The sequence below is a fragment of the Phyllobates terribilis genome, unplaced genomic scaffold, assembly GCF_046119375.1.
Source record: "Phyllobates terribilis strain yellow unplaced genomic scaffold, ASM4611937v1 Scaffold_7__3_contigs__length_470593459, whole genome shotgun sequence".
In the NCBI taxonomy this organism is placed as follows: domain Eukaryota; kingdom Metazoa; phylum Chordata; class Amphibia; order Anura; family Dendrobatidae; genus Phyllobates; species Phyllobates terribilis.
In genome coordinates, this window is record NW_027362767.1 from 238,437,356 (window position 1) to 238,509,444 (window position 72,089).

At 50.0% G+C, this 72,089-nt stretch overlaps 3 protein-coding genes and 1 long non-coding RNA gene across 7 annotated transcripts; 3 read left to right on the plus strand and 1 right to left on the minus strand.

The window, feature by feature from the left end:
• Window positions 1–740: 740 nt before the first annotated feature.
• On the minus strand, window positions 741–23,456 carry LOC141154276 (uncharacterized). The gene is made up of 2 exons (XR_012247420.1): window positions 23,186–23,456; window positions 741–1,209 (listed from the first exon to the last, which is right to left on the minus strand). It is a non-coding gene; the product is annotated as an uncharacterized lncRNA (long non-coding RNA).
• Window positions 23,177–30,241, plus strand: WDR45 (WD repeat domain 45). Its single transcript, XM_073639919.1, has 11 exons — window positions 23,177–23,298; window positions 23,375–23,442; window positions 23,844–23,918; window positions 23,997–24,101; window positions 24,176–24,272; window positions 26,612–26,706; window positions 27,310–27,389; window positions 27,464–27,672; window positions 27,878–27,979; window positions 29,695–29,840; window positions 29,945–30,241. The coding sequence occupies exons 1-11, from the start codon at window positions 23,198–23,200 to the stop codon at window positions 30,052–30,054; spliced, it is 1,188 nt and encodes a 395-aa protein (XP_073496020.1). The 5' UTR covers window positions 23,177–23,197; the 3' UTR covers window positions 30,055–30,241.
• Window positions 30,242–44,790: 14,549 nt separating this feature from the next.
• LOC141153100 (RIB43A-like with coiled-coils protein 2) lies at window positions 44,791–48,746 on the plus strand. Of its 4 annotated transcripts, none has more exons than XM_073637780.1 (8): window positions 44,791–44,895; window positions 45,981–46,110; window positions 46,183–46,264; window positions 46,421–46,765; window positions 47,412–47,530; window positions 47,602–47,829; window positions 48,115–48,281; window positions 48,562–48,745. In XM_073637780.1, exons 2-8 carry the CDS (start codon window positions 45,994–45,996, stop codon window positions 48,641–48,643), a joined length of 1,140 nt encoding a protein of 379 aa, XP_073493881.1. In that variant the 5' UTR covers window positions 44,791–44,895; window positions 45,981–45,993; the 3' UTR covers window positions 48,644–48,745. The 4 variants fall into 4 exon arrangements, with proteins under 4 accessions (XP_073493881.1, XP_073493880.1, XP_073493878.1 ...); XM_073637779.1 differs by lacking the exon at window positions 44,791–44,895 and adding an exon at window positions 44,955–45,107 and having other exon boundaries at window positions 48,562–48,744; XM_073637777.1 differs by lacking the exon at window positions 44,791–44,895 and adding an exon at window positions 44,961–45,118 and having other exon boundaries at window positions 48,562–48,743.
• A 2,620-nt stretch (window positions 48,747–51,366) lies between these two features.
• HSD17B10 (hydroxysteroid 17-beta dehydrogenase 10) lies at window positions 51,367–59,087 on the plus strand. The gene is made up of 6 exons (XM_073637782.1): window positions 51,367–51,475; window positions 55,331–55,495; window positions 56,908–57,072; window positions 57,310–57,438; window positions 58,138–58,246; window positions 58,625–59,087. Exons 1-6 carry the CDS (start codon window positions 51,452–51,454, stop codon window positions 58,813–58,815), a joined length of 783 nt encoding a protein of 260 aa, XP_073493883.1. The 5' UTR covers window positions 51,367–51,451; the 3' UTR covers window positions 58,816–59,087.
• The last annotated feature ends 13,002 nt before the right edge of the window (window positions 59,088–72,089 follow it).

Genomic DNA, 72,089 nt, shown 5'->3' on the forward strand with positions numbered 1-72,089 from the left:
CAGTAAAAATCTGTGAAAATCACCAGATTGCATCAAAATCAGTGAAAAATCATCTTGTTTTTATTTTTATAATCTCTGGTATGATCATATTATTAGATTTTTTGTTCCCTGTATGACTATGACTGCAGGGATATGTCAATCACTGACTAGCCCCGCCCACTGGACTCACATTCATAAAATACAAGTTGTAATGAATCTTTTCCCACACACCTGTATATGATTCTGCTCATCTCCTCTATACGGTGATGTCCACGGACTCAAAGTACAACGGCACAAGTTCCCTTGAAATATTGGAACCAAGTTGCAACAGTAATGTGTAAATACGTGGACATTGATGTATGTGGTAACTGAATTTTCATGCAGGCGGTTCTGCAATTTGTCATAAGGGCTCAGGTATTTTTAATCTGCAGTACCAATAGTACCCACGAGGTGGAGCATCTGAACATTTCGATAGATCCATTACAAAGTCTAAAGAAATATGACCTCACTTATTCCCCCTGGAGGCTGCTGCCGGTACTGACACTGACATGTATAGTGGTGCCACTCATCTGCGGTCTACAAGAGGAGGACAACGTGGTTTTACAATAAATCTTCCATTATCCTGAGGACGCCTTTATACAGGATAATACTTCTGTATTGCTGTGGGCTCCAGACTGCTACATTGTAACAAACACTCAGCCGATTTATTTTATTTTTATTTATGTTCCCAATCACTGACAGCGAACAGAGAGCTTGAAAAATTAAACGATTTAGAAGACTTTATTTCCAGGAGCCTGAATAAGCATGAAACAAAGGTTCGGTGGGATCAGGGGGCACCGACAGAACTTTATTCACAGTTACACCTGGGCGGAAAGGACGATTCATAATAATTTACATATTAGATAAAAATAGTTTTCCTTATTCAGAATCCTCATCCCAGGACGGAGAGAATGTCAGGAGCTGCCCAATATAAGGTCCCTTCTGCAAGGCGATACCAGGACTGCCAGTTCGTGCCCATCAGCCGGTGCCAGCCTCGTCATGGGAGCTCCACGCTGGTGGTAACCAGAGACCGGACGGGCCGAGTGCACATATGTCCCATTGATCACAACCTGGGCACCGACTCAAAGGAAAATCCACTGGACCGACTGATCCCGGAGCCGCAGCTTAATATCCCCGAGGGCAACGACGGGTAAAACCTGGGCCAGACAGCTCTGCGGACCCCCAGACTAACTGCAAAGAGAGAAGAAACACATCAACAGCATGGCACCCCACGGAGGACTGCGCAGAGCATGGCACCCCAGAGGCCTGAACAGAGCATGGCACCCCACGGCAGGCTGCGCACAGCATGGCACCCCAAGGAGGGCAGCGCAGAGCATCACACCGAATGGCAAGTCATAATATGGGCAATGGAGTTGGCAGGCCATATTATAATTCACCACTGTCAGTCAAACAGCTTCTGCCTGTAATATGGCACTCGAGACCGGTCTTTCGTAACTCATGGAGCAGGCCCTCACCTGAGGAGGCATCTATGGCAGGATCCAACATGGGGAGATCTAACAAAATTTGGTTCACCATTTATATGAGAAGGGCAGGTTAGAAAACAATGGCCTGTAATTGTCTCAAGTTTTGGGGTCGCCCTCGGGCTGTTCTCTTCTGCACTTGCAGTTTTGGCCGGTCACCTCTGGGGGGCACTGCAGGAGGCAGATCACTAGATAACAGAACGTCTACACGGCCTCCGTAATGCAAAGGGATCGATGTGTTGGCAGCCATCACTCATCACACAATGGAAGGGGTATTCGGTAGTTTTCTCCATCACTGTTGGGATTTGCTTGTCTTTTGTTGGGGAAATAACGATTTTGAGGGGATCACAGCAGTTGAATACCTAACACATGGGATTTGAGGAGTTCACACTGCAAGAAGAGGACAAGGGATCATCAGGGGGCCGCAGCTCTGAAGGGTCCCGGCCACCAAGTACCAGGCATCCAGCAACTATAGAAATGCCAGAAACCTTCTCCACAAGATGGCACAGATAAATCTGTTCCCCACTGAATACCACCTCTAACCGGCATTATAATTTCACAACTGACACCAGTGCCCCCCACACCACTACCAGGCAGATCACTGATCACTATGTGCCTCCAGTGTCCTCCACACCATTACCAGGCAGATGGCTGATCACTATGTGCCTCCAGTGCCCCCCACACAACTACCAGGCAGAAGGATGATTGCTATGTGCCTCCGGTGCCCTCCACACCACTATCAGGCAGATCAATGATAGCTATGTGCCTCTAGCGCCCTCCACACCACAACCAGGCAGATCACTGATCGATCACTATGTGCCTCCAATGCCCTCCACACCACTACGAGGCAGATCACTGATCACTATGTGCCTCCACTGCCCCCAACATCATTACTAGGCAGATCACTTATCACTATGTGCCTCCAGTGCCATCCACACCACTACCAGGCAGATCACTGATCACTATGTGCCTCCAGGGCCCTCCACACCACTACAGGCAGATCACTGATCACTATGTGCCTCCAGTGCCCTCCATACCACTACCAGGCAGATGACTGATCACTGTGTGCCTCCAGTGCCCTCCACACCACTACAGGCAGATCACTGATTACTATGTGCCTCCGGTGCCCTCCACACCACTATCAGGCAGATCACTGATCACTATGTGCCTCCGGTGCCCTCCACACCACTACAGGCAGATCACTGATCACTATGTGCCTCCAGTGCTCTCCACACCACTACCAGGAAGATCACTGATTACTATGTGCCTCCAGGGCCCTACACACCACTACCAAGCAGATCAGTGATCACTATGTGCCTCTAGGGCCCTCCACACCACTACCAGGCAGATAAGTGATCACTACGTGCCTCCAGGGTCCTGCACACCACTACCAGGTAGAATACAAATCAATATGTGCCTCCAGTGCCTTCCACACCACTACCAGGCAGATCAATGATCAGTATGTGCCTTCAGTTCCCCCAACACCACTACCAGGCAGATCTCTGATCACTATGTGCCTCCGGTGCCCTCCACACCACTACCAGGCAGATCACTGATTACTATGTGCCTCCGGTGCCCTCCACACCACTACCAGGCAGATTACTGAACACTATGTGCCTCTAGTTCCCTCCACACCACTACCAGGCAGATCACTGAGCACTATGTGCCTCCAGTGACCTCCACACCACTACCAGGCAGATCACTGATTACTATGTGCCTCAAGAGCTCCCCACACCACAACCAGGCCGATCACTATGTGCCTCCAGGGCCCTCCACACCACTACAGGCAGATCACTGATCACTGTGTGCCTCCAGGGCTCTCCATACCACTACCAGGCAGATGACTGATCACTGTGTGCCTCCAGTGCCCTCCACACCACTACAGGCAGATCGCTGATCACTATGTGCCTCCGGTGCCCTCCACACCACTATCAGGCAGTTCACTGATCACTATGTGCCTCCGGTGCCCTCCACATCACAACCAGACAGATCGCTGATCACTATGTGCCTCCAGGGCCCTCCACACCACTACCAGGCAGATGACTGATCACTATGTGCCTCCAGTGCCCCCAACCCACACAACTACCAGGCAGATCAGTGATCACTATATGCCTCCAGGGCCCTCCACACCACTACCAGACAGATGACTGATCACTATGTGCCTCCAGCGTTCTCCACACCACTACCAGGCAGATCACTGATCACTATGTGCCTCCAGTGCCCACCCACACCACTACCAGGCAGATCACTGATCACTATGTGCCTCCAGTACCCCCAACACCACTACCTGGCAGATCAGTGATCACTATGAGCCTCCAGGGCCCTCCACACCACTACCAGGCAGATCACTGATCACTATGTGCCTCCAGTGCCCTCCACACCACTACCAGGCAGATCACTGATCACTATTTGCCTCCAGGTCCCTCCACACCGCTACCAAGCAGATCAGTGATCACTATGTGCCTCTAGTACCCTCCACACCACTACCAGGCAGATAAGTGATCACTATGTGCCTCCAGGGTCCTGCACACCACTACCAGGTAGATTACAAATCAGTATGTGCTTCCAGAGCCTTTCACACCACTACCAGGCAGATCAATGATCAGTTTGTGCCTTCAGGTCCCCCAACAAAACTACCAGGCAGATCTCTGATCACTATGTGCCTCCAGTGCTCTCCAGACCACTACCAAGAAGATCACTGATTACTAAGTGCCTCCAGTGCCATCCACACCACTACCAGGCAGATCACTATGTGCCTCCGGGGCCCTCCACACCACTACCAGGCAGATCACTGATTACTATGTGCCTCCTTGCCCTCCACACAACTACCAGGCAGATTACTGAACACTATGTGTCTCTAGTTCCCTCCACACCACTACTAGGCAGATCACTGAGCACTATGTGCCTCCAGTCACCTCCACACCAATACCAGGCAGATCAGTGATGAATATGTGCTTCCAGTGCCCCCCACACCACTACAGGCAGATCACTGATCACTATGTGCCTCCAGTGCCCCCCACACCACTACAGGCAGATCACTGATCACTATGTGCCTCCCGTGCCCTCCATACCACTACCAGGCAGATCACTGATCACTATGTGCCTCCAGCGTCCTCCACACCACTACCAGGCAGATCACTGAATACTATGTGCCTCGCGGGCCCTCCACACCACTACCAAGCAGATCACTGATCACTATTTGCCTCCAGTTCCCTCCACACCACTACCAAGCAGATCAGTGATCACTATGTGCCTCCAGGGCCCACCACACCACTATCAGGCAGATCACTGATCACTATGTGCCTCCAGTGCTCTCCACAGCACCACCAGGAAGATCACTGATCACTATGTGCCTCCAGGGCCCTCCACACCACTACCAGGCAGATCAGTGATCACTATGTGCCTCCAAGGCCCTCCACACCACTCCCAAGCAGATCAGGGATCACTATGTGCCTCCAGGGCCCTCCACACCACTACCAGGCAGATCACTGATCACTATGTGACTCCAGTGCCCCCAACACCACTACCTGGCAGATCAGTGATCACTATGTGCCTCTAGTGCCCCCAACACCACTACCAGGCAGATCACTGATCACTATGTGCCTCCAGGGCCCTCCACACTACTACCAGGCCGATCACTGATCAGCATGTGCTTCCAGTGCTCTCCACATCACTATCAGGCAGATCAATGATCACTATGTGCCTCTAGTGCTCTCCATACCACCACAAGGCAGATCACTGATCACTATGTGCCTCAAGAGCCCCCCACACAACAACCAGGCCGATCACTGATCACTATGTGCCTCCGGTGCCCTCCACACCACAACCAGACAGATCGCTGATCACTATGTGCCTCCAGGGCGCCCACCCCCCACACCACTACCAGGCAGATCAGTGATCACTATGTGCCTCCAGGGCCCTCCACACCACTACCAGGCAGATCACTGATCACTATGTGCCTCCATCGCCCCCAACACCACTACCAGGCAGATCACTGAACATTATGTGTCTCTAGATCCCTCCATACCACTACCAGACAGATGACTGATCACTATGTGCCTCCAGCGTTCTCCACACAACTACCAGGCAGATCACTGATCACTATGTGCCTCTAGTGCCCTCCACACCACTACCAAGCAGATCACTGATCACTATTTGCCTCCAGTTCCCTCCACACCACTACCAAGCAGATCAGTGATCACTATGTGCCTCCAGGGCCCACCACACCACTATCAGGCAGATCACTGATCACTATGTGCCTCCAGTGCTCTCCACACCACCACCAGGAAGATCACTGATCACTATGTGCCTCCAGTGCCCTCCACACCACTACAGGCAGATCGCTGATCACTATGTGCCTCCAAGGCCCTCCACACCACTCCCAAGCAGATCAGGGATCACTATGTGCCTCCAGGGCCCTCCACACCACTACCAGGCAGATCACTGATCACTATGTGCCTCCAGTGCCCCCAACACCACTACCTGGCAGATCAGTGATCACTATGTGCCTCTAGTGCCCCCAACACCACTACCAGGCAGATCACTGATCACTATGTGCCTCCAGGGCCCCCCACACTACTACCAGGCCGATCACTGATCAGCATGTGCTTCCAGTGCTCTCCACATCACTATCAGGCAGATCAATGATCACTATGTGCCTCTAGTGCTCTCCATACCACCACAAGGCAGATCACTGATCACTATGTGCCTCCAGGGCCCTCCACACTACTACCAGGCCGATCACTGATCAGCATGTGCTTCCAGTGCTCTCCACATCACTATCAGGCAGATCAATGATCACTATGTGCCTCTAGTGCTCTCCATACCACCACAAGGCAGATCACTGATCACTATGTGCCTCAAGAGCCCCCCACACAACAACCAGGCCGATCACTGATCACTATGTGCCTCCGGTGCCCTCCACACCACAACCAGACAGATCGCTGATCACTATGTGCCTCCAGGGCCCTCCACTCCACTACTAGGCCGATCACTGATCACTATGTGCCTCCAGTGCCCTCCATACTACCACCAGGCAGATCACTGATCACTATGTGCCTCCATTGCCCTCCACACCACTACCAGGCAGATCACTGATCACTATGTGCCTCCAGTGCGCCCACCCCCCACACCACTACCAGGCAGATCAGTGATCACTATGTGCCTCCAGGGCCCTCCACACCACTACCAGGCAGATCACTGATCACTATGTGCCTCCATCGCCCCCAACACCACTACCAGGCAGATCACTGAACATTATGTGTCTCTAGTTCCCTCCATACCACTACCAGACAGATGACTGATCACTATGTGCCTCCAGCGTTCTCCACACAACTACCAGGCAGATCACTGATCACTATGTGCCTCTAGTGCCCCCAACACCACTACCTGGCAGATCAGTGATCACTATGTGCCTCCAGTGCCCACCCACACCACTACCAGGCAGATCACTGATCACTATGTGCCTCCAGTGCCCCCAACACCACTACCTGGCAGATCAGTGATCACTATGTGCCTCCAGGGCCCTCCACACCACTACCAGGCAGATCACTGATCACTATGTGCCTCCAGTGCCCCCAACACCACTACCTGGCAGATCAGTGATCACTATGTGCCTCCAGTGCCCACCCACACCATTACCAGGCAGATCACTGATCACTATGTGCCTCCAGTGCCCCCAACACCACTACCTGGCAGATCAGTGATCACTATGTGCCTCCAGGGCCCTCCACTCCACTACTAGGCCGATCACTGATCACTATGTGCCTCCAGTGCCCTCCATACTACCACCAGGCAGATCACTGATCACTATGTGCCTCCATTGCCCTCCACACCACTACCAGGCAGATCACTGATCACTATGTGCCTCCAGTGCGCCCACCCCCCACACCACTACCAGGCAGATCAGTGATCACTATGTGCCTCCAGGGCCCTCCACACCACTACCAGGCAGATCACTGATCACTATGTGCCTCCATCGCCCCCAACACCACTACCAGGCAGATCACTGAACATTATGTGTCTCTAGTTCCCTCCATACCACTACCAGACAGATGACTGATCACTATGTGCCTCCAGCGTTCTCCACACAACTACCAGGCAGATCACTGATCACTATGTGCCTCTAGTGCCCTCCACACCACTACCAAGCAGATCACTGATCACTATTTGCCTCCAGTTCCCTCCACACCACTACCAAGCAGATCAGTGATCACTATGTGCCTCCAGGGCCCACCACACCACTATCAGGCAGATCACTGATCACTATGTGCCTCCAGTGCTCTCCACACCACCACCAGGAAGATCACTGATCACTATGTGCCTCCAGTGCCCTCCACACCACTACAGGCAGATCGCTGATCACTATGTGCCTCCAAGGCCCTCCACACCACTCCCAAGCAGATCAGGGATCACTATGTGCCTCCAGGGCCCTCCACACCACTACCAGGCAGATCACTGATCACTATGTGCCTCCAGTGCCCCCAACACCACTACCTGGCAGATCAGTGATCACTATGTGCCTCTAGTGCCCCCAACACCACTACCAGGCAGATCGCTGATCACTATGTGCCTCCAGGGCCCTCCACACTACTACCAGGCCGATCACTGATCAGCATGTGCTTCTAGTGCTCTCCACATCACTATCAGGCAGATCAATGATCACTATGTGCCTCTAGTGCTCTCCATACCACCACAAGGCAGATCACTGATCACTATGTGCCTCAAGAGCCCCCCACACAACAACCAGGCCGATCACTGATCACTATGTGCCTCCGGTGCCCTCCACACCACAACCAGACAGATCGCTGATCACTATGTGCCTCCAGGGCCCTCCACTCCACTACTAGGCCGATCACTGATCACTATGTGCCTCCAGTGCCCTCCATACTACCACCAGGCAGATCACTGATCACTATGTGCCTCCATTGCCCTCCACACCACTACCAGGCAGATCACTGATCACTATGTGCCTCCAGTGCGCCCACCCCCCACACCACTACCAGGCAGATCAGTGATCACTATGTGCCTCCAGGGCCCTCCACACCACTACCAGGCAGATCACTGATCACTATGTGCCTCCATCGCCCCCAACACCACTACCAGGCAGATCACTGAACATTATGTGTCTCTAGTTCCCTCCATACCACTACCAGACAGATGACTGATCACTATGTGCCTCCAGCGTTCTCCACACAACTACCAGGCAGATCACTGATCACTATGTGCCTCTAGTGCCCCCAACACCACTACCTGGCAGATCAGTGATCACTATGTGCCTCCAGTGCCCACCCACACCACTACCAGGCAGATCACTGATCACTATGTGCCTCCAGTGCCCCCAACACCACTACCTGGCAGATCAGTGATCACTATGTGCCTCCAGGGCCCTCCACACCACTACCAGGCAGATCACTGATCACTATGTGCCTCCAGCGTCCTCCACACCACTACCAGACAGATCACTGATCAGTATGTGCTTCCAGTGCTCTCCACATCACTACCAGGCAGAACACTGATCACTATGTGCCTCCTGAGCCCTCCACACCACTACCAGGCAGATCACTGATCACTATGTGCCTCCAGTGCGCCTCCCCCCACACAACTACCAGGCCGATCACTGATCACTATGTGCCACCGGTGTCCTCCACACCACTACCAGGCAGATCACTGATCACTATGTGCCTCCAGGGCCCTCCACACTACTACCAGGCCGATCACTGATCAGTATGTTCTTCCAATGCTCTCCACATCACTACCAGGCAGATCACTGATCACTATGTGCCTCTAGTGCCCTCCATACCACCACCAGGCAGATCACTGATCACTATGTGCCTCAAGAGCCCTCCACACCACAACCAGGCCGATCACTGATCACTATGTGCCTCAGGAGCCCTCCACACCACTACCAGGCAGATCGCTGATCACTATGTGCCTCCAGGGCCCTCCACACCACTACTAGGCCGATCACTGATCACTATGTGCCTCAAGTGCCCTTCATACTACCACCAGGCAGATCACTGATCACTATGTGCCTCCGGCGCCCTCCATACCACTATCAGGCAGATCACTGATCACTATGTGCCTCCACTGCCCTCCACACCACTACCAGGCAGATCACTGATCACTATGTGCCTCCAGTGCCCCCACCCCACACACCACTAACAGGCAGATCAGTGATCACTATGTGCCTCCATTGCCCCCAACACCACTAGCTGGCAGATCAGTGATCACTATGTGCCTCCAGGGCCCCCCCACACCACTACCAGGCAGATCAGTGATCACTATGTGCCTCCAGGGCCTTCCACACCACTACCAGGCAGATCACTGATCACTATGTGCCTCCAACACCACTACCAGGCAGATCACTGAACATTATGTGCCTCTAGTTCCCTCCATACCACTACCAGACAGATCACTGATCACTATGTGCCTCCAGCGTCCTCCACACCACTAACAGGCAGATCACTGATCAGTATGTGCCTCCAGTGCCCTCCACACCACTACCAGACAAATCACTGATCACTATGTGCCTCCAGTGCCCTCCATACCACTACCAGGCAGATGACTGATCACTGTGTGCCTCCAGTGCCCTCCACACCACTATCAGGCAGATCACTGATCACTATGTGCCTCCGGTGCCCTCCACACCACAACCAGACAGATCGCTGATCACTATGTGCCTCCATTGCCCTCCATACTACCACCAGGCAGATCACTGATCATTATGTGCCTCCAGGGCCCTCCACTCCACTACTAGGCCGATCACTGATCACTATGTGCCTCCAGAGCCCTCCATACTACCACCAGGCAGATCACTGATCACTATGTGCCTCCATTGCCCTCCACACCACTACAAGGCAGATCAGTGATCACTATGTGCCTCCAGGGCCCTCCACACCACTAACAGGCAGATCACTGATCACTATGTGCCTCCAGGGCCCTCTACACCACTACCAGACAGATCACTGATCAGTAAGTGCTTCCAGTGCTCTCCACACCACTAACAGGCAGATCACTGATCACTATGTGCCTCCAGGGCCCTCCACACCACTACCAGGCAGATCACTGATCACTATGTGCCTCCATTGCCCTCCACACCACTACAAGGCAGATCAGTGATCACTATGTGCCTCCAGGGCCCTCCACACCACTAACAGGCAGATCACTGATCACTATATGCCTCCAGGGCCCTCTACACCACTACCAGACAGATCACTGATCAGTAAGTGCTTCCAGTGCTCTCCACACCACTAACAGGCAGATCACTGATCACTATGTGCCTCCAGGGCCCTCCACACCACTACCTGGCAGATCAGTGATCACTATGTGCCTCCGGTGCCCTCCACACAACTAACAGGCAGATCACTGATCACTATGTGCCTCTAGAGCCCTCCACACAACTACCAGGCAGATCACTGATCACTATGTGCCTCCAGGGACCTCTACACCACTACCAGACAGATCACTGATCAGTATGTGCTTCCAGCGCTCTCCACATCACTACCAGGCAGATCACTGATCACTATGTGCCTCCAGGGCCCTCCACACTACTACCAGGCCGATCACTGATCAGTGTGTGCTTCCAGTACTCTCCACATCACTACCAGGCAGATCACTGATCACTATGTGCTTCTAGTGCCCTCCATACCACCACCAGGCAGATCACTGATCACTATGTGCCTCAAGAGCCCCCCACACCACAACCAGGCCGATCACTGATCACTATGTGCCTCCATTGCCCTCCACACCACTAACAGGCAGATCACTGATCACTATGTGCCTCCGGAGCCCTCCACACAACTACCAGGCAGATCACTGATCACTATGTGCCTCCAGGGCCCTCCACACTACTACCAGGCCGATCACTGATCAGTGTGTGCTTCCAGTACTCTCCACATCACTACCAGGCAGATCACTGATCACTATGTGCTTCTAGTGCCTTCCATACCACCACCAGGCAGATCACTGATCACTATGTGCCTCAAGAGCCCCCCACACCACAACCAGGCCGATCACTGATCACAATGTGCCTCCGGTGCCCTCCATACCACTACCAGGCAGATGACTGATCACTATGTGCCTCCGGAGCCCTCCACACCACTACCAGGCAGATCGCTGATCACTATGTGCCTCCAGGGCCCTCCACACCACTACTAGGCCGATCACTGATCACTATGTGCCTCAAGTGCCCTTCATACTACCACCAGGCAGATCACTGATCACTATGTGCCTCCGGCGCCCTCCATACCACTACCAGGCAGATCACTGATCACTATGTGCCTCCATTGCCCTCCACACCACTACCAGGCAGATCACTGATCACTATGTGCCTCCATTGCCCTCCACACCACTACCAGGCAGATCACTGAACATTATGTGCCTCTAGTTCCCTGCATACCACTACCAGACAGATCACTGATCACTATGTGCCTCCAGCGTCCTCCACACCACTAACAGGCAGATTACTGATCAGTTGTGCCTCCGGTGCCCTCCACACCACTACCAGACAAATCACTGATCACTATGTGCCTCCAGTGCCCTCCATACCACTACCAGGCAGATGACTGATCACTGTGTGCCTCCAGTGCCCTCCACACCACTACAGGCAGATCACTGATCACTATGTGCCTCTGGTGCCCTCCATACCACTACCAGGCAGATGACTGATCACTATGTGCCTCCATTGCCCTCCACACCACTATCAGGCAGATCACTGATCACTATGTGCCTCCGGTGCCCTCCACACCACAACCAGACAGATCGCTGATCACTATGTGCCTCCAGTGCCCTCCATACTACCACCAGGCAGATCACTGATCACTATGTGCCTCCATTGCCCTCCACACCACTACAAGGCAGATCAGTGATCACTATGTGCCTCCAGGGCCCTCCACTCCACTACAAGGCAGATCACTGATCACTATGTGCCTCTAGAGCCCTCCACACAACTACCAGGCAGATCACTGATCACTATGTGCCTCCAGGGCCCTCTACACCACTACCAGACAGATCACTGATCAGTAAGTGCTTCCAGTGCTCTCCACATCACTACCAGGCAGACCAGTGATCACTATGTGCCTCCGGCGCCCTCCATACCACTACCAGGCAGATCACTGATCACTATGTGCCTCCAGCGCCCCCAACACCACTACCTGGCAGATCAGTGATCACTATGTGCCTCCAGGGCCCTCCACACCACTACCAGGCAGATCACTGATCACTATGTGCCTCCAGTGCCCCCAACACCACTACCTGGCAGATCAGTGATCACTATGTGCCTCCGGTGCCCTCCACACCACTAACAAGCAGATCACTGATCACTATGTGCCTCTAGAGCCCTCCACACAACTACCAGGCAGATCACTGATCACTATGTGCCTCCAGGGCCCTCTACACCACTACCAGACAGATCACTGATCAGTATGTGCTTCCAGCGCTCTCCACATCACTACCAGGCAGATCACTGATCAGTATGTGCCTCCAGGGCCCTCCACACTACTACCAGGCCGATCACTGATCAGTGTGTGCTTCCAGTACTCTCCACATCACTACCAGGCAGATCACTGATCACTATGTGCTTCTAGTGCCCTCCATACCACCACCAGGCAGATCACTGATCACTATGTGCCTCAAGAGCCCCCCACACCACAACCAGGCCGATCACTGATCACTATGTGCCTCCATTGCCCTCCACACCACTAACAGGCAGATCACTGATCACTATGTGCCTCTAGAGCCCTCCACACAACTACCAGGCAGATCACTGATCACTATGTGCCTCCAGGGCCCTCTACACCACTACCAGACAGATCACTGATCAGTAAGTGCTTCCAGTGCTCTCCACATCACTACCAGGCAGATCAGTGATCACTATGTGCCTCCGGCGCCCTCCATACCACTACCAGGCAGATGACTGATCACTGTGTGCCTCCAGTGCCCTCCACACCACTACAGGCAGATCACTGATCACTATGTGCCTCCGGTGCCCTCCATACCACTACCAGGCAGATGACTGATCACTGTGTGCCTCCAGTGCCCTCCACACCACTATCAGGCAGATCAGTGATCACTATGTGCCTCCGGTGCCCTCCACACCACAACCAGACAGATCGCTGATCACTATGTGCCTCCAGTGCCCTCCATACTACCACCAGGCAGATCACTGATCACTATGTGCCTCCATTGCCCTCCACACCACTACAAGGCAGATCAGTGATCACTATGTGCCTCCAGGGCCCTCCACTCCACTACAAGGCAGATCAGTGATCACTATGTGCCTCCAGGGCCCTCCACTACCAGGCAAATCACTGATCACTATGTGCCTCTAGAGCCCTCCACACAACTACCAGGCAGATCACTGATCACTATGTGCCTCCAGGGCCCTCTACACCACTACCAGACAGATCACTGATCAGTAAGTGCTTCCAGTGCTCTCCACATCACTACCAGGCAGATCAGTGATCACTATGTGCCTCCGGCGCCCTCCATACCACTACCAGGCAGATCACTGATCACTATGTGCCTCCAGTGCCACCAACACCACTACCTGGCAGATCAGTGATCACTATGTGCCTCCAGGGCCCTCCACACCACTACCAGGCAGATCACTGATCACTATGTGCCTCCAGTGCCCCCAACACCACTACCTGGCAGATCAGTGATCACTATGTTCCTCCGGTGCCCTCCACACCACTAACAGGCAGATCACTGTGTGCCTCTAGAGCCCTCCACACAACTACCAGGCAGATCACTGATCACTATGTGCCTCCAGGGCCCTCTACACCACTACCAGACAGATCACTGATCAGTATGTGCTTCCAGTGCTCTCCACATCACTACCAGGCAGATCACTGATCACTATGTGCCTCCTGTGCCCTCCACACCACTACCAGGCAGATCACTGATCACTATGTGCCTCCAGTGCGCCTCCCCCCACACCACTACCAGGCAGATCACTGATCACTATGTGCCTCCAGGGTCCTGCACACCACTACCAGGCCGATCACTGATCACTATGTGTCACCGGTGTCCTCCACACCACTACCAGGCAGATCACTGATCACTATGTGCCTCCAGGGCCCTCCACACTACTACCAGGCCGATCACTGATCAGTATGTGCTTCCAGTGCTCTCCACATCACTACCAGGCAGATAACTGATCACTATGTGCCTCTAGTGCCCTCCATACCACCACCAGGCAGATCACTGATCACTATGTGCCTCAAGAGCCCCCCACACCACAACCAGGCCGATCACTGATCACTATGTGCCTCCGGCGCCCTCCATACCACTACCAGGCAGATAACTGATCACTATGTGCCTCCGGAGCCCTCCACACCAATACCAGGCAGATTGCTGATCACTATGTGCCTCCAGGGCCCTCCACACCACTACTAGGCCGATCACTGATCACTATGTGCCTCAAGTGCCCTTCATACTACCACCAGGCAGATCACTGATGACTATGTGCCTCCGGCGCCCTCCATACCACTACCAGGCAGATCACTGATCACTATGTGCCTCCATTGCCCTCCACACCACTACCAGGCAGATCACTGATCACTATGTGCCTCCAGGGCCCTCCACACCACTACCAGGCAGATCACTGATCACTATGTGCCTCCAGTGCCCCCCCACACCACTACCAGGCAGATCAGTGATCACTATGTGCCTCCAGGGCCTTCCACACCACTACCAGGCAGATCACTGAACATTATGTGCCTCTAGTTCCCTCCATACCACTACCAGACAGATCACTGATCACTATGTGCCTCCAGCGTCCTCCACACCACTAACAGGCAGATCACTGATCAGTATGTGCCTCCGGTGCCCTCCACACCACTACCAGACAAATCACTGATCACTATGTGCCTCCAGTGCCCTCCATACCACTACCAGGCAGATGACTGATCACTGTGTGCCTCCGGTGCCCTCCATACCACTACCAGGCAGATGACTGATCACTGTGTGCCTCCGGTGCCCTCCACACCACTATCAAGCAGATCACTGATCACTATGTTCCTCCAGTGCCCTCCATACTACCACCAGGCAGATCACTGATCACTATGTGCCTCCATTGCCCTCCACACCACTACAAGGCAGATCAGTGATCACTATGTGCCTCCAGGGCCCTCCACACCACTACCAGGCAGATCACTGATCACTATGTGCCTCTAGAGCCCTCCACACAACTACCAGGCAGATCACTGATCACTATGTGCCTCCAGGGCCCTCTACACCACTACCAGACAGATCTCTGATCAGTAAGTGCTTCCAGTGCTCTCCACATCACTACCAGGCAGATCAGTGATCACTATGTGCCTCCAGTGCCCACCCACACCACTACCAGGCAGATCACTGATCACTATGTGCCTCCAGTGCCCCCAACACCACTACCTGGTAGATCAGTGATCACTATGTGCCTCCAGGGCCCTCCACACCACTACCAGGCAGATCACTGATCACTATGTGCCTCTAGAGCCCTCCACACAACTACCAGGCAGATCACTGATCACTATGTGCCTCCAGGGCCCTCTACACCACTACCAGGCAGATCACTGATCACTATGTGCCTCCGGAGCCCTCCAAACCACTACCAGGCAGATGACTGATCACTATGTGCCTCCGGAGCCCTCCAAACCACTACCAGGCAGATGACTGATCACTATGTGCCTCCAGGGCCCTCCACACCACTACCTGGCAGATCAGTGATCACTATGTGCCTCCGGTGTCCTCCACACCACTAACAGGCAGATCACTGATCACTATGTGCCTCTAGAGCCCTCCACACAACTACCAGGCAGATCGCTGATCACTATGTGCCTCCAGGGCCCTCCACACCACTACTAGGCCGATCACTGATCACTATGTGCCTCAAGTGCCCTCCATACTACCACCAGGCAGATCACTGATCACTATGTGCCTCTAGTTCCCACCATACCACTACCAGGCAGATCACTGATCACTATGTGCCTCCAGCGTCCTCCACACCACTAACAGGCAGATCACTGATCAGTATGTGCCTCTGGTGCCCTCCACACCACTACCAGACAGATCACTGATCACTATGTGCCTCCAGGGCCCTCCACACCACTACCAGGCAGATCACTGATCACTATGTGCCTCCAACACCACTACCAGGCAGATCACTGAACATTATGTGCCTCTAGTTCCCATCATACCACTACCAGACAGATCACTGATCACTATGTGCCTCAAGAGCCCCCCACACCACAACCAGGCCGATCACTGATCACTATGTGCCTCCGGAACCCTCCACACCACTACCAGGCAGATCGCTGATCAGTATGTGCCTCCAGGGCCCTCCACACCACTACTAGGCGGATCACTGATCACTATGTGCCTCAAGTGCCCTTCATACTACCACCAGGCAGATCAGTGATCACTATGTGCCTCCGGTGTCCTCCACACCACTAACAGGCAGATCACTGATCACTATGTGCCTCCGGTGCCGTCCACACCACAACCAGACAGATCGCTGATCACTATGTGCCTCCAGTGCCCTCCATACTACCACCAGGCAGATCACTGATCACTATGTGCCTCCATTGCCCTCCACACCACTACAAGGCAGATCAGTGATCACTATGTGCCTCCAGGGCCCTCCACTCCACTACCAGGCAGATCACTGATCACTATGTGCCTCTAGAGCCCTCCACACAACTACCAGGCAGATCACTGATCACTATGTGCCTCCAGGGCCCTCTACACAACTACCAGGCAGATCACTGATCAGTTAGTGCTTCCAGTGCTCTCCACATCACTACCAGGCAGATCAGTGATCACTATGTGCCTCCGGCGCCCTCCATACCACTACCAGGCAGATCACTGATCACTATGTGCCTCCAGTGCCCCCAACACCACTACCTGGCAGATCAGTGATCACTATGTGCCTCCAGGGCCCTCCACACCACTACCAGGCAGATCACTGATCACTATGTGCCTCCAGTGCCCCCAACACCACTACCTGGCAGATCAGTGATCACTATGTTCCTCCGGTGCCCTCCACACCACTAACAGGCAGATCACTGATCACTGTGTGCCTCTAGAGCCCTCCACACAACTACCAGGCAGATCACTGATCACTATGTGCCTCCAGGGCCCTCTACACCACTAACAGGCAGATCACTGATCACTATGTGCCTCCAGTGCGCCTCCCCCCACACCACTACCAGGCCGATCACTGATCACTATGTGTCACCGGTGTCCTCCACACCACTACCAGGCAGATCACTGATAACTATGTGCCTCCAGGGCCCTCCACACTACTACCAGGCCGATCACTGATCAGTATGTGCTTCCAGTGCTCTCCACATCACTACCAGGCAGATCACTGATCACTATGTGCCTCTAGTGCCCTCCATACCACCACCAGGCAGATCAGTGATTACTATGTGTCTCAAGAGCCCCCCACACCACAACCAGGCCGATCACTGATCACTATGTGCCTCCGGCGCCCTCCATACCACTACCAGGCAGATGACTGATCACTATGTGCCTCCGGAGCCCTCCACACCACTACCAGGCAGATTGCTGATCACTATGTGCCTCCAGGGCCCTCCACACCACTACTAGGCCGATCACTGATCACTATGTGCCTCAAGTGCCCTTCATACTACCACCAGGCAGATCACTGATCACTATGTGCCTTCCGGCGCCCTCCTTACCACTACCAGGCAGATCACTGATCACTATGTGCCTTCCGGCGCCCTCCTTACCACTACCAGGCAGATCACTGATCACTATGTGCCTCCGGAGCCCTCCAAACCACTACCAGGCAGATGACTGATCACTATGTGCCTCCGGAGCCCTCCAAACCACTACCAGGCAGATGACTGATCACTGTGTGCCTCCAGTGCCCTCCACACCACTACAGGCAGATCACTGATCACTATGTGCCTCCGGCGCCCTCCATACCACTACCAGGCAGATGACTGATCACTATGTGCCTCCGGCGCCCTCCACACCACTATCAGGCAGATCACTGATCACTATGTGCCTCCGGTTCCCTCCACACCACAACCAGACAGATCGCTGATCACTATGTGCCTCCAGTGCCCTCCATACTACCACCAGGCAGATCACTGATCACTATGTGCCTCCATTGCCCTCCACACCACTACAAGGCAGATCAGTAATCACTATGTGCCTCCAGGGCCCTCCACTCCACTACCAGGCAGATCACTGATCACTATGTGCCTCTAGAGCCCTCCACACAACTACCAGGCAGATCGCTGATCACTATGTGCCTCCAGGGCCCTCTACACCACTACCAGACAGATCACTGATCAGTAAGTGCTTCCAGTGCTCTCCACATCACTACCAGGCAGATCAGTGATCACTATGTGCCTCCGGCGCCCTCCATACCACTACCAGGCAGATCACTGATCATGATGTGCCTCCAGTGCCCCCAACACCACTACCTGGCAGATCAGTGATCACTATGTGCCTCCAGGGCCCTCCACACCACTACCAGGCAGATCACTGATCACTGTGTGCCTCTAGAGCCCTCCACTCAACTACCAGGCAGATCACTGATCACTATGTGCCTCCAGGGCCCTCTACACCACTACCAGACAGATCACTGATCAGTATGTGCTTCCAGGGCTCTCCACATCACTACCAGGCAGATCACTGATCACTATGTGCCTCCTGAGCCCTCCACACCACTACCAGGCAGATCACTGATCACTATGTGCCTCCAGTGCGCCTCCCCCCACACCACTACCAGGCCGATCACTGATCACTATGTGTCACCGGTGTCCTCCACACCACTACCAGGCAGATCACTGATCACTATGTGCCTCCAGGGCCCTCCACACTACTACCAGGCCGATCACTGATCAGTATGTGCTTCCAGTGCTCTCCACATCACTACCAGGCAGATCACTGATCACTATGTGCCTTTAGTGCCCTCCATACCACCACCAGGCAGATCACTGATCACTATGTGCCTCAAGAGCCCCCCACACCACAACCAGGCCGATTACTGATCACTATGTGCCTCCGGCGCCCTCCATACCACTACCAGGCAGATGACTGATCACTATGTGCCTCCGGAGCCCTCCACACCACTACCAGGCAGATTGCTGATCACTATGTGCCTCCAGGGCCCTCCACACCACTACTAGGCCGATCACTGATCACTATGTGCCTCAAGTGCCCTTCATACTACCACCAGGCAGATCACTGATCACTATGTGCCTCCGGCGCCCTCCATACCACTACCAGGCAGATCACTGATCACTATGTGCCTCCATTGCCCTCCACACCACTACCAGGCAGATCACTGATCACTATGTGCCTCCAGGGCCCTCCACACCACTACCAGGCAGATCACTGATCACTATGTGCCTCCAGTGCCCCCCCACACCACTACCAGGCAGATCAGTGATCACTATGTGCCTCCAGGGCCTTCCACACCACTACCAGGCAGATCACTGAACATTATGTGCCTCTAGTTCCCTCCATACCACTACCAGACAGATCACTGATCACTATGTGCCTCCAGCGTCCTCCACACCACTAACAGGCAGATCACTGATCACTATGTGCCTCCAGTTCCCTCCATACCACTACCAGTCAGATGACTGATCACTGTGTGCCTCCGGTGCCCTCCATACCACTACCAGGCAGATGACTGATCACTATGTGCCTCCGGTGCCCTCCACACCACTATCAGGCAGATCACTGATCACTATGTTCCTCCAGTGCCCTCCATACTACCACCAGGCAGATCACTGATCACTATGTGCCTCCATTGCCCTCCACACCACTACAAGGCAGATCAGTGATCACTATGTGCCTCCAGGGCCCTCCACACCACTACCAGGCAGATCACTGATCACTATGTGCCTCTAGAGCCCTCCACACAACTACCAGGCAGATCACTGATCACTATGTGCCTCCAGGGCCCTCTACACCATTACCAGACAGATCACTGATCAGTAAGTGCTTCCAGTGCTCTCCACATCACTACCAGGCAGATCAGTGATCACTATGTGCCTCCAGTGCCCACCCACACCACTACCAGGCAGATCACTGATCACTATGTGCCTCCAGCGCCCCCAACACCACTACTTGGCAGATCAGTGATCACTATGTGCCTCCAGGGCCCTCCACACCACTACCAGGCAGATCACTGATCACTATGTGCCTCCAGTGCCCCCAACACCACTACCTGGCAGATCAGTGATCACTATGTGCCTCCGGTGCCCTCCACACCACTAACAGGCAGATCACTGATCACTATGTGCCTCTAGAGCCCTCCACACAACTACCAGGCAGATCACTGATCACTATGTGCCTCCAGGGCCCTCTACACCACTACCAGGCAGATCACTGATCACTAAGTGCCTCCGGAGCCCTCCAAACCACTACCAGGCAGATGACTGATCACTATGTGCCTCCGGAGCCCTCCAAACCACTACCAGGCCGATGACTGATCACTATGTGCCTCCAGGGCCCTCCACACCACTACCAGGCAGATCACTGATCACTATGTGCCTCCAGGGCCCTCCACACCACTACTAGGCCGATAACTGATCACTATGTGCCTCAAGTGCCCTCCATACTACCACCAGGCAGATCACTGATCACTATGTGCCTCTAGTTCCCACCATACCACTACCAGGCAGATCACTGATCACTATGTGCCTCCAGCGTACTCCACACCACTAACAGGCAGATCACTGATCAGTATGTGCCTCCGTTGCCCTCCACACCACTACCAGACAGATCACTGATCACTATGTGCCTCCAGGGCCCTCCACACCACTACCAGGCAGATCACTGATCACTATGTGCCTCCAACACCACTACCAGGCAGATCACTGAACATTATGTGCCTCTAGTTCCCATCATACCACTACCAGACAGATCACTGATCACTATGTGCCTCCAGCGTCCTCCACACCACTAACAGGCAGATCACTGATCAGTATGTGCCTCCGGTGCCCTCCACACCACTACCAGACAGATCACTGATCACTATGTGCCTCCAGTGCCCTCCATACCACCACCAGGCAGATCACTGATCATTATGTGCCTCAAGAGCCCCCCACACCACAACCAGGCCTATCACTGATCACTATGTGCCTCCAGCGCCCCCTCACACCACTACTAGGCAGATCACTGATCACTATGTGCTTACGGTGCCCTACACACCATAACCAGGCAGATCACTGATCACTATGTGCCTCCTTTCCCTCCATACCACTACCAGGCAGATCACTGATCACTATGTGCCTCCAGGGCTCTCCACACCACTATCAGGCAGATCACTGATCACTATGTGCCTCCAGGGCCCTCCACACCACTACCAGGCAGATCACTGATCACTATGTGCCTCTGGAGCCCTCCACACCACTACCAGACAGATCACTGATCACTATGTGCCTCCAGTGCCCTCCATACCACCACCAGGCAGATCACTGATCATTATGTGCCTCAAGAGCCCCCCACACCACAACCAGGCCTATCACTGTTCATTATGTGCCTCCAGCGCCCCCCACACCACTACTAGGCAGATCACTGATCACCATGTGCTTACGGTGCCCTACACACTATAACCAGGCAGATCACTGATCACTATGTGCCTCCTTTCCCTCCATACCACTACCAGGCAGATCACTGATCACTATGTGCCTCCAGGGCCCTCCACACCACTACCAGGCAGATCACTGATCACTATGTGCCTCCAGGGCCCTCCACACCACTACCAGGCAGATCACTGATCACTATGTGCCTCTGGAGCCCTCCACACCACTACCAGACAGATCACTGATCACTATGTGCCTCCAGCGTCCTCCACACCACTACCAGGCAGATCACTGATCACTATGTGCCTACAGCGTCCTCCACACCACTACCAGGCAGATGACTGAACACTATGTGCCTCCAGTTCCCTTCACACCACTACCAGGCAGACCACTGATCACTATGTGCCTCCAGTTCCCTCCATACCACCAGGCAGATCACTGATCACTATGTGCCTCCGGTGCCCTCCACACCACAACCAGACAGATCACTGATCAGTATGTGCTTCCAGCGCCTTCCACACCACTACCAGGCAGATCATTGATCACTATGTGCCTCCGGAGCCCTCCACACCACTAACAGGCAGATCACTGATCACTATGTGCCTCTGGGGCCCACCACACCACTACCAGGCAGATCACTGATCACTATGTGCCTCCAGGGTCCTGCACACCACTACCAGGCCAATCACTGATGACTGTGTGCCACCGGTGTCCTCCACACCACTACCAGGCAGATCACTGATCGCTATGTGCCTCCAGGGCCCTCCACACTACTACCAGGCAGATCAGTGATCACTATGTGCCTCCAGGCCCCCAACACCACTACCAGGCAGATGACTGAACACTACGTGCCTCTGCTGCCCTCCACATCACTACAAGGCAGATCAATGATCACTATGTGCCTCCTGAGCCCTCCACACCACTACCAGGCAGATCAGTGATCACTATGTGCCTCCAGGACCCTCCACACCACTACCAAGCAGACCACCATTCCCTAAGTTTTTTCCCCTTTTCCCTAGTCCTCCTGGGCTCCTTTCCTGATATTGGGGGTTATAATCTACCCTCTTTAGCCATGACGTATAATCTTCCCTGTGATTATTTGCCCTCACTAATGATGGCGCTAACCCGTTGAGCTTCATGACGTCACTTCCGCCCTGCGGCGAGGTTCTAACATGTAAACACGGAAGCTTCGCGTCCATAACACACAGCGGTTCAGTGTCCGCAGACACAGGCAGGAGGTAGCCGGGCTCTGCAGTGTGGGGCACAGCTCTGTGGGGGGCGCTGTCGCCGTGTAACCTCTTTGTCTCCTTATAGCGGCTGTTCCGGGTCGGCCATGTCTCAGCAGCGCGGCGTGAACGGGCTGCGATTCAACCAAGACCAGAGTGAGTGGTGCAGGCTGTTTAACTGTGACGTCACTGGCTGCCAGCGGTGGTCACCAGGGGGCGGGGTCATAAACTCCTAAAGATGGCGTCCACTCACAACTTTCATGTGCTGTTTCTTCCTCTTAAAGGGAGTTGTGTGGCAATGAAGACACAGTACATTGTATATAGACATCAGGGTTATATACAGGAGGCCGCAGCGCACTCAGGAGAAATTATTCAAAATACTATGCAGCCCCTTTAATTTTTTTTTACAAAATTTTAAAATACTTGTCAACCATGTCATGGCTTGTGATGCCGTGATTGGTTGCAGCGGTCACATCATCATGGTGACCTGACATTGAGAGAGTATTGGTCGTCTATGGACAGATTATTGATTATTGTTCTCTTTCCTTACGGCTCAGGCTGCTTCTGTTGTGCGATGGAGACCGGAGTGAGAATCTTTAACATTGAGCCTCTGATGGAGAAAGGTCACCTGGGTAAGGCTGGAGGTTAAGGGTTAATGGATCCTGTTGTCAGTGGTCAGTCAGTGAGCGGCGTTCTGTTCCTTCCTCCAGACGTGGAGCAGGTGGGCAGCGTCGGGCAGGTGGAGATGCTGCACAGGTGTAACCTGCTGGCACTGGTGGGTGGCGGGAGCAACCCCAAATTCTCCGACATCTCAGGTAATTATAATCACTTCTTCCTCCTCGTGTTCTCGGCTCAGGGTGGATTCTTATGTTTCCTTTCTTTTCGTCAGTGCTGATCTGGGACGACTCGCGGGACGGAAAAGACAAGCTGGTGCTGGAGTTCACGTTCACCAAACCAGTGCTCAGTGTGCGACTGCGCACCGATAAGTGAGTCCAGGCATCTGTATGTAGGAGACTCGCCTCTGACCGGTCCTCAAGGCCAAACTCAGACGTCCACTCTCCGAGCTCAGACCGGCCTCAGGGTCGCCCAGACCTCCAGGTCTTCTACCCGGCCCCCAGGATCTCCCATCACAAACTCAGCAACCCAAAAGTCACATACAGATGCATCTCACAAAATTAGAATATCATCAGAAAGTTAATTTATTCCAGTTCTTCAATACAAAAAGTGAAACTCAGATATTATATAGAGTCATTACCAACAGAGTGATCTATTTCACGTGATTATGGCTTACAGCCAATGATAACACAAAAGCCATTATCTCAGTAAATTAGAATACTTTATAACAACAGCTTGAAAAATGATTTTAAAATCTGAAATGTATGTTCAGTAAATGCCCTCAATACTTGGTCGGGCTCCTTTTGCATCAATTACTGCATCAATGCGGCAATGTGGCATGGAGGCGATCAGCCTGTGGCCCTGCTGAGGGGTTATAGAAGCCCAGGTGGCTTTGATAGCAGCCTTCAGCTCGTCTGCATTGTTGGGTCTGGTGTCTCATCTTCCTCTTGACAATACCCCATAGATTCTCTATAATAGATTCTCTATGGGGTTAAGGTCAGGCGAGTTTGCTGCCAATCAAGCACAGTGATACTGTTGTGTGTAAACCAGGTATTGGTACTTTTGGCCATGTGAACAGGTGCCAAAGCCTCCTGGAGAATGAAATGTCCATCTCCAAAAAGCTTGTCGGCAGAGTGAAGCATGAAGTGCTCTAAAATGTCCTGGTAGACGGCTGTGCTGACTTTGGTCTTGATAAAACGCAGTGGACCTACACCAGCAGATGACATGGCTCCCCAAACCATCACTGATTGTGGGAACTTCACACTAGACCTCCAGCAGCTTGGATTGTGGCCTCTCCACTCTTCATCCAGGCTCTGGGACCTTGTGGAGTGTGTCAATGACTGCCTTCTGGACATCTGTCAAGTCAGGAGTCTTCCCCGTGATTGTGGAGCCTACTGAAACAGACTACAGCCGGTTTCACCAGTAAAAACTGGTACTGGAGATATTCGTGTCCCGTGTGTGGCAAACATGTGCCGCGTCAGGATCACACAGACGGTGCCTGGGAATCAGCGCTACAGTTAAAGCTGCTCCCAAGCGCTGGTGCTGAACACTGCCCTCATCATGGTTCCCTGCAGTGCTGCGTTCAGCTCCAGCAGAGACAGTGATGAGGGTGGTAGTGTCTGCTCCCGCAGTGTCCCCGCCTGTAAAAAAACAATAAAATCCTTACACTCACCTCTCCTAGGTGTCCCTCGCTGTAATCCATGCGACCGTTGCTGCCGAGGTGCCGGGGAGAATGAGCCGCAGCTCAGGAGCGGTGTCCTGTCACTCACTGAGCGCAGCTCCGGAGCCGCTCATTTTCCCCGGCTTCTCGGCAGCATGGATTACAGCGAGGGACACCTAGGAGAAGTGAGTATAAGAATTTTATTCTTTTTTTTCTTTTTTTTACAGGTGGGGACACTGTGGGAGGAGACTACCACTACCCTCATCATGGTCTCTGCTGGTGCTGATCACAGCGCCGGCAGGGAACCATGATGAGGGCAGTGTTCAGCACCTGGCACTTGGGAACAGCGCTACCTGTACACCGATTCCCAGGTGACGGTACATGTCACACGGATGTGATCCGTGTAGTACGTTTTGTGGACCGTGTGTCCCTAAAAACAACAGACTTGTCTCTGTGTGGAGCTCATGGACACACGGTCTGTGGAAACACACTGACCCACAGATTTGAATGGGTCTGTGTATGTCACCACTCCTACTGGAGATACTGACGTGTGAAAGAGCCATAAGGGACCTTTTTAAACGCATCGGAAGCCTTTGCTGGTGTTTTTTGTTAATTACTCTAATTTACTGAGATAATGACTTTTCTGTCAGAAATAAACACTTGAAATAGATCACTCTGTGTGTAATGACTCTATATAATATCTGAGTTTCACTTTTTGTATTGAAGAACTGAAATTAAACTTTTGATGATATTCTAATTTAGTGAGCTGCAGCTGTATATGACTGTTGAGTTAGTTTGGGTTAAGACACCGTGGCCCGTCCGGACTGCACGCTCAGTATATGGACATTTGAGTTTGGCTTAAGGGGAGATGACCAAAGTGTACACCCTCTGATCGAGCTGTGATGTATATTGTGTATATAGGGGGCTTACAAGCTTTTTTTTTTCCCTCCAATCCAAAATGAAAGAAATTTTCCAATAATCTAAGGCCGACAAGTGTAGAATTTCTTCAGATCTGAAGATGTTTAGAACTAACAACGTTCAACTTTACAGGATTGTCATCGTAGTGAAAAACCGAATTTACGTCTACTCCTTCCCAGATAACCCGACTAAACTCTTTGAATTTGATACAAGAGACAACCCTAAAGGTAAGGAGCTCCTGTAGGTATAAAGTATCTGAGGTTCTCTGTATGGCAGGAGATTATCACTGGGGGACTAGCAACCTGCTGCCATGTAGTCCTCCATATTCATGAGCTCTGTATAACCCCTCCCCTTTACTGATTGGCTGCTTTCTGCCTATGCACAGTGTACCTAAATCAGAGGTGTGGGTGGGGTTTTACAGTGCTCAGCATTCAGAGAACAGCTAGATCTGCAGCAGAGAAAACAGATCTTATCCAAACTGCAGCCCAGTATAGTAAGTGACATATCACTAGAGTCAGGGTCTGTGCCCCTACATCATGTTGCTCTCAAATAGGGGATGACAGATTCCCTTTGAAAACAAGCTGCCAGTGTTTCCATCTATTGCGCACTTATTATGGTGCCCTTCAGTGGGCTCACAGTCTGGGTCAGACCGACAGCATTCATCAGATGCCATATTATGAAGGAATTCTCACGTAAAACCATTGCTTCCCTGTGTGGTAATCTCCCGCGCACAGCACCATATGGCGGCACACTGCGTGCCTCTGCACTGTGTGTTGTGGTCTCTTTTCCGAGGACTTTCTATGACTCTCGGGTGGTCTCTCCTCCTGCAGGCCTGTGTGATCTCTGCCCCAGTATGGAGAAGCAGTTGTTAATCTTCCCAGGACACAAGTGTGGCAGCTTACAGCTGGTGGTGAGTCCACGTGGGAGTATGGGGATGTGTCAGTACCGTGGTATCCCGTGTCCATGTTCTTCCTCTGCTTTCAGGATCTGTGTAACGCCAAACCCAGCAGCTCGTCCGCCCCGTTCACCATAAACGCCCATCAGAGTGAACTGGGCTGCATAGCGGTCAATCAGCAGGGGACCCTGGTGGCTTCAGCCTCGCGGAAAGGCACCTTAATACGGCTCTTCGACACCCAGACCAGGGAGCAACTAGTGGAACTACGGCGTGGTACCGACCCAGCCACTCTCTACTGGTACGTGGCCCGTCCTACCCCGGATGCTGCAGTAATAACTGAGAAATATCACAATTCTCTTCCCTTGTGATGTTCACAGACTCAGCCTGCTTCCATTGGTGCAAAATATCCTTTACTTGTCGTATGGGATACGGGATGGGTGCCGCAGCTATAGAAATCCCGCATTGGCGTCCTATTAACACTCAGATTTCCCTTTTATCTCCAGCATTAACTTCAGCCACGATAGCTCCTTTCTGTGCAGCTCCAGTGATAAAGGCACGGTGCACATCTTTGCTCTGAAGGACACGAAGCTGAACCGGCGTTCTGCGTATGTATCCGGCTCATACTGACCATATACTGTGATATCCCAATGATCCACAATCCTCGGGAGAAGTAAAGCGTTGGATAATCAGACAATCCAGATTTTGCCAGGCCATGCTCGTCAGTGTTTTTTTGTATCATATATTTTGGAGTAATGACTGCCTTGTTTCCCATCAATCTAAGGCTAAGTTCCCACAGTGCTTGTTTGGTGCATTTTTTTTTTTATGCGTATTTTCTGCACCAGTACTTTATTCAAGGTATTTTTTATGCAGTTTTTGTCACTTTTTGGCAGGTTGAGTTTAAAATAAAACTAGTTTGTTTTGGAAACTTCCTGCGCCCTAGCCATCCTCAAACTTTACTGATAGTCAGCTGTGGTTACACGCAGTCCTTACTGTCCTTGTGCTGCAGAAATGCAATATAAACCCATATGCAGTATTTATCTGCACGTTTTCCCGCATCTTTTTTATAGCCTATGGGGAAAATTGTCAAATAAACTGCAAGAGAAACTGACTCGCTGCAGAATTCAGAAATCGCACCGCAGGTCATTTTCTTCACCTTAAGAAAAATACACAAACAAAAATAGTGTGGGGGCTCCTTTTTTTAACCCACCCCATCAGCGCCCTGAGATCACGATTGTGTATCAGACTCTGCCGGCTCTAGCAGCCTGTTCAGAAGTTACCAACGTTTAGGGGCAAAAATAACATTTTTTCTTTACTGTTATGTCACTTTGCTTTAATTCCTGAAAAGCACCGGAAGGGTTAATAAACTACCTGTAAGCCATTTTTAATACATTGAGGGGCGTTGTGTTTAAAGTGGTCTCACTTTTGGGGGTTATTGCAATATATAGGACCCTCAAAGTGACTTCAAAACGGAACAGGTCCCCCCCCCCCCAAAAAAGAAATAATTTTGTACATTTCCTTGAAAAAATGACTGCTACAGTTTTAAAGCTTCTAACATCCTGACACAATAAAAGAACATTTTCCAGATGGTGCTGATGAGAAGCAGACATGAGTGTAATATTACTTAACTATTTTTTTGTGTGGTACAGCTCTCAGGATTAAAGGGAATAATCATTGAACTTTTGAAAATTGATACATTTTTAGACATTTTTGTCAAATTTTGAGATTTTTATAAATGAACACAAAACATATCGATCTAAGTTTCCCATTATCATAAAATATAATGTAAAAAAAAAAAAAAAATCTCAAAATCACTGGGATATAAAGAAACATTCCAGAGTTATTGCCACATAAAGTGACACGTCTGATTTAAAAAATCTGGCCTTGTTACTAAGGAATTAAAAGGGTCGATACGCTGTGTTAGCATTCATCATGCATTGGATGAATATTAAAGGGACTATCAGCACAGAATGACTGTTCAAACCAAGCACAGGCGCTCAGTGCTCCATGGTGGGACCAATCATTTAACCACCTCCTTGGGTTTCCATCTATCTCCACCCTTCTCTGGATCTATAAAGCCAGAGCTGTCAATCAAAGAAGAGGAGGAGGGTGAAGATAGGTGGGAAGATGTATATAGATGATTGGCCCTGCAGTGATTCACCGAGCGCCTGTGCTTGGTTTGAGCAGTCATTCTGTGCTGATAATCCCTTTGATTTTCGAGACAGTTTTGCTCACCTGTGGACAGAGGTACCTCTCTACAGTATATGTTGTAGTTCTGCAATGAATACAAACACAAATTTACTATTGCAATCTCCTGATTCAGGTTGGCACGCGTTGGTAAAGTTGGTCCCATGATCGGCCAGTACGTGGATTCCCAGTGGAGTCTGGCCAGCTTCACCGTGCCCGCAGAGTCCGCCTGTATCTGTGCCTTCGGCAGAAACACTTCTAAGAATGTGAACTCTGTGATAGGTGAGTCTGTGATGCCACCCGCGCTGCCAGCCTCACCATCCCCCCCCGCTGCCAGCTTCACCCCTGGTAGGGAATGACATCTTACCGAACCTCTTCTCTCTCAGCCGTCTGCGTGGATGGAACCTTTCACAAATACGTCTTCACGCCGGAAGGGAACTGTAACCGCGAGGCCTTCGACGTATATTTGGACATCTGCGATGATGACATTTTTTAAGCTGCTCATTAAGTGAGCTGAAGAAGAAGGGGTCAGCACGGATACCCGGAGGGGCCGCCCCAGTGTATAGGCTCTATGGGAGGCGAATGCTGCGCTTATACAGTATTATTGTACATAGGTTGTAAGTTATTGTATGTAACCTCAGTGATTCAGATAAAATTATTGTAATAAATATACGTAGCACTAAGGATAGAGGAGTCTTATCTGCCTCTAACATTACACTATCACCAGTAATCACAGCTCTTAAAGAGGTATTCTATTTATTACATAGTCATTCCCATATTCATAAAGGGACAGTTCTTGTAAATGCAAGCAATCTACTGCTTATTAAAATGTTCATCTGTCCTTGAAATATTATCTCCTTTTGTACACAGTTCATTGCCTTGGAGACCGACCACCGCTGTTAGAAAGCAAAACGTGAGAAGTGCTTACAAGCTTTTTTTCTATTGAGCTTGGAAGCGCTGTTTAAGCTGCCCAGGATCACTGGAGCGCGCTTTTACCTCCTAATCCCGGCCATCGTCAGCACAGTACTTACAAGCTAGACAGCAGTGTTGGTCGATCTCCTAGGTATCAGTGGTGGTCGGTCTTCTAGGCAAACAAAAGAAAAGTTTTAATATCTCAAAAACGGCTGCAAATTTTAACCAGCGGTAAACGGTTTTCTATTTTCAATATCTGCATAAAGATTTGAATATCCCTTTAAGTTTGTTTCTTCTGTAGGCTTTGGGAGGGTAAATATAACAGCTATACTCGTCCACTGCTGTTGGTCTTTTTTGATGTCATGACTACACCGCACGTGACCGCTGCAGCCAATAGCTAATTTTCTTGTTTTTTTTTTTTTTTACAAGCTAAACCTATAAATGCCCTTTACTGCTTGAAGCCTTGGTACAAATGGTCAGAGGTCGGACGCCAATGTCCTAGTTCAGTTTGCCCCAGATAATTATCTACCCTTCCTCCATGTAACAGCATGTACCCTTCTTTGCAGTGTTGATCTCCATCCATTGTTCATGTTCTTATCACTAATCGCATAGCACCAGGGCTAGTGACAGGAGGGAGGCCACCGTCTTGCTGCTTAGATTTAGGGGTGTCACTGCTGTTCTGAGAGTCCCATAGACTTTAAACTGGGCAGCAGCACATGTGCTCGTCCACTGCTGCCTGCATAATTTGGCTCATTGCTCCCCTGTAGTGTCAGCACCTGTAATATTACTGACTGCAAAAGAGTCTCAGGCCAGCACATACTAGAGAAAGTGCAAACAGAGACATGTCCATCTTGAGACTGTAGAGGAGTCTCAGGATGGTGCTCACTGACGGTGGGAATATGTGAGCTGTCGGAACAGATACGGCTCTGACTCTTGAGAAATGTAGTCTAGAGGCACAGAGGGAGAGCTGGCAGGAAGCTCAGGATGTAAACAATAGACCACTGAGAGGGTTGCAGGGGGATAAATGGAGGATAAAAAAGGAAAATAAAAGGTAGCGGGAGTTTGGAACTCATTACAGTGACAGTCTTTTTCTTTGTGCCTAGAAAACTCATTTAATTCATTTTTAGAACCAGACTTAAAATCATAGGTTTGTCATGAGGATGCAGGTTTAGTACCTGTAACTTTTATCACTGATAACTCAAGACTATAGCAAGTGAGCAAAATGATTCGCAAGACCCTGGTCCAGCGGCCATGGCAGTACTGTATGGCAACTATAGTAGGGAACTGAGAAATTGCTGACATTCTCAGCCCTTCTTCTGATCAGTAGGCCCTTACCTATTATGATGTGCGCCATGACATAGAGAGGCCTGCTAATCAGAAGAACTGGTGAGGATGTCGGCAGGTAGTAGGAAGTTTACTGTGCTCGGGACCCTGCTTCAGAGATCCATAGGAGACTACTCCCATCTTTCCAAACTACACAGCTGTTCCCTGTCACTTGCTACTGTAGGCCAAATCTCTGGAAACTTCCATGGACCGCTAATGCAGGGATTGGCCGCAGGTCTCCTAACCGGAGCATGACCGCTTCATGTGTTTCTATGAGGTAGTCACGCACGGGTCAGTCTGTGCATTGCGGATTCGAGTTTTGCATGAACGTCTGCATGAGCCCTTAGGGTTTTCCATTACGATGTGGAGCAAACCTACTAGAAAAGGGAAAAAAAAACACTACAGGCAAAGGGAGGAGCACGAGAAAGGAACTCTTTTTGAATCCCAGTGTAATGCTCCGACCCCTTACTTTAGACCCAGCCTCATATCGTGCATCACTTTCCTCCGGAGCGCCCCTTTCAGGTCTAATTACAGTAAGCCGGGTGTTATCTAGTGTCTGTAAGACATTTATTTTGTATAAAATCATTGCTCAGGCATATAAAGCATTATGGTCCCAGTCCAGTGTGCAGGAGTTACCTATCTAGCAGCAGAATGGAAAGTCTTTTCTCTACAGCGGATTAGGAGGAGTCGGGCTGCGCAGGTCCGAATCTGTCCATCGTCTGCACCACAAGGGAGAGATGCTCCAGAAAAGAGCTGACGGACACTCGGAGGATACGGGCCTCATCTGCTGTCCAATGTCTGCAGGAATAAAACAGGAGGGGTCAGTCTGTAATAGACAAATATGTGTATATATATATATATATATATAATATATATGTCAGAACGTGAGACAGAATGGCATCCCCTCTGGTGCCCACCATAGCTGGATTCTTCGGTTAAAAAAAAATAAAGAATTTAATAAAAATAGCTAATAAGCATATTCAGTACTGCCTTGTCCGAAAAAGTCCAATCTATGGTCATATAAAATTATTTAACCCATTAAACATAAGAAAAAAAATGAATGGAATATCAGAATATTCATCTCATACAGTAGATGCTAAAAAAAATTTTTTTGAAATGGTAGAATCTTTTTTTTTTCTTCATTTTTAGTCTATGTGCCACCCAATAAATGGGAACCCAAATCGGCACAGATAAAAACTACAACTTGCACCACCCAATAAAAAAACAACAACAACGAGCCTTCATACAACCCCATCTACACAAAAAGAAAAATTAATTGGTCTCGGAAAATGGCGACACGAAAGAATCAAGCCACTGATTTAATAGAAAATAAAAAAGCCTATACCAATTTGGTACGGCCGTAACCTATCGTGGAAGAGTCTCCTATAGAAATAGTTATGGCTTTTGAAAGAAACAAGAAAAAAAGTTATGAAAATTGGCTGCGGTTGGAAGAAATGGGTTAGGGTGACACTTATGTTGCTGATGGCCGCAGGACGACGTCCGGGTTACCACTTACACATGGAGGACGTTGTCTGCGACGCTCAGGGTCTTGCTCACACCTCCCTTTCTTGGTTCTGCATCTGGGCTCAATGAGTTGTGGGCGATTTGGGCCTCTTTGGAGCACGGGAAGGGCACATGAAGCCGGCTGTACTGTGGTTATGGAAGAAACGAGTAATTCTGTATTTCACCAACACTGCCCCTGACCTAAACCAGATCACATCATGAACTGCAGTGTTAGGTGATAATAACGCATGTAAAAAAAACCGCAAGTAACCTAATTTACATGATAAGTGCCGAAATGGTGCAGAAATTCTGCAACATCAGAAAACACACCAAAAGCTCACTGTGGGAACCAGGGCTGTGGAGTCTGTATAAAAAGGACCGACTCCTAAAATATATAATACATTGGGTACAGTAGTTCAATGCAGTTCGTGGGGAATATTTTTTCATAAGAATTTGGGAAAGTTATGAAATGTCCTATAAATGTCTGTCCTATTCCTGATCTAAGGGTCTAGACTTTTAGCTGAGATGAATCTGTGCTACAGTAAATTTATCACTTAACCACTTCGCACCAGAGCCTGTTTTTGCCTTCGTGACCAGGCCAATTTTTTCAATTCTGACCACTGTCACTTTATGAGGTAATTACTCTGGAACGCTTCAACAGATCCCCCTGATTCTGAGACTGTTTTTTCGTGACATATTGTACTTCATGATAGTGGTAAAATTGCTTCGATATCACTTGCATTTATTTGAGAAAAAATCAGAAATTTGGCGAAAATTTTGAAAATTTTGCAATTTTCAAACTTTGAATTTTCATGCCCTTAAATCAGAGAGATATGTCACACTAAATAGTTAATAAATAACATTTCCCACATGTCTACTTTACATCAGCACAATTTTGGAACCAACGTTTTTTTTTTTTGTTAGGAAGTTCTAAGGGTTAAAAGTTGACCAGCGATTTCTCATTTTTCCAACAAAATTTGCAAAAACATTTTTTTAGGGACCACATCACATTTGAAGTGACTTTGAGGGGCCTTTATGACAGAAAATAAGCAAAAGTGACACCATTCTAAAAACTGCACCCCTCAAGGTGCTCAAAACCACATTCAAGAAGTTTATTAACCCTTCAGGTGCTTCACAGGAATTTTTGGAATGTGGAAGAAAACAATGAACATTTAACCTTTTTTCACAAAAATGTTACTTTAGACCCAATTTTTTTATTTTCACAAGGGTAACAGGAAAAAATGGACTACACAATTTGTAGTGCAATTTCTCCTGAGCACGCTGATACCCCATATGTGAGGGAAAACCACTGTTTGGGTACATGGCAGGGTTCGGAAGGGAAGGAGCGCCATTTGACTTTTTGAATGTAAACTTTGCTTGAATAATTAGCGGACGCCATGTTGCGTTTGGAGAGCTCCTGATGTGCCTAAACAGTGGAAACCCCCCCCACAAGTGACACCATTTTGGAAACTAGACCCCTCAGGGAACTTATCTAGATGTGTGGTGAGCACCCTGAACCCCGAGGTGCTTCACAGAAGTTTATAATATTGAGCTGTAAAAATAAAATTTTCACATTTTTCCCACAAAAACGTTTCTCATCCCTTAATTTTGCAATTTCATAAGGGTAACAGGAGAAATTGCACCATGCAGTTTGTTGTGCAATTTCCCCTGAGCGCGCTGATACCCCATATGTGGAGGAAAACCACTGTTTGGGCACACGGCAGGGTTCGGAAGGGAAGGAGCGCCATTTGACTTTTTGAATGTAAAATTTGCTTGAATAATTAGTGGACGCCATGTTGCATTTGGGGGGGCCTGATGTGCCTAAACAGTGGAAACCCCCCACAAGTGACACCATTTTGGAAACTAGACCCTTTAGGGAACTTATCTAGATGTGTGGTGAGCACCTTGCACCCTCAGGTGCTTCACAAAAGTTTGTAATATTGAGGCGTAAAAATAAAATTTTCACATTTTTCCCACAAAAACGTTTTTCATCCCCTAATTTTGCATTATCATAAGGATAACAGGAGAAATTGCACCATGAAATTTGTTGTGCAATTTCTCATTACAGGGAATCTTCCGTCATGGGTTCCGTCTGAATCACGTATTTCAGAGATTTACACGGAAACTCTGGTGTAAGTGATCAGCGCAGAGCCATACTGCGATCTTTGGGAGACATAATAAATGAGTAACCGGTGAAGAATTGGTTTCATTTATTTTTTACGCCGTTCCTCGTGCGGTATAAGTGATGAGATTACTTTATTCTTCGGGTCGGTGCGATTACAGCGATACCAGATTTATATCAGGTTTTTATGACTGACAGCTGTCACACACTAAAAGACGCTTTTTTTTGCAAAATCTAGTTTTTGCATCACCATATTTTGAGAGCTATAATTTTTCCATATTTCGGCCGACAGAGTCATGTGATGGCTTGTTTTTTGCGGGACGAGTTGACATTTTTATTGGTACCATTTTTGGGTACGTGACATTTTTTGATCGCTTTCTATTCCGTTTTTTGGGAGGTAAAATGAACAAAAAACAACAATTCAGGAATTGTTTTTTGAGGGTTTTTTTTATGCCGTTCTGCGTGTGGTAAAAGTGATCAGGCAGCGTTATTCTTCGGGTCAGTACGTTTACAGCAATACTACACTTGCTGTATATTTTTTTTTTATGTTTTGGCACTTTTACACAAAACAATTTTATAGAAAAAGTATTTTTTTTACATCGCTTTATTCTGAGAGCTATAACTTTTTTATTTTTCGGCTGATGGAGCAGTATGACTGCTTTTTTTTGCGGAACAAGATGACGTTTTCAGTGATACCATTTTTATTTCCATTTTGCTTTTTGATCGCATTTTATTCCACTTTTTGTTTGGCGATATGATGAAAAACCATAGTTTTTTGCTCCGTTTTTTATTTTTTTAGAGTGTGCACAGAAGGAGTTAATTAGTGTGACAGCTTTATAGATCAGGTTGTTTCGGACGCGGCGATACCAAATATGTGCACTTTTTTTGTTTTTGCATAAATATACAGATTTATTGGTTCAATATTTTATTTATTTATTTTTATTTATTTTGTGATTTTTTTTTTAACAGTTTGAAAACATTTTTTAGACTTTTTTTTTTACATTTTTACTTAGTCCGGTATGGGACATTAATTTTTATTTTTCTAATCACTGTTCTCATGCAATGCAATAGACATGTATTGCATTGCATGAGAGCTCAGCTGACAGTTTTACACTGTCATCATCTCCTGCTAGACTCAGCTGCAGGCTGAGTCTAGCAGGACACCGTACATGGCAGACCCGGCGGTGGTCATGTGACCTCCGGCTGCCATGACAACGGCAGGTCCTCTCAGACATCAGGGGGCCGTCGGAGAGGTAAGTGGACGACCCCCTCTCCTCTCACTATCTTCTAAATGCCACGATCACTATAGATCACGGCATATAGAAGATAGCAAAGGGTTAACATCATTGGGACCTGATCCAATCAGGTCCCGATGATGTCCCCTGTCAGAGCTGTCGCTCTGCACCGCACCCGTAGCGCTTGCAGGACCCTGGGGGTCCTGAGGGCTGCGGGACCACCGACTGTTTATAAACGTCGGCGCTGCACAGAGCCCAGCAAGCGCCGACATTTATGTACAGTGGGCGGTCGGGAAACAGTTAAACATGAGCCATGTATGAGGGAGTCGGAGTCGTGGAGTCGGTGTCATGGAAGAGTTGGAGGTTTGGCTTACCGACTCCACAGCCCTGGTGGGAACGTCGCCTTACAGTCAATGGCCTCGAAAATAGATACCGAATCCCGTTTTTCAGGATTTAGACATAAGCCCCAACGCTGGTGTGTGTATACAATGTGATGTGCCATAGCCCAATTCTGGCGGTCTTCAACGGTGTTCTAGGCTAAGTGATCTGGAAAAAAAAGAGTTAAAACAGCCTAAGGCCACATTCACACATTAAGTATTTGGTCAGTATTTTACATCAGTATTTGTAAGACAAAACCAGGAGGGGGTGAGATATACAGAAGTGGTGACGTGTTTCTGTTATACTTTTCCACTCCTGGCTTTATTATTACTATTTATTTATATAGCGCCATTGCTTCCATCGCGCTGTACATAAGAAGGGGTTACATACCAAATACAGATATCACTTACAGTAAATGACTAACAATGATAGACTGGTACAGAGGGGAGAGGACCCTGCCCTTACAGGCTTACATTCTACAGGATGATGGGGAGGGAGACAGTAGGTTGGGGGGGTTGCAGAGCTCTGGTGTTGTCGAGGTGGCAGAGGGGTCATTGCAGGCTGTGAGCTTGTTTGAAGAGATGGGTTTTCAGGTTCCGTCGGAAGGATCCAGGTGTGGTGGATAATCGGATGTCTTGAGGCACAGAATTCCATAGGATGGGAGATATTCGGGAGAAATCTTGGAGGCGATTGGGTGAGGAACGAATAAGTGTGGAGGAGAGAAGGAGGTCTTGGGAGGAACGGAGGTTACGTGAAGGAATATATCGGGAGATTAGTTCAAAGATGTACGGAGGAGAGAGGTTATGGGTGGCTTTGTAGGTCAGTGTTAGTAGTTTGAACTGGATACGCTGGGAGAATGGGAGCCAGTGAAGGGATTTGCAAAGGGGGGTAGCAGAGGCGTAGGGAGGCGAGAGATGGACCAGTCGCAGGTAGGCTACAGAGGAGGATGTTGCAGTAGTCGAGGCGGGAGATGATGAGGGCATGCACAAGCAGTTTAGTAGATTGAGGGTTGAGGAAATATTTTTGAGCTGGAGACGACAAGAGGTGGAAAGAACTTGGATGTGGGGTTTGAAGGACAGGGCAGAGTCAAGGGTTACTCCGAGGAAGCGGAGTGTCAGTACAAGGGAAAGAGTGATGTAATTTATTGTGATAGAAAGATCAGATGGAAAAGATATGCGAGATGGAGGAAACATGATGAGTTCAGATTTGTCCACATTGAGTTTGAGGAAGCGAGAGGAGAAGGAGGATATGGCTACTAGACACGCTGGGATTCGGGACAGCAGAGATGTGACATCTGCGCCAGAGAGGTAGATCTGGGTGTCATCAGCGTACAGATGGTACTGGAAGCCATGGGATTTTATGAGCTGTCCCAGGCCAAGGGTATAGATTGAGAAGAGTAGGGGTCCTAGTACAGAGCTTTGAGGTACTCCAACAGAGAGAGGGCGAGATGAGGAGGTAGTGTGGGAATGGGAGACGCTAAATGTGTGGTTGGAAAGGTATGAGGAGACCCAGGATTAGGGCAAGGTTTTAGTTTACAAATACTGACCAAATACTGAAGGTGTGAACATGGCCTAATAATGAAGCCATATACCGCTGTCGGCCGGGGCGGCTTCCCTCATCACTATCACCGTGTACAGATTAGAGCAGGGGTCTCAAACACGCGGCCCCTCCGGCTGCTTCTGGCGGCCCGCAGGCACAGACCCTGTAACGATCGCGGCTCTCTCCAGCAGCCGCCGACATCAGCGCTGTAGTCCAGTGTATTGCCGCGCAGAGACCGGCTCTCTGCACAGCAATACCAGTGTCAGCCACCGGCCTATCAGAGACCAACAGCTGACCTCTGCGTCCCAGCGCAGCGGCATATGACGTCACTGCCATGTGCAGATGTCAGCTGCTGGCCTCTGATAGGCCGGTGGCTGACACTGGTATTGCTGTGCAGAGAGCCGGTCTCTACGCGGCAATACACTGGACTACAGCGCTGATGTCGGCGGCTGCTGGAGAGAGCCGCGATCGTTACGGGGTCTGTGCCTGCGGACCACAGGTGCAGAAAGGACGCCGAGGGAACGGAGGACAGGTGAGAATCTCTTTTTTTTTCCTGTCATGTGAAATACAGCACACAGGACCTGTGCTCAGTATGGGGGGGGGCACTGTGCGCAGTATGGGGGGACAGGGACCCTGACCGCAGTATGGGGGACGGGGACCCTGCCCGCAGTATGGGGGAACGGGGACCGCAGTATGGGGGGACGGGGACCCTGACCGCAGTATGGGGGGACGGGGACCCTGACCGCAGTATGGGGGGACCATGTCTGTAATATGGGGGACCATGTCTGCAATATGGGAGACCATGTCTGCAATATGGGGGACCTGGATGGGGGACCATGTCTGCAATATGGGGGACCTGGATGGGGGACCATGTCTGTAATATGGGAGACCATGTCTGCAATATGGGGGACCTGGATGGGGGACCATGTCTGCAATATGGGGGACCTGGATGGGAGACCATGTCTGCAATGTGGGGGACCTGGATGGGAGACCATGTCTGCAATGTGGGGGACCTGGATGGGAGACCATGTCTGCAATGTGGGGGACCTGGATGGGAGACCATGTCTGCAATGTGGGGGACCTGGATGGGAGACCATGTCTGCAATATGGGGGACCTGGATGGGAGACCATGTCTGCATATGGGGGACCTGGATGGGAGACCATGTCTGCAATATGGGGGACCTGGATGGGAGACCATGTCTGCAGTATGGGGGACCATGTCTGCAGGATGGGAGACCATGTCTGCAGGATGGGGGACCATGTCTGCAGGATGGGGGACCATGTCTGCAGGATGGGGGACCTGGATGGGTGACCATGTCTGCAGTATGGGGGACCTGGATGGGAGACCATGTCTGCAGGATGGGTGACCATGTCTGCAGTATGGGGGACCTGGAGGGGAGACCATGTCTGCAGTATGGGGGACCTGGAGGGGAGACCATGTCTGCAGTATGGGGGACCTGGAGGGGAGACCATGTCTGCAGTATGGGGGACCTGGAGGGGAGACCATGTCTGCAGTATGGGGGACCTGGAGGGGAGACCATGTCTGCAGTATGGGCGACCTGGAGGGGAAACCATGTCTGCAGTATGGGGGACCTGGAGGGGAGACCATGTCTGCAGTATGGGGGACCTGGAGGGGAGACCATGTCTGCAGTATGGGGGACCTGGAGGGGAGACCATGTCTGCAATATGGGGGACCTGGAGGGGAGACCATGTCTGCAATATGGGGGACCTGGAGGGGAGACCATGTCTGCAAGATGAGGACCAGTTCAAAAGGTGTATAGAAAATAAAATGGTATCACTAAAAATGTCACTTTGTCATGCAAATAATCCAGCCCCCCAAATTAAATGTTTTTCCGTGTGCGGCCCATATGCCCAGCTGAGTTTGAGACCCCTGGATTAGAGGGAGCAGTGCTCTACAGCTGTTCTTAAACTACAACTCCCAGCATGCCCACACTATCATTGGCAGTCGGGCATGCTGGGAGTCAGTCTCGTAACAGCCGGCAGAACATTGTTACACAAAGCATCCGTACAAATGGGAATTACCCTTTCAGCAATTGTCCCCCAGGTCTGGCTGACCAGGACATGCTGTACAATAACCTGCATGCAGTTCACTTGCACCCCAGGGGTTCGTACCCGACAAGGCGAGGGGTCCGGCGTCAAGAAAAAGTCTAAACCTAGGACGTGATGTGAATGATGCCCTATATATAGCAGTAAAAACAGGAGCAGTTACTATAGCAACCAGACTCCTGCTCTCATCTCTCTAGGATTCTTAGCAAAATTAAAGCAGCCACCTGATATGTGCAGTACACAGCCAATCAATTTCTCCCGCTTGCATACATTTTTGCAACCAAACAAATGTCCCTCCCTTCACTCTAGAATATAAAGGTCTAATACACCAGATGAGACACCACAAGCAGAGCCCCTAATACTGTAATATCGCCCCTCATTCTCCACACCACGTAGAAGGATACAACTGCAGCGCGCCCGCCGCCATCTTACGTTCTGGCAAGAGGATGTACAATAGAGAAGGCGCGAGCAGTACAGAGCGACATCTGCCTCCAGTCAGTGGAGGACTTCTTGCTGGTATTTTACAAGGATTAGTCTGCCGCCATCTGCTGGTGGCTGATGAAAGTGCATCTAAAAGATAACGTTATGGAAGTGCTCCCGTGCCAGGGTTATAATAAAAATGATGAAAGGAAAACATGGTCAATTCAATTACTTTGTCGTCATTTTGGATGTGTCAATAAGGAATTAGTCTACTTAGGAGGTGGGTCTGACTTCACAGAGTGAACCCCCATTTATTTAGTGACATTCATGGGTGAGAGATAGGACTGAGGAGCCATAAGGGGTGGTGAGCGCCAATAGTTTCATGGGGTTTGTGGTAGGGAAATCATGGAACAATGATGACAAGCTAGTAGAGGATCTTCTTGGTGGGGGGCACTGAACAGTCTAGGTGGGCTGCAGGTGGTCTATAGTGTTACCTGTGGAAAGATGTGAGGTGATCAATGGGAGTTAGAAACCATGGGTAGGAGTTAGATATGACAGGTGGTAGAAAGTTTCCACAGTGGGTATATAGGTGTCACAGGAGGTAGATAGGTGACACAGGAGGTAGATAGGTGTCACAGGAGGTAGGTGACACAGGAGGTAGATAGGTGTCACAGGAGGTAGATAGGTGTCACAGGAGGTAGATAGGTGACACAGGAGGTAGATAGGTGACACAGGAGGTAGATAGGTGTCACAGGAGGTAGATAGGTGACACAGGAGGTAGATAGGTGACACAGGAGGTAGATAGGTGACACAGGAGGTAGATAGGTGTCAGCTGTCAAGTGCTGGAGTATGGAGGAGACCCGAGTGCGCCCCACACAGGGCAGGCGCCGGCTGTATCTCTCCCTTTAGCAGGAAGGTGCCGGCTGTATCTCTGCCTCTAGCAGGAAGGCGGCGGCTGTATCTCTGCCTCTAGCAGGAAGGCGGCGGCTATATCTCTGCCTCTAGCAGGAAGGTGCCGGCTGTATCTCTGCCTCTAGCAGGAAGGCGGCGGCTGTATCTCTGCCTCTAGCAGGAAGGTGCCGGCTGTATCTCTGCCTCTAGCAGGAAGGCGGCGGCTGTATCTCTGCCTCTAGCAGGAAGGCGGCGGCTGTATCTCTCCCTTTAGCAGGAAGGTGCCGGCTATATCTCTGCCTCTAGCAGGAAGGTGCCGGCTGTATCTCTACCTCTAGCAGGAAGGCGGCGGCTGTATCTCTGCCTCTAGCAGGAAGGTGCCGGCTGTATCTCTGCCTCTAGCAGGAAGGCGGCGGCTGTATCTCTGCCTCTAGCAGGAAGGTGCCGGCTGTATCTCTGCCTCTAGCAGGAAGGTGCCGGCTGTATCTCTGCCTCTAGCAGGAAGGCGGCGGCTGTATCTCTGCCTCTAGCAGGAAGGTGCCGGCTGTATCTCTGCCTCTAGCAGGAAGGCGGCGGCTGTATCTCTGCCTCTAGCAGGAAGGTGCCGGCTGTATCTCTGCCTCTAGCAGGAAGGTGCCGGCTGTATCTCTGCCTCTAGCAGGAAGGTGCCGGCTGTATCTCTGCCTCTAGCAGGAAGGCGGCAGCTGTATCTCTGCCTCTAGCAGGAAGGTGCCGGCTGTATCTCTGCCTCTAGCAGGAAGGTGCCGGCTGTATCTTTGCCTCTAGCAGGAAGGTGCCGGCTGTATCTTTGCCTCTAGCAGGAAGGTGCCGGCTGTATCTCTGCCTCTAGCAGGAAGGTGCCGGCTGTATCTTTGCCTCTAGCAGGAAGGTGCCGGCTGTATCTTTGCCTCTAGCAGGAAGGTGCCGGCTGTATCTTTGCCTCTAGCAGGAAGGTGCCGGCTGTATCTTTGCCTCTAGCAGGAAGGTGCCGGCTGTATCTCTGCCTCTAGCAGGAAGGCGGCGGCTGTATCTCTGCCTCTAGCAGGAAGGCGGCGGCTGTATCTCTGCCTCTAGCAGGAAGGTGCCGGCTGTATCTCTGCCTCTAGCAGGCAGGCGCCGGCTGTATCTCTGCCTCTAGCAGGCAGGCGCCGGCTGTATCTCTGCCTCTAGCAGGCAGGTGCCGGCTGTATCTCTCCCTCTAGCAGGCAGGTGCTGGCTGTATCTCTGCCTCTAGCAGGGAGGTGCCGGCTGTATCTCTGCCTCTAGTAGGCAGGTGCCGGCTGTATCTCTGCCTCTAGCAGGCAGGTGCCGGCTGTATCTCTGCCTCTAGCAGGCAGGTGCCGGCTGTATCTCTGCCTGTAGCAGGGAGGTGCCGGCTGTATCTCTGCCTCTAGTAGGCAGGTGCTGGCTGTATCTCTGCCTCTAGCAGGCAGGTGCTGGCTGTATCTCTGCCTCTAGCAGGCAGGCGGCGGCTGTATCTCTGCCTCTAGCAGGCAGGTGCCGGCTGTATCTCTGCCTTTAGCAGGCAGGTGCCGGCTGTATCTCTGCCTCTAGCAGGCAGGTGCCGGCTGTATCTCTGCCTCTAGTAGGCAGGTGCCGGCTGTATCTCTGCCTCTAGTAGGCAGGTGCTGGCTGTATCTCTGCCTCTAGCAGGCAGGTGCTGGCTGTATCTCTGCCTCTAGCAGGGAGGTGCCGGCTGTATCTCTGCCTCTAGTAGGCAGGTGCTGGCTGTATCTCTGCCTCTAGCAGGCAGGTGCCGGCTGTATCTCTGCCTCTAGCAGGCAGGTGCTGGCTGTATCTCTGCCTCTAGCAGGGAGGTGCCGGCTGTATCTCTGCCTCTAGTAGGCAGGTGCTGGCTGTATCTCTGCCTCTAGCAGGCAGGTGCTGGCTGTATCTCTGCCTCTAGCAGGCAGGTGCTGGCTGTATCTCTGCCTCTAGCAGGCAGGCGGCGGCTGTATCTCTGCCTCTAGCCGCAGTGATCAGAGCTGGCTCCAGTTACTGCTGTTTAGCTACTTAAATGCCAATGTCAATCTCTGACAGCAGCTTTTAAAGGGCAGTGTTTGTTCAGGCGCTCTTTGTCCCCTCCCCATGGGTGCCGATGGGTTGCTATACCTTCAGAGTTCTGCCATCTAATCACTGCTGTGAAGCCTGGCACAGGGTGGGCCTCATAGGAGCCCGTGATACTGCAGTACTGAGTGTATATAGGGTACGAGCGATCGCTCCCCTATTGATAGTAAAAAAAAAAAGTTTGGAAAAATATAATAAAAAAATCAACAAACATAAAAGTTGTAATCGGCCATCCAAAAATAAATGTATAAACAAATTGTAAACAAATGAGAATCTTTGGTTTGGAAATATAAAAGAAGCCAATGCGGCCATTCTTCAGACACCGCAACTTTCCCTAAAATGCAATAAAGATCAATAAAATGTCTATAGGGCTGAATAAAGGCTTCTCAGGACTCGGTGCTCCATGGCCGCCGCCGGCGAACCTCCCCCAGCGCCTGATGTGATTAGTCAGCCCGGTGTGATGTCATCGTTATGACACAACGCAGGTATGATGTCACGCCAGGGTCGGGGAGGCTGCAGGTAGGAGGAGGCTCTCAGGCCCTGGTGTGGCGGCCATGGACTGCTGAGGTGGCTGCAGGACCAGGGCCATAGTTGTATCCTATGTGCTCCAAAATGGCACCAATAAAAACTATTGCTCAAAATGGCAGCATTGTGATGTATGGATGACAATGCCGTGTCATTACATCAGGGGGACATGTCATCATGTCGTGACAGTGGGTGCTGGGGCTATCGGGAATGGTCACTTTACGTAGCTATAGTTACAGTGCATCAGTTTACACGGGTCACGTGACAAGCAGCCGAGGGACAGAGGAATATTCCATTGGTGTTTGAAACGGGGGGGGGGAGGTCACTGCCAAAGAACCTGCGTACGAGGCCAAAGGTATGTCTGTAAAATATAAATGATCCTGTTCAGAACTGCAGTAACCGCTCTCCCTTCATTAACTTCGCTTATTTGCCTGTGGAGGAGAATAGTGGTACGGTCCGTTGCTATAGCAGCGAATGTTGCTGGTGACGGATCTCCAGGACGTGTAGTCTGATAGCCAGTTACTTATAGATTGTATGCTGAAACTTGTAGTCCCACATCAGGATCAGGTGTGTAGAAGGTATGCTGAGACTTGTAGTTCATCATCAGTTATGGGATAGGCATGCTGAGACTTATAGTTCCTCAGTTATGAAGTAGGAATTCTGAGGCATCTGGTTCTTCATCAGGTGCATAGAAGGCATGGTGAGACTTGTAGTCCCATATCAGGTATGCAGAGGGCATGATGAGACTTGTAGTCCAATATCAGATATGTAGAGGGCATGACGAGACTTGTAGTACCTAGCAAGTATTTAGTGAGACTTGTAGTTTCTCACCAGGTATGGAATAGGTATGCCGAAACGTATAGTTCCTCACCGGGTGTGTAGAAGGCATGCTGAGGCTTGTAGTCCCATATCAGGTATGTAGAAGGCATGCTGAGGCTTGTGGTTCCCATCCATACAGTGACCCTCGTACATCAGTTGTGGAGTAGGCATGCTGAGATTTGTGGTTGCTCAGGTGTGTTGTAGGCATGCTGAGGCTTGTGGTTCCTCAGTTATGGAGTAGGCATGCTGAGGCTTCTGGTTCCTCAGTTATGGAGTAGGCATGCTGAGGCTTGTGGTTCCTCAGTTATGGAGTAGGCATGCTGAGGCTTCTGGTTCCTCAGTTATGGAGTAGGCATGCTGAGGCTTGTGGTTCCTCAGTTATGGAGTAGGCATGCTGAGGCTTGTAGTTCCACCGTTATGGAGTAGGCATGCTGAGGCTTGTAGTTCCTCCGTTATGGAGTTGGCATGCTGAGGCTTGTGGTTCCCATCTGTACAGTGACCCTCGTACATCAGTTGCAGAGTTGGCTGTCGGAGACTTCCATTGTAGTCTAGCTCTGCTGGGCCTTGTAGTTCCACATCGTTCAGTATACAGTGACATTTCCTTTCTCCCCACCCCTGCAGCTGACCTGCAGCCATGTATAAGCTGGATCTCCCCTTAGATGTGAAAGAAGTCGCCGCCATTGAAAGGAGAAGAAACAAGGAGCAACAACGACAAAGCCGAATATTCAATGCCAGAGTCCGGACCATCGGGGTGAGTGCGGTGCGGCTCCCCGAGGTGAGGTCTCTGATCACGGCTGCCAATACTTATGGCCTCTTTGTGTAGGTGGATGTGGAGTCTCTGGAGAAGCAGGTGGAGGAGAGGAAGACGATGGAGAGGACGGAGAAGGCTCGGGAGGAGGCGTTCGGTAAATATTACTGAGTATCTGTATGGGATCAGCCCCATTGGAGTGAATGCTGCCAAGCTGCAGTACCAGACACAACCTGTGGAGAAATGTGGTGCTGTTTTCAAAAGAAATATGGTTACGGATCCTTTAATGTTTTTTTTCTTCCTGGACCCACAGATGCAGACAGAGAACATGATGATAAAGTGGCTGTGATGCTGGAGCAGAGCGAGCAGAAACTGTCCCGTGATCTGGACCGGGCCGTCCAGAATTACAGGGAGCAAAATCAGAAGCCCGAGACCCGGAGGGAATTCGACCTGTACGATCCAGACGCTCTGAAGAAGGACAGACCGGCCCGAGTGAGCGACGACGACCCCCGGTGTGGAGCCGCCAGTCTGCAGAGGTTTGCTGGGGAAGACCTGAGCCAAACGAAGCGGAGAGACATGCAGACGGAGATGACAAAACAATGGCTGACGGGGCAGATGGACGAGAGGAAGAGGAGGGAAGCGCAGCAAACATATGCAGGTCAGAAGGGTATTCCAAGTCCTACCCTGCTTGTTTAGTGCCGGCTGTGGTATGCAGCCCGCATCTGCCTCAACAACAGTGCAGAGCAAGTTCAGATGGCTGCTGTTTAGCCGCTGCTTAACCTAAATGTCGCTGTCAATTACATCCTTTCAAGCTCCCGTCGACCCTCCCCATCCTGGCACACATGCGCTACACCCCCCATGTTATCCCGGGGTGCCGATGGGTCGCCATAGCAGATGGGGGCCCCCTTGTTGCCATGTGGGTACTCCTTTGAAGCCGAGCTGCAGGCTGGTATTTGTAGGAGACGATGGTATTTGCTATACTGAGACTTCACAGTGTACAGTACGAGTGATCAAGCGATCGCAGGTTTCCGGCACCTTGAATTAAAATATAGCATAAAGTGAAAATAAATTAAAAAAATATATATATATAAAAAAAAAAAAAATTAAAACCTGAACCTATAACAGTCCATACAGGCTGCTTACATTAATACCAGAATATTATGGAATTACTATGTAAGCAATTCTTCAATACATTTATGTTAAAATATCTGATAGTTTGATTTTTTTTTGTTATATTATGGAATTGCTGTTTATGCATTTCCCCAATGTAATCAGATCTCTGACTTTTTCATTCATTGCCGCAGATAATCTACACGACAGGAAACGCGTGGAGCTGGACGAGAGGGCCGAGCACCTCGGCAGGATGGAGGGAGCGTGCCGGAGGGCAGTGGACATGGCCACCAATCACTTCAATCAGGCCTTGGTGAGTGGCCCGGACGCTCCTCGTGGGCAGGGAGATACTGTAGTGACCGGGATCCTGTCCTCTTGGTCCAGGCCCTGGAGGTGTCAGAGCGCAGGAGACGGCACAAGCAGCAGGAGGAAGATAACAACTTTGCAGAGATTTACAACCACCTGAGCGGAGACATACTGACGGAGAATCCCGCAGCGGCCGTCAGCGCCTTCGGGCCACATCGCGTTGTGCCGGATCGTTGGAAGGGGATGAGTCCGGAGCAGATCAAAGCCATCTTAGATATTCAGAAGCAGCAGTGCCAAGAAAAGCAGGTACCGCCCGAAATCCTGAGCAGTGTTTCTCCAATATGGCAGCTATTGTAATACATCTCAGACATGCACATTGTGCTCCATAGATGTCGGTCCCATCTTCAGGACCTACATCTTTCTTGAGAACGTCGCCCCGTCTTTCACTGCCAAAAAGGAAGAGGTGACCGCTCATGCCGGCCCCCTCCACTCACTTCTATAGGGTCCAAGTGTTTGCGATGCGAACATCCCCTCGTGCTGCAGACGGTTCCTAGTACTACTTTACCGTAATCCCATTTTGATGTTTCTCAGAGGCTGAAGGAAGAGGAGAAGCAGCTGAACACGGAGTGGGACCGGCAGCGAACACTGGCAGCGCGCGCCGCCATGAATTTAGAACAGCAAGAACAGGAATTCAGCAGGGAAACGAGGAAGCGGCTGGATGGGTATAACCAGCAGCTGAACCGGGAGCAGAGGGCACAGTGAGTCGCTCAGCACGTGTTTACTATGTAATCTGAGAGCAGCACGATGTAGGGGCTGAGACCCTGATTCCAGCGATGTCACTTCTTAGGCTGTTTTAATACAATCAGTGTTTTATCAGCAGGAGATTATCAGTACAGGACTAGGTGTCTCGTGCCTCCTAGTCCAACCCCTCCCCCACCACTGATTATCAGCTTTCTATCAATGTATAGAGGATTTCCATAAAGCATAAAAAATGCACATGTACATACAATTTATCTAATTTTTTTTCTTCTTTTGTAGCCAAGAGTATCTGGATAATGTGGTTTACACCAACAACCCCACTGCTCACTACCACAGTCAGTTCAACACTGTCAGCCGCTGACTGTCTCCTGACCTCCGGGAAGCATTTATATTTATATAGCGAGGGTCCGGTGTATGGTAAACCGCTGTCATTTATCAATAAAGATAACTGTGGACAGAGTCTCACTTTTGTATTCAGTGTGAATAGACTCTTACATGTAATCTACAGCATGAAGCTGCCACTGACAGTTTGGAGTATCCACCAATCACAAGAGATGATGGGCACAGATCACCTCCTCCACCCTCCCTGCACAGTGACCTCCGCATAGATCTCAGAGCGTGCGTACAGGGCTTTCCCATAGAAGTCATCGGGAGGCAAACTTATTAAGACCGGTTTTCATATGCCTGTGATAGTTATTGGGCTATAAGCTGTCCCTCCTGACACCCCGTACACAGGAACACTCGGCCTCCACAAGAGCTGCGGCTGCACTCCTCTGGCCGTGGCTTATCTCAGAGCAGAAAAAAAGAATCGGCCATTGGAAATCCAATGATCCTTCCCTAACAGGAGGTATGAGAGTCAGGAGGCCGCCACATACATGAAACTGATATCAGCGAGTTCAGCACATTTTAGTCTAATGTGTACGGTGATCTATAAACTGATTTGTGTTGGTTTAAAATGCCTCAAAATAATTTTTTTTGCGTATTTTGGTGCGTCCTTAACTATTTCTCGACTGCCTATAAACATCCAGGCGGCCACACTCCACACTGTACTCAGTATTGACGTTTGAGAACGTCAGTGCAAAGTATGCATCATGTAGGAGATTGTGCAACTGTGAGGGCGGGGAGCCGGCTGTCAGACACAGCCAGACTCCCCACAAAGAAGACCTCACATCCATCCTGTAATAATGTCCCCCGTCCTGGCCTCTATCCTGTAATAATGACACCCCCCCGTCCTGGCCTCTATCCTGTAATAATGACCCCCCTGTGCCCTGGCCTCTATCCTGTAATAATGACCCCCCAAGTCCTGGCCTCTATCCTGTAATAATGACCCCCCCCCCGTCCTGGCCTCTATCCTGTAATAATGACCCCCCCCCATCCTGGCCTCGATCCTGTAATAATGACCCCCCCCCCCATCCTGGCCTCTATCCTGTAATAATGACCCCGCCGTCCTGGCCTCTATCCTGTAATAATGACCCCCGCCCCCCAGGCCTTTATCCTGTAATAATGACCCCCCCCCCTCTGGTCTCTATCCTGTAATAATGACCCTCCCGTTCTGGCCTCTATCCTGTAATAATGACCCCCCCCCCGTCCTGGCCTCTATCCTGTAATAATGACCCCCCCCCTAGGCCTTTATCCTGTAATAATGACCCCCCCCCCTCGTTCTGGTCTCTATCCTGTAATAATGACCCTCCCGTTCTGGCCTCTATCCTGTAATAATGACCCCCCCCCGTTCTGGTCTCTATCCTGTAATAATGACCCCCCCGTTCTGGCCTCTATCCTGTAATAATGACCCCCCCCCCCCGTCCTGGCCTCTATCCTGTAATAAAGTTGCCCATCCCATAATAATGTACCCCATCCTGTAATAACGTCCTCTGTCCTGTACCCCATCCTGACAATGTGTATGGGGGGCTTTAGGATCAGTGGTCAACATTAAATCCGTTTGGTCTGACACGAGGCACCCCCTTGATCAGCTATTTTCAGCTCCAGTGGGGGATGAATGTAAAGAGTGAACAGAGCCGAAAAGCACTCACTTCAATAGGAGCTGAGCGTCACTACCCTATCACCACTAGGGGGAGCTCACGTGTAACGGCAGGTATGAGACCATGAAGCCTCTCTAGACCCCAGGGGATATCACAGGAAAACCATTCAGTCCTAACCTGCCATATGTGCAATATAGTACATGTAGCAAGCTACCAGGGTGAGGATAATCCAGAGGGAACTAGAAGATGCAGAATTTGGGTGGGCACTGATTACCGGGATCCCACTGCGTTTATGCAGGGAGGGGAAGTTTGCATGGAGCGAAGGCCGAACATGAGATCTTTCCATCCAGTGTCAGAGGGAATCCAGGACACAGCTGAATACAGGGCTCAAAGCAGAGAGTAGCTCAGAACAATGAAAAAGTGCCATACCATGCCCAAATAATACTGTCATATAGTGCATAGATACCGGTGACATGCAGTGTCTAAATAATGCCACATGAGGTATAAATATTAGTGCTGCACACTGCGAAAATAATACCACTAACTAATTATATATATAGTGCAGACCAAAAGTTTGGACACACCTTCTCATTTAAATATTTTTCTGTATTTTCAGGACTATGAAAATTGCACATTCACACTGAAGGCATCAAAACTATGAATTAACACATGTGGAATTATATACTTAACAAAAAAGTGTGAAACAACTGAAAATATGTCTTATATTCTAGGTTCTTCAAAGTAGCCACCTTTTGCTTTGATGACTGCTTTGCACACTCTTGGCATTCTCTTGATGAGATGTATCAAAACCGGTGCAAAGGAGAAGTGCAGTAGCAGTCATGGCTGTTGGCGGCAGCTTGGCCTCCTCTCCCCTCACTGTTATTGCTCTTTAGCCTGAGGAGCCTGCACACCCTGACGTCAGAGTCCCGGAGAGTCACTGCCGTTCTCCTTTCTATCCGCTTTGCCTTTGAGGCCGCACAACAATCTACACTCGACTTAATAGGAATATGACGCCTTTAATTGCGCGCGGCAGGAGAGCTTCACTGCTATTGGCTAGCTGAATATTACACCGCCGGTCTCATTGGATGGAAAGTTCACGCCCTCTGTGTCGTTGGCGGCTCTGATTGGTGAAGTCTTACAGACTGCTGATAGATGATTGGCTGACTGCTCTACCAGGGTTTCGGGGAATCATGGCGAATTTGAGGAGCCTGAAGGTGAGTTAGTGACAGGTGGAAGGTGACGGGGATCAGTGTATGGACTGCAGTGTGCGACTACAACTCCCAGCATGCACCGGGGCACAGGCTGCTGATCACTGCTGTGCAGCACGGGCTGGAGCATGTGTGTACAGACTGAGCTGTGCTGTGCTCTGCAGCGGCCATAGCGATGTGATCAGTGCAGACTCCATAGCTACACTGCCGGTAATGGAGCCATGTGCCCCCAGACCTAGACAGGTGTGACCCCATGGGGCACTGATCTCTGGGGCTGCTTACTGCAATGGGTCTCCTGCACCCCAATATAGCACCAGTGCCTCCTTTAAAAAAATATTAATGGCCCCTTAAATAATGTTGAGCTCAACAAAAGTAATGGCGCCAGCCCTCCTGCATAAAAAGTAATGGCGCCGGCCCCCCTGCATGAAAAGTAATGGCGCCGGCCCCCCTGCATGAAAAGTAATGGCGCCGGCCCCCCTGCATGAAAAGTAATGGCGCCGGCCCCCCTGCATGAAAAGTAATGGCGCCGGCCCCCCTGCATGAAAAGTAATGGCGCCGGCCCCCCTGCATAAAAAGTAATGGCGCCGGCCCCCCTGCATAAAAAGTAATGGCGCCGGCCCCCCTGCATGAAAAGTAATGGCGCCGGCCCCCCTGCATAAAAAGTAATGGCGCCGGCCCCCCTGCATGAAAAGTAATGGCGCCGGCCCCCCTGCATGAAAAGTAATGGCGCCGGCCCTCCTGCATGAAAAGTAATGGCGCCGGCCCTCCTGCATGAAAAGTAATGGCGCCGGCCCTCCTGCATGAAAAGTAATGGCGCCGGCCCTCCTGCATAAAAAGTAATGGCGCCGGCCCCCCTGCATGAAAAGTAATGGCGCCAGCCCTCCTGCATAAAAAGTAATGGCGCCAGCCCCCCTGCATAAAAAGTAATGGCGCCGGCCCCCCTGCATAAAAAGTAATGGCGCCGGCCCCCCTGCATGAAAAGTAATGGCGCCGGCCCTCCTGCATAAAAAGTAATGGCGCCGGCCCCCCTGCATAAAAAGTAATGGCGCCGGCCCCCCTGCATGAAAAGTAATGGCGCCGGCCCCCCTGCATGAAAAGTAATGGCGCCGGCCCCACTGCATGAAAAGTAATGGCGCCGGCCCCCCTGTATGAAAAGTAATGGCGCCGGCCCCCCTGCATGAAAAGTAATGGCGCCGGCCCCCCTGCATGAAAAGTAATGGCGCCGGCCCCCCTGCATAAAAAGTAATGGCGCCGGCCCCCCTGCATGAAAAGTAATGGCGCCGGCCCCCCTGCATGAAAAGTAATGGCGCCGGCCCCCCTGCATGAAAAGTAATGGCGCCGGCCCCCCTGCATGAAAAGTAATGGCGCCGGCCCCCCTGCATGAAAAGTAATGGCGCCGGCCCCCCTGCATAAAAAGTAATGGCGCCGGCCCCCCTGCATAAAAAGTAATGGCGCCGGCCCCCCTGCATGAAAAGTAATGGCGCCGGCCCCCCTGCATAAAAAGTAATGGCGCCGGCCCCCCTGCATGAAAAGTAATGGCGCCGGCCCCCCTGCATGAAAAGTAATGGCGCCGGCCCCCCTGCATGAAAAGTAATGGCGCCGGCCCCCCTGCATGAAAAGTAATGGCGCCGGCCCTCCTGCATGAAAAGTAATGGCGCCGGCCCTCCTGCATGAAAAGTAATGGCGCCGGCCCTCCTGCATAAAAAGTAATGGCGCCGGCCCCCCTGCATGAAAAGTAATGGCGCCGGCCCTCCTGCATAAAAAGTAATGGCGCCAGCCCCCCTGCATAAAAAGTAATGGCGCCGGCCCCCCTGCATGAAAAGTAATGGCGCCGGCCCTCCTGCATAAAAAGTAATGGCGCCGGCCCCCCTGCATAAAAAGTAATGGCGCCGGCCCCCCTGCATGAAAAGTAATGGCGCCGGCCCCCCTGCATGAAAAGTAATGGCGCCGGCCCCCCTGCATGAAAAGTAATGGCGCCGGCCCCACTGCATGAAAAGTAATGGCGCCGGCCCCCCTGTATGAAAAGTAATGGCGCCGGCCCCCCTGCATGAAAAGTAATGGCGCCGGCCCCCCTGCATGAAAAGTAATGGCGCCGGCCCCCCTGCATGAAAAGTAATGGCGCCGGCCCCCCTGCATAAAAAGTAATGGCACCAGCCCTCCTGCATAAAAAGTAATGGCGCCAGCCCTCCTGCATAAAAAGTAATGGCGCCGGCCCCCCTGCATAAAAAGTAATGGCGCCGGCCCCCCTGCATGAAAAGTAATGGCGCCGGCCCTCCTGCATAAAAAGTAATGGCGCCGGCCCCACTGCATGAAAAGTAATGGCGCCGGCCCCACTGCATGAAAAGTAATGGCGCCGGCCCCCCTGCATAAAAAGTAATGGCGCCAGCCCCCCTGCATAAAAAGTAATGGCGCCAGCCCCCCTGCATAAAAAGTAATGGCGCCAGCCCCCCTGCATAAAAAGTAATGGCGCCAGCCCCCCTGCATAAAAAGTAATGGCGCCAGCCCCCCTGCATGAAAAGTAATGGCGCCAGCCCTCCTGCATAAAAAGTAATGGCGCCGGCCCCCCTGCATGAAAAGTAATGGCGCCAGCCCTCCTGCATAAAAAGTAATGGCGCCAGCCCCCCTGCATAAAAAGTAATGGCGCCAGCCCCCCTGCATAAAAAGTAATGGCGCCGGCCCCCCTGCATAAAAAGTAATGGCGCCAGCCCCCCTGCATGAAAAGTAATGGCGCCAGCCCTCCTGCATAAAAAGTAATGGCGCCAGCCCCCCTGCATAAAGTGAAGTTAATCCCAAATCTGAGTGCCTTCATCCTCTTCTCCCCCTGCAGTGAGCGGGCATGCACAGCTGGTAGTGATGGCCTTGTGCTGCCTGCACCGGACACTGACATCTTGGGCTCCCGTTCTGCCACATGACCCCTCTGTATTGGCGTTATACTGACAAGTGTCGCTCACCCGAAGATCCGGGGCATCTGGCTGATAAGTTCAGGGCACGTGACTGCCCCGGATGTTCTGCGCTAGCGATGCCACATCTTAAGGGCACAACATTATAAGAATAATAGATCTAATATACTTTTTTATTTTGTGCCCTAAAATTTTTAATTCCCAGGCAATTTTTCCCTGTGCCCACGTCACGCCACGCCACTGCCCTCCAATCTGCAGAGTTTACGTCCCATCAGTAAAGGCAGTAGGCAGCCATGGAAGATCATAACCGGTCCCCCAGAGCAGGTGGCCGTGATGTCCATGATTGGGTGTGTGGACACAATTTGACCCCTTTAATGCTACATCACACTAGACCACCACTAGTCCTCCTAGACCACCATTAAAGGTGACGTCTAAGGAGTTAAAGAACTGAACTGATAGAGGATCTGTGGCGGCCATGTACGGAGGCCGTGTGCCGCACCTGTTGGGGGACATTGCTGCGCTCAGATGTGCTCCATCAATCAGTACTAGGGGGGGATTGCTGGGCACTGGACGCTGCCTCCCTCCATAGAGCGCCCTCTGCAGGGAGGATGTGGTGTCCTCTACTGCTGTGCAAACCGCTGTCTCTTTTTCATTACTGGGGGGCCTAGTGAAGGCCCACCATACACATCATAACAGTTGTCCAAAATGGCCGATTTTGCCAGCCGTCATGGCTAACATTTGTCTACCAAAAACGTGATCTGTAACGTTGCCATATGTCTTTATGCTCTTCTGATATTTGGGACATTTCTGGAATTGATAGAATATTGAGTTTCATCGCTCCGGCACCCATCTGTGGACGGGGCTCTGGTGCCTGTGCTTTCTACTCATTTCTATGGAAGCACCAAAAATGACTGAGTGGACAACCCTTTTAAGTGCTTTTTTTTTTTTTCCTCCCATACAGGGTCTGGTTGGCGTGGTCACTGGTGGAGCCTCGGGTCTTGGCCGGGCCACGGTGGAACGGTTAATACGACATGGAGCCAGCGCTGTCATTCTAGATTTACCCAGCTCTGATGGGAAAAACGTCGCCCAGTCTCTGGGAGAGAAGTGTGACTTTGCTCCTACAGATGTAAGTAAGGGGGTCCGGATAGAAAGTATTGAGGCTCCTCCACCTGCAGCTCAGGGCCACAGTCCCTACAGTAAGTCTGTGCTGTAGACCCCTGCAGGTGATACATGGGAAGAGGTGGGGATCTGGTCATGGAGCCCCGACCTTGGGCAACATCAAGGACAGGCGGCTCCTATCCCACCCCTAAGGTTACCAGGACCCACCAATCTACAGGTCATCAGGTGTCACTTGGCGTAGTTATGTCCTATACAGGTTTCTGGGCAGGTGACAAGTGACCGGCAACAGGACCCTCCAGTTCTCCAGCTAGTGGGGAGCCGCAAAGGAAAAGTATAATTCCAGAAGCCACTTTAATAACTGCAACAACTAGTTAACCCCTAAATGCCGCAGCCAATGCTCCCCCCCCCCCCCACACTTCAAACTTTTTTTTAGCTTGCTTTTATATAACTGTATGATGGAAAGTTGGAAAATTCAGTTTAAAAAAAAAAACAAAAACTTTTTTCTTTTCTTTATGGCATTTACCGTATGGGCTAAATCATTTTAATATTTCTATGAATTGGACTTTTATGTGGCAATGGCAAAAAAAAATTTAATTAAATAATTGAGGTGTGTATAATACGAAAATATTATATATATTTTATTTTATATTTTAATAAAAACATTTTTTTATTAATTCTCTTTATTTTTTGATGTGGGGAATCAAACCTTTTGTATTCTCTTGTTACTATTTTTTTTTTGCCCCCCTGGGCTCTTGAAGCTGCGATGGTTTCATTACTGCGGTATATTGTACTGGTACCGATCTATAAAGCACAGCCTCGGCTAGCACAATGGCAGCAATGGGGCTTTTTATGCTGGCATATAACCATCTGCACCTGCCCTGTATGCAGCGGGCTGAGCTCCTGACTCTGCTCCGTACACCTGCATCCTTCTAAGGCCCTGTGCACACTTGAATTTTTTGGAGCAGAAACTGAGTGAAAACTCCAAATCTGCCTGTGTGTGCACGTACCCTTAGGATCATTACACCCTGGGGAGGGTTGAGCCTAATTAATGACACTGGTGACTCTTTTCTTCTTGGACCCTCATTATCTGTACCCTGCTGTCAGTATCTCGGGGTAAAGTCCTTATTGCGCCTTCTCTGGGAGCGGCGCCTGTGCAGCTTGGAGTTGTGACCTTGTGTTGGCCGCCATTGCTGGATTGAGCATTCATGAAGCCCTTTACTCTGGCTGGTTTTTGGACCCCCCACCTTGTTAATACTCCTTCCCCTCCCCCGCCCATGGCTCTGCAGATAGCGGCAATCAGGGGCAAGCATTGCTCTTCTTCCCATTTAGAATAGCAAGTGTTCTAGAAATGGCTGATAACAGAGAACAGTAAATGACATTCTGCACTCTCCTGACTGTTTCCTTCATGGTTGAACCTAGGTGACCTCCGAGGCGGATGTGACCAACGCCCTGGAATTGGCGCGCTCAAAGTTTGGAGGAGTGAATGTGGTGGTGAACTGTGCCGGGATCGCCGTCGCTATAAAAACCTACAACAAAAGCAAACAGAAGCCTCACAGCCTGGAGGAGTTCCAGAAAGTCATCAATGTGAGTCCCTGCCGAAAAACTACAACTCCCAGCATGCCCTGACAGCTGCACTGCGTGCCTGACCTGACTTCACCCCTCTTTGATTTCCATCTGTAATGCTATATCTCCCCTGTGGGGGTGCTGCAGGACCTATACCAGCAGTGGGATATGCGCTGATTGTTGTTTTTGGAGGGGACCCTCTAATTTAATTGAAAAAAATAAATAAATTCCTTTATACTCAGCACATGTTTGTCTCAGGTGAACATCGCCGGCACGTTCAATGTCATTCGTCTGGCGACAGGAGAGATGATGAAGAATGAGCCGGACAAGGACGGGCACAGAGGAGTCATAGTGAACACAGCCAGCATCGCCGCGTTTGACGGGCAGGTCAGGACCCTGATCAGAAAGCATTAGGCTTTCATACACATTGCAAAGAGTTTTGGGGTTTGGGGGGGGGGGGGGGGGGCGCGGCTGTATACTTTTTCACATACCAGTCTAATATGCCCAGAAACTTTTCTGATTGTAATGATCTGTAACTTGTCCTCTACTTTTTTTTTGACTAGGAGGCTTATCTTATTAGTGCGCCTCATTCTGTCAGCACTATAGGTGCTGAAACTTCCACTCCCTCAGTTCCCAGCATGCTTTGCTCCTGCTATTCTTCAATGACTTGCCTGCCTTGAATTGAAAGTCCACCTCTCTCTCTTCTGCCTGTATGCAGTTTGCTAGGAGAGCAGAGACAAAGCCCCACCCCCACTTCCCATAATCCATTTCAGTGTTTTCTGCCGCCACCTAGTGATACTTCAGGAGTAAGACAACACAATTATTAAATAAGTTGTAGATCACTCTGTATATCACATTATCGAATGAGAGAAATTGTCCGAAAGAACAGAGACCCTGATGATGTGCTATAAGCTAGCAAAATAAATACCGTTTCCTGTATACACTGTATACAGATTCTGTGCAGTCATATATATCTCCAAAGTGTGTTCTAATTATTAAGCTATTAATTTATTTTTTGTAAAAAAACTAAAAAATACATTTTTTGTAATATATATTACAAAAATGTAATTTGTGTTTCATTCTTAGGTTGGACAAGCTGCGTATTCTGCTTCCAAAGGGGGAATCGTAGGAATGACTCTCCCCATCGCTCGGGATCTGGCTCCACTTGGGATCAGAGTTGTGACAATTGCCCCTGGTACCTTTCTTATTTATGAGTCTCCTGTGTCTAGGGGGCATTTACATGTTGTATCGCCCGGTGTATTCTTTTTCTAGGACTCCATCGCCCCCAGGTTGCTCCTGGTAGATTATGTCAGGCCATTGCCCACCAGCCGCTATACCCTTCCTTGCATTGCACTGACATTTCCTCTTTGCCTGTGACTTGCACGCTCCTGCACCGGCGCAGCCTGTCGCCTCTTCTGGTGTCAGACCTCTGGTGACCGATCCTCTATTAGGTCCTTAGAGCCAATCTTCACTACCCAGTTGGATCACGCTGATAATGGTGCGACAGTCGCCTACCGAAATACCATTATAATGCACAATAACCGGAGTCTGTTCCTTCTCAATTTTTTTTTAGGATTGTTTGCCACCCCGCTGCTCCTCGGGCTTCCTGAAAAGGCAAGAGAATTCCTGGCTAAGCAAGTACCTTTCCCAAGTAGGCTTGGCGACCCCGATGAGTATGCCCACCTGGTCCAGACCATCGTAGAGAACCCCATGCTGAATGGAGAAGTTGTACGTCTGGATGGCGCCCTCCGTATGCAGCCTTGATGACGTGGATACCGCCCAGGAGAAAACTAAGCCCTGCACCCCATCCTTGCCATACGCCGTCAGTGCTCGGGTACACAGGAGCCGTGGGGGATTGTACTAATAGACTGCAGTAGCGCCCCCGAGGGGTCTGTGATGCCAAGAATGTGCCCAGGGTGTTCTTATAAAGACCTGGAAGATCTGTCCATGATTGTAGCCTAGGCGCGTACATGCGGAACCAGGCAAAAATACAGTTTTGTGTTTTAAAATAAATTTCATTATTTGATTTATTGTAATCGGTCCACATTGTATTAATGGGCCAGACCAAATAATTATGCCAGCATTTTAACCCTTTTACAGCCAGCACAGCCCATGTATGTATAATATGGACCCCTAGAAGTTCAATTTTCGCCCCCTATACCTCCATTACACAGAATACAATGGGACATGTCACAATTTTATGTTTTGGTGACCGTCTGTGTACCCCAAATGTGATATCCAACGTTTTTATGAAGACACAGTGATGGCTACAGTGCCCAAACTATTATCTCCTCTATTTATTAGCCCCTTTACCACCTTGGGTTTTTGCATTTTTGTTTTTTCCTCCCAGAGCCATAACTTTTTTATTTTTCCGTCAATATGGCCATGTGAGGGCTTTTGTTTTGTAGGAACGCGTTGTACTTTTGAACGACACCATTGATTTTGCCACATATTGTACTGGAAAACTGGAAAAAAAATCCAGGTGCGGTGAAATTGCAAAAAAAAAAAGTGCAATCTCACAATTTTTTTTATTTTTTACCATGTTCACTAAATGCTAACACTGACCTGCCATTATGATTCTCCAGGTCATTACGAGTTCGTAGACCCCAAACATGTATAGGATCTTTTCTATTTAAGTGGTGAAAAAAAAAATCCTTATTTTGTAAAAAAGAAAAAAAAGTTGCCATTTTCCAAGACCCGTAGCGTCTCCATTTTTCATGATCTGGGGCCGAGTGAGAGCTTATTTTTTGCGTGCTGAGCTGCCGTTTTTATTGATACTATGTTATGATCACCCATTATTGCATTTTATTGCAATGTTGCAGCAACCAAAAAAACGTAATTCTGGCGTTTTTGATTTTTTTTTTTTTTCTCCTTACGCCGTTTACCGATCAGATTAATTATTTTTATATATACTGTAGATCGGGTGATTCTGAACGCAGCGATACCAAATATGTGTATATGTGACTTGTTTTTTTAATTGATTTATTCTGAATGGGTCACAAGGGGATTTGAACACACATTAATTATATATATATATATATATATATATATATATATATATATATATATATATTTAATTAATTATTTTTTTTTATTTTAATTTCTACATTCTTCAATGGTCTCCATAGCAGACTAGAAGCTGCGATCACCTGTGCCACACATAGCAGGGATTCAGCTCTTATGTGTAGCAAAAATGCTTATCTGCTATGAGCGCTGCCCATGGGACGGCGCTTATAGCAGTACGGCAGTCACAACCACAGGGGTCTCCTGCAGGCCCCGGGTTGTCACACCAACCCATCAGCACCCCGTGATCGTATGACGGGTGCGCCAATGGGCAGAGTTAATGACGCGCGATCATGTTAAATGCTGTTGTCAGAGATTGACAGCGGCATTTAACACGTTAACTGCCGTGGGTGGATCGCGATTCCACCCGCAGCTCTTAGGGGCACATACACATTTTTGGAAATCAAAGCAGTTAAAAGATGCTCAAAAAAATGATCATATGCACAGCAAGTTGTTTTTACATAGAAATGCATAGGATCATTCTTTTAAGCGTTTTTGTAGCAGAATCTGCCAGGAAAGATATGTGACGTACCCAAAGAGGCAGATGCCCCCTTGATTTGAGCTGATGGGATTTTGGAAGTTGGTGAACAAGTATAATTAGAGGAAGGCGGGGGGAGATCAGATTTATGCCAGTTAACCTTCAATCCAAAAAATGTTCCAAATACCCATCAACTACAGGAGAGAGGCCAGGGAAGGACCATCATCCACCAGATACAAACATGGCCGAAAGTGTTGGCACCCTTGAAATTGTTCCAGAAAATTATTCCTATTACACATTGTAGGGTTTTACTCACTCAGCCGCGTTAGAGGTAGACACAGGAAACTGTTTCTTTAAAAACGTTCAAGGCAGGTTTATTATAACTCCATAAACCGCACTTTTAGAAGTAAACAAAAGACAGTACAGAGTAACGAAAACAGAAAATAAACAGTCCATACAATATGGCGGGTTCACCCGCTCAAGGTCAGTGTCTTTTAGCACTAAACACTCTGGAGGTCTCCACACCTATAGACACTGAATGAGACACTCTGTTTCCATTTTATATACATGCCCTGGGGTGGGGATATGTGAGCAGCCATTCCCTCCCAACGCTTATGACTGCTCGTAAAAACCAGCCCTGATACACCCAATTAACCCTCTCAGCACTACGTGTGCTGGAGCATGTTTTTCGCCGGTTTACCCGAAGCTACCAACCTCGGTGATACATATCTCCCCTCAAGGACCTGTCCAGCAGCCATCTTACATACCCCACTCCTCTGCCCAAAGCCGGGGGGGCTTGGCACCTGCTGCTACCATCGACAGTGCGTCAGCATTGCCATGCAGTTTCCCCGGCCTATGCTCTACATGGAAGCTAAAAATCTTGATGAGCTAGGAACCACTTGGTCACTCGGACATTGTTCCCCTTCTTCTCGCTCATCCACCTTAGTGGGGCATGGTCTGGCACCAGCCTGAACTTCCTGCCTAAGAGGTAGTATTTTAGAGTGTCTAACGCCCACTTGATGGCCAAACATTCCTTCTCCACTATGAAGTAATTCTTCTCACAAGATGTCACTTCCGGCTTAAAAACACTATGGGGTGCTCTTCCCCGTTCATCTCTTGTGATAGGACAGCACCCAGACCGGTATCTGACGCATCCGTTTGGACCACGAACTCCTTAGAGAAATCCGGTGCCACCAACACTGGCTGTTTACACACAGCTTGCTTCAGTTCATGGATGGCCGTCTCAGCTTCTGGAGACCACTTAGCCATAGCCGATTTTGTCCCTTTAACGAGGTCTGTCAAAGAGGCGGCTATCATGGCGAAGTTAGGGCTGAACCGGCGGTAGTAGCCCACGAATGCTCTGACCTGTTTTTTTGAGAGAGGTTGCGGCCAACCCTGGATCGCCTCAACTTTATTTGTTTGGGGCTTTATCACGCCTCAGTCTACGACATAGCTCAGATATTTGGCTTCCTCCATGCCCATGGCACATTTCTTCGGGTTGATGGAAAACCCCACCTTCCGTAGAGCATTGAATATCGCCTGGACTTTGCTCAGATGGTTTCCTCAGTCCTGGCTGTAGATCACGATATCATCCAAGTAGGCCGCTGCATATTTCTTGTGGGGAGCTAGGATCCGGTCCATGGCTCTATGGAAGGTAGCTAGGACTCCTTGCAACCCAAACTAAATCCTTGTGTATTGGAAACTTCCGTCTGGTGTTGAGAAGGCCGTCTTCTCCTTGGATTCTTGGGATATAGGGATTTACCAATACACTTTTGTGAGGTCAAGGGTGGTAATATACCTGGCCGGCCTTAGTCTTTCAATTAGTTCATCAACCCTGAGCATTGGGTACGAATCAAACTTAGAGACCTCATTCAGTTTCCTATAGTCATTGCCAAACCGCAATTCTCCATTTGCTTTCGGTATTAAGATTATGGGACTGGACCAGCCACTCATGGACTCTTCAATGACTCCCTAGACCCAGCATGCGTTTCACATCTTTCGAGATTACCTCTCGGCAGGCTTCAGGAATCTGGTATGGCTTCATGTTTACTTGGACATGAGGCTCCATAAGCACCTCATGCTCTATGATCTGAGTAGACCCTGGTAGATCCGAGAACAGGTCCCTGTTCCTCTGTAGCAACTCGTGGCACTGTTGCTTTTGGGCACGTGACAGCGATTCTGCCACATTGACTTCTCCCACATCGGCTTCCGACTTCGCCACCAAAGACGGAGCTTCCACGGGCTCCCTATCTCGCCATGGCTTAATCAGGTTGATGTGGTACAGCTGGTAGGGCTTCCTTCTCCCCGATTGGTGGACTTTTATAGTTGACATCGCCAACCTTTTCCACTACTTCATAGGGACCCTGCCACTTAGCCAGGAATTTGCTCTCCACCGTAGGTACCAGCACCAGTATCCGATCCCCAGGGTTGAAGTGTCTCACCCTCGCCGATCTATTATACACCCTCGACTGTGCCTGTTGTTCTTTGAGGAGGTGTTCTTTCACAATGGGCATCACCTCTGAAATCCTCTCTTGCATCTGGGCCTCATGTTCAATCACACTCCTGTAGGGTGTAGACTCCGCCTCCCAGGTCTAATTTGCTACGTCCAGGAGTCCGTGGGGGTGTCGGCCATATAACAGCTCAAACGGGGAGAATCCAATAGAGGCCTGTGGAACTTCTCTAATGGAAAACAGAAGGTACGGCAGTCCCAGTCCTGGCCGTCTTGCTCTACGACCTTCTTTAACATGGCCTTCAAGGTTTTATTAAACCTCTCCACTAAGCCATCTGTCTGGGGGTGGTAGACTGAGGTCCTGCACAACTCCCTCATCACCCTTGATATAAATAGGGTCCCTTGGTCCGTTAGGATCTCCTTAGGCAACCCCGTTCTAGAGAAGATGTGGACCAGCTCCCGGGCTATACATTTGGCAGAGGAGTTACGTAGTGGCACGGCCTCCGGATACCATGTAGCATAGTCCAGTACCACCACCAGGATATACTTATGTCCTCTGGCGGACTTGACCAGGGGTCCCGCTAGATCCATGGCTATGCAATAAAATGGCACCTCAATGATCAGCAACGGCACTATGGGGCTACGGAGGTGAGCCACCAGGGAGGTCAGTTGGCAGGTGGGACACTACCTACAATAATTTACAATTTCTCTGTGACAACCGGGCCAATAGAACCTCTGGAGGATCCTTTCCTGGGTTTTCTCTACCCCCCAGATGCCCACCCAACACGTGTATGGGCCATATCGAACACCCTGCATCTGTACGGCCCTGGCACTAGTAACTGCTCAATTGCCTTCCCTCTGAGCTTGGTGACCCGATATAGTAACTCCCCATTTACAGCATAGTATGGATATCGGGTGTCAGCCCCCGGCTCTTGAGCAATGCCATTGAGAACAGTTACATTATCAAACGCCCCTTTTAGAGTTAAGTCCCTGAGCTGGGCGGTTTCAAAGTTTCCTCTGGACACCTCCAGTTCTCATCCTCATGCCCAATAAGTACGCAAAAAGGAAACCCGGCGGCGGCCTGTGATGAGGTTTCTTTAGGAGTGACTGGGTTGTTGTCTGGACAATCCGGCTCCCTCCCAAACCCCCACAAGTCCCAAAACAAGTCCGGCCCTATTTATAACAGGGTGCAACAGGTCCTTGACGACGCCCACCTCATGGGACTCTGCGCCACAGTTTGTGTCTATGACCACTCGGTCCATAGGGTAGTCCTTAGAGTCCCCATGGATACAACAGACGTTGACCTTTTTTCCCAGAATCAGCCGATGAGGAATTGTGGCCCTCACTAGGGTCACCAAACTCCCCGAGTCTAACAGAGCAGTCACTTGCATACCATTCACAGGCGCGAGGCATGCTTGCGAACCCTAGCCTGGTTGAGGGACAGCATTGCCGGCAGGATATGCAAAGTATGAACTGCGATGTCCTGCACTGCAGGCCATTGGCTTGTTGGTCATGGGGCAACAGGCGGCTATGTGACCTGGCATGTGACACCTCCAACATACTATGTTATTGGGCGGGACCTTTGGCAGCAACTCAGACCCCTCCTGGGCTCTAGGACGCCCCCCAGATATGGTTCTAGTTCCCCTCTTTTGGGTGTCCGCCCCCTTTTGGGAACCCCAGTATGGAGAAGCTACAACCCTGGCTTTCCCAAGGAACTCTCCACCGCCTGGTACCTTTCCACCAACCCCATCAGGTCATCGGCATTACGGGGATCTCCCTGGGCAACCCAGGCTTGCACTGACCTCTGAAGGGAGTGTATGAACCTGTCCATGATGACCCTCTCCACCATCTGTGCTGGGGAGGAAGATTCAGGTTCCAACCACTTTTGGACCAGTTGTAGGCGGTCAAACATTTGGGAGGTCTGTCACTGCAATAGGCCCGGTGGTGCACACATTACGCCCTGACAGTCAGTCACTCCCAAGCGCGCCAAGATCTCCGTTTTTAATTTGGCGTACTCTTGAGTCCTGCAATGCCAAGTCATAATAGGTCTTCTGCGGCTCGCCTGTTAAATATGGCGCCAGAACCTCCGCCCACTGCTCCGGAGGCAATTTCTCACGCTCTGCCACCCTCTCAAATACAGTCAGGAACGCCTCAATGTCATCACCCGGGGTCATCTTTTGTAACGCTCTCCTTACCATCGTTCTGACGTGTGAGTCATCACCTGGACTTGGTGGTGGGGCGGTTTGTTGGCCCTGGATGGCGGTCGCCAAAAGCTGCATCTGCTGCTGTTGATGCATCTGCTGTAGAAACAGCTTGTTTGTCTCCTGCTGCTGTTGATGCGACAGGACCAGGTGTTTTATTACGTCCTCCATGCTGCCGGACGTCCCTTGCTGGCTGGCGGCCTTCACCCAGGACATAAACGGTTTGCTGTAGCAGTCACACTGCCCCTTGGGATTCGTGCCCGTGCTTCTAGCACCAATTGTAGAGGTATTGGTACTCACTCAGCCGCCTTAGAGGTAGGCACAGGAAACGATTTCTTTAAACACATCCAAGGCAGGTTTATTATAACTTCATAATACCTACAACACTTTTAGAAGTAAACAAAAGACAGCCTTGTCCAGCACAGAGTAACAAAAACAGAAAATAAACAGTCCATACAATATGGCGGGTTCGCCTGCTCACGGTCAGTGTCTTTTAGCACAAAACACTCTGGAGGTCTCCATACATACAGACACTGAATGAGACACTCGGTCTCCATTTTATATACACACCCAGGGGTAGGGATATGTGAGCAGCCAATTCCTCCCAACTCTTATGACTGCTCGTAAAAAACAGCCCTGATATGCCCAATTAACCCTCTCAGCACTACGTGTGCTGGAGCATGCTTTTCCCGGGTTTACATCACCGAAGCTACCAACCTCGGTGATACATATCTCCCCTCAAGGACCTGTCCGGTGGCTATCTTACAACATGTTTTGTTATACACCTGTTCATTTTCTTTTTGTGTATTGGAACACACAAAAAATAACAGAGAAAAAAAGGCAAATTGGGCATAATTTCACACAAAACCCCTCAAATGGGCTGGACAAAATGGTTGGCACCTTTTCAAAACTTGTAGGTAAACAACTTTGTTTCAAGCATGTGAAGCTCATTCAAACTCACTTGTAGCAAGTAACAGGTGGGGGCAATATGAAAATCATACCTGCAACCAGATAAAAATAGAAGTTGACTCCATCTCTGCATTGTGTGTCTGTGTGGGCCACACAAAGCGTGGAGAACAGAAAGAGGTGAAGAGAACTGTCCGAGGACTTGACAATCAAAATTGTTAAAAAATATCAACAATCTCAAGGTTACAAGTCCATCTCCAGAGATCTTGACATTCTTTTGTCCACGGTGCGCAACATAATCACGAAGTTTACAATCCATGGCACTGTAGCTAATCTCCCTGGAAGTGGACGGCAGAGAATAATGGATGGTGGATAAGACCAATCAAGATCCAAAGAAATTCAAGCTGTCTTGCACTCTCAGGGCGCATCAGTGTCAGCGTGAACCATCCGTCAACATTTAAATTAAATTAAACGCTATGGCAGGAGACCCAGGAGGACCACACTGCTGAGACAGAGACATAAAAAAGCCAGTTTCCAAAATGTACGTGAGTAGGTCAAAATCCTTCTGGGAAAGCGTCTTGTGGACAGATGAGTCCAAGATAGAGCTTTTTGGTAAAGCACATCATTCTACTGTTTACTGAAAACAGAATGAGGCCTACAAAGCGAAGAACACAGTACCTACAGTCAAATATGGTAGAGGATAAAGATATTTTGAGGTTGGTTTGCTGCCTCTGGCACTAGGTTTCTTGACTGTGTGCAAGGCATCATGAAATCTGAAGGCTACCAAAGGATTTTGGGTCACAATGTAGTGTCCAGTGTCAGAAAGCTGGGTTTGCATCCTAGGTCATGGGTCTTCCAGCAGGACAATGACCCCAAACATACTTCAAGAAGCCCCCAGAAATGGATGGAAACAAAGCGCTGGAGAGTTCTGAAGTGGCAGCAATGAGTCCGGATCTAAATCCCATTGATCTGTGGAGAGATCTTATAATTGCTGTTGGGAGAAGACGTCTTCGCATATAAGAGACCTGGAGCAGATTGCAAAAGAAGAGTCCAAGATCCCAGCTGAGAGGTGTAAGAAGCTTGTTTATGGTTCTACTATAGGAAGCGATTGATTGTAGTTATTTATTCCAAAAGGTGTGTAATTAAATATTAAGTTGTGGGAGCCAACAATTTTGTCTGGCCCATTTTTGGGGTTTTGTGTGAAATTAATTCCAATTTCCTCTTTTCTTGTTTTTTTTTGTGTTGTTCTAATACACACAAAGGTAATAACCCTGTGTATAACAAAACGTGTAATTTAATAATTTTCTGGGAGAAATACTTAATTTTCTGGAACAATTTCAAGGGTGCCAACACGTTTGGCCATCAAAGTATCATCTACATAGAGCAAAACGTTTTCTGTGCTGGAACCCCGGACCTGGCAGACAAGAGAAACAAGCGGCTCCTGACCTTTGAGTAAAGAGTCATCAGATCGTATTAATGAAGCAGCGTCCTGAGGGCAATATGGGCAAGTCTTGGAGAGACATTGCAGAGCCTTTCTTCTCACTTTTCTCCCATTGCAAGGTGAGGGGCGGCATCAACCTATGTCAGGAGCAGTGAAAAAGCGAGAGGTTCATCCAACCACGACCTTGGCAGGGAATATTTGTACCTTTCTTGGGCCGTTTGAGAAGACATAGGAACCCTCCCGTTTTCTCCGGCAGTCCTACTATTCGTATATTGTTTCTCCTTAAATTATTTTTAGGGTTTTATGGCCTCAGGATCCCCCTCCAAGACTCTAATCCAGGAACACACATGGGTGACACCGACAACAGCAGGCATGCATTGATCCGGAGGATGGCGCCCACGAGAGTGCGGAGGAGGAATGGAATGTCTTGGAAGGAAGAAAGGCCGTAGATGCTGAACACCGATGGTCAACAGGTAGGAAACAAGAAGGCATCGGCCACAGGGCTCACCAGGGAAACAAGGCTGACTACTTCCAGGGCCACTACGCCGTGTACAGGGCTCGGGACTTCTGTCAGCCATGGAACCTGCTAATTACTGATCGGTGGGGAGTGCCGGGTGTCCTAAGGACCGGTCATTAATATTAGACAATCCCTTTAATAGTGGCTCAGGTTCCTGGTAATTGTAGTTTCTCGGTTCTGTGCACGTACACGCTAAATAAAAGCAGATGTATTTTCCAAAACGAGAAAAAATAAACACCAAAATAGCAAATATATGTTCCACATAGCTCTGAGTGTAACATTTGTTCATATGATATATGGTGAGAAGAAGTTTGTGAATTATTCAGAAATCCAGGTCATGGAAGGAATTTGGAGTATTTTTCCATGATGACGTGAAATACATTAAAAAAGGCCTAAAATAACAACAAGATAGAAATCTGCCTGCAATAGTTTCCCGCTACTAGAATAAAAAAGAAGACAAAGTGAGACCAAAACCAAGGTACAAGAGAAAGCCATTACTGAAGGGTGGTCAGGTAATTCAAGCAGCAGAGGACTGAGGCTCTAGTTGGATATACTAAAAGGGAAGCCGTCAGCAGGTCTTTGCTATTTAATCTGACAGCAGCATGATGTAGGGGCAGAGAGCCTGATTACAGCGATGTGTCACTTAGTTTACTTGGTGAGGCAGTTGTGATGTAATCCCTGTTTTCTCTGCTGCAGATCTAGCCGAGCTCTGAATGCTGAGCTGTGTATAACCCCGCCCACATCACTGATTGGCTGCTATCTGTGTACATTGTATATTGACAGAAAGTTGTCAATCCATGGTGGGGATGGGGTTGGACCAAGAGGCACAAGACAACTAGTCCTGTAATAATCTACTATATAACGGCTTATCCAGTCTGTCTGTCCGTCCAGGAAATCCCAATCAGAGACACGGGATTTCAGAACAAGATGGCGGCCGTTAGCGGCTCATCTGCCGCACGGAGGTCAGCGGCGATGCAGCCGGGAGATGACCGGTCATCTCCCGGCTGCTCGCAGCAGAAGTACCCCGACCGGCGGCCTAGGCGGCGCAGCTCCCCGGTCCTCCCTTCACACTTGCCGTTGGGAGATCAGACGGTAGCCGACGGTAGCCGCATGGAGGTTAGCGGCGATGCAGCCGGGAGATGACCGGCCACCACTAATCAGCAACGAGCGCAGTCCGGCCGTGAATTGGCGCTGGATTTGAAACATGCTTCGCTGATTGTCGCACCCACCCGGCCGCGACCAATCAGCGACATTGGCGCGAAGTTTAAAACACCGCTTCTCTGATTGGTCGCGGCCAGCCGGCTATGACCAATCAGTGACTGGCGCAGCCCAGCCGTGAATTGGGCGCCGGATTTGAAACACGCAGGCCACCGTCGGGAGATCAGCGGCGACGCAGCCGGGAGATGACCGGTGCTAGCCGGTCATCTTCTGGCTGCTCGCAGCAGAAGAACCCCGACCGGCGGCTTCGCTCTCTGGTCCTCCCGACGGAGCCTTACAAACCACAATTAGGGGATGAGGGAGCCATACATACCAGGATATGGAAATTTAACAGTAGCTGCTGCATTTCCCACCCTAGGCTTATACTCAAGTCAATAAATTTTCCCAGTTTTTTGTTGTAAAATTAGGGGTCTCTGCTTATACTTGGGTCACCGCGCACAAGCAGCATGTGACCCCCGGCTGCAGCTGGCTCTTGCTTCCGCTTATATCACGACTATTTGCGGCTGCAGCCAAGGGGTCTCCTGTTTCGCGTTCCACGGTGAGTGATGGGCTGTGGGCGGGGTTATCCCTCATCCCGTCACACCTGGCATCCACCGCACGCGCATTCATTGACAGAGCATGGGGCATTATAAGGGGGGGTGACATCCTGCATGGGGCATTATAAGGGGGGGTGACATCCTGCATGGGGCATTATAAGGGGGGATGACATCCTGCCTGGGGCATTATAAGGGGGGTGACATAATGCATGGGGTTTTATAAGGCGGGGGGTGGCATCCTGCATGAGGCATTATAAGGGGAGGTGACATCCTGCATGGGGCATTATAAGGGGGAACAGCCTGCGTGGAGCATTATGTGGGTGGAACAGCCTGCATGAAGCATTATATGGGGAGGGGGGACAGCCTGCATGGAGCTTTATATGAGGGCCAGTTTCCTGTATGGAGCATTTTATGGGGCCCAGTATTTTCTATGGAGCGTTATATGGGGGCCAGTATCCTGTATGGAGCGTTATATGGGGGCCAGTATCCCGTGTGGAGCATTATATGGGGGCCAGTATCCTGTGTGGAGCGTTATATGGGGACCAGTATCCTGTATGGAGCATTTTATGGGGCCCAGTATTCTGTATGGAGCATTATATGGGGCCCAGTATCCTGTATGGAGCATTTTATGGGGTCCAGTATTCTGTATGGAGCGTTATATGGGGACCAGTATCCTGTATGGAGCATTATATGGGGGCCAGTATCCTGTATGGAGCGTTATATGGGGGCCAGTATCCTGTATGGAGCGTTATATGGGGGCCAGTATCCTGTATGGAGCGTTATATGGGGGCCAGTATCCTGTATGGAGCGTTATATGGGGGCCAGTATCCTGTATGGAGCATTTTATGGGGGCCAGTAGCGTTATATGGGGGCCAGTATTCCGTATGGAGCATTTTATGGGGGCCAGTATACTGTGTGGAGCGATTCGTCGGTTTCTGAGCTATTGTAGAATTTACAATAGATATCACTCATGTAATATAAGAAGTGAAATCTTCAGCATTGTACTATATATATATATATTTCTTTGCGGTATCTGTGCATCATGAATCATGGTGTGTGTTAAAGGGGCCACTAAGACTCTTTCGCCCGGGGCCCAGAAAAACCTGAAGTTGCCCTGACCGGGGGCCACTGAAGGGGTAAGTATAATGTTTTTTTTTATTTTTAATTCTCTTTTTTTTTTACTATTGATGCTGCATTTAAAGCAGCATAAGTTGGTCACACAATATAAATCCATGCCGGTTGCATGGATTTATATAGTGTGACCAAATTGTCAAGCACTTTCCAAGTGATGCTCAAAATCGATTGGAAAAGCGTTTGAAAAAAAGTGTGCGGAAATGCAAGTGAAAACGCTTAAACGCTTGTCCCTGGCAGAAAAAAACGCATGTACAATCCACATGTATAATCCACATGCGTTTTTTCTACCAGGGAGATGCAGAAACGCTCAGGAAAAATCCAGAGCATTTCTGCATCGTGGGCACATAGCCTTACACATAATTCACCAGATACCAGGAGCAGTGAGGGTCCTGATCACAGGCTACAATCTATGAGGGAATAGGGGGGACATGAAAGGTGGATGGTAACAATTGCTTGTAATGTACGGGCCGGCCAAGATTATAATAAATAGGGTATTCACGCTGCATGAACCGGTCACCAGCCAGTATCTGTATGGACACAGAGGGCTATGAAGTGCATGGAGGGTGTGAACAGATGATACGAGGGTTCTGGTTTGGAAGGAAATTTTGTATGGGAGAAACAGGGATAGTTAGATAAGTGAGGTGAGGCGATAGGCCAGTGTAAAGAAATGCGTTTTTAGGACACACTTAAAACTGTGAGTGTTTGAGACTAATCAAAGTGTCCTGGGTAGTGCATTCTAGAGAATTGGCGCAGCTCATGAGAAGTCTTGGAGGTGGGAGTGGGAGGTTCAGACTATGGAGGATGTAAATCTTAGGTCATTAGCAGAACGGTGGGCATGGGTAGGGTGGTAGACTGAGACGAGGGAGGAGATGTAGGGCAGTGCTGAAGCATGGAGCGCTTTGTGGGTGAGAATGATGAGTTTGTATTGAACTCTGTAGCGGATGGGTAACCAGTACAATGGCTGGCACAGGGAAGAGGCATCGGTGTAGCTGCTGAACAGGAATATGATCCTGGCTGCTGCATTCAGGACGGACTGGAGAGGGGAGAGTTTAGTAAGAGGGAAACAGATTAGTAGAGAGTGGCAATAGTCCAGAC

Coding starts and splice junctions, on each gene's coding strand:
- WDR45 (XM_073639919.1), top strand. CDS start 23,198: ATGACGTCACTTCCGCCCTGCGGCGAGGTTCTAACATGTAAACACGGA. Junction 23,443..23,843: donor GCGATTCAACCAAGACCAGA/GTGAGTGGTGCA, acceptor CTTACGGCTCAG/GCTGCTTCTGTTGTGCGATG. Junction 27,390..27,463: donor GTGGCAGCTTACAGCTGGTG/GTGAGTCCACGT, acceptor CTCTGCTTTCAG/GATCTGTGTAACGCCAAACC.
- LOC141153100 (XM_073637780.1), top strand. CDS start 45,994: ATGTATAAGCTGGATCTCCCCTTAGATGTGAAAGAAGTCGCCGCCATT. Junction 46,111..46,182: donor CCAGAGTCCGGACCATCGGG/GTGAGTGCGGTG, acceptor CTCTTTGTGTAG/GTGGATGTGGAGTCTCTGGA. Junction 47,531..47,601: donor ATCACTTCAATCAGGCCTTG/GTGAGTGGCCCG, acceptor CTCTTGGTCCAG/GCCCTGGAGGTGTCAGAGCG.
- HSD17B10 (XM_073637782.1), top strand. CDS start 51,452: ATGGCGAATTTGAGGAGCCTGAAG. Junction 55,496..56,907: donor GTGACTTTGCTCCTACAGAT/GTAAGTAAGGGG, acceptor GGTTGAACCTAG/GTGACCTCCGAGGCGGATGT. Junction 57,439..58,137: donor TCGCCGCGTTTGACGGGCAG/GTCAGGACCCTG, acceptor TTTCATTCTTAG/GTTGGACAAGCTGCGTATTC.